Here is a 72,089-nt window from a genome sequence, read left to right as displayed (position 1 = left end):
GTTCAGTGAATTATGAAAAACATGAAAGAACAAAAACTAGTGTGACAGAGGAAAACAAAATGAGTGTGTTGAAGGCAGTTACAGAAAACCCACACACAAGTATAAGGAGTATTTCCAATGAACAAGAATTTAGTTACTACTCTGTTCAAAACATTCTATCTAAAAACAAGATTCACCCTTGTCATATTCAAAAGCACCAAAAATTAAATAATGATGATTTTCAGTATTTTGTGAAAGAGCCTTAGAAAAAATTATTGAACAGAGAGATTGTTTTGATTATGTCCTATTTGGTGATGAAGCTACATTCCATCGAAACGGTTCTGTTAATAGGCGTAACTTTTACTACTATTCAACAAGTAATCCATACCACATAGTAACACATAGTCAAACAAGATGGTCTCTAAATGTGTGGAGAGGTATCGTCGGTAACCATGTAGTAGGACCATATTTTTTTGAAGATAACTTAAATGGTGAGATTTCTTTAGATTTTATCGTAAATCAGTTACCAATATTATTAGAAGAGGTTCCACTTAATATACGTGAACAAATGTGGTTTCTACATGACGGTGCTCCTGCGCACCACAACGAATTAGTACGTGGTGAACTTAAGGATCAGTTTGGTGAAAGATGAATCGGAATGGATGGACCGGTAAGGTGGCCCCCAAGGTCACCAGAATTCAAAAAAATGGACTAATTTTTTTGGGGTTACGTTAAGAATGAAGTATATAAAATATTTCTTTACAAATGCTTGGTAATGTAAGTTCAATGACCGCTTTCAAGTATGCATAGATGTTTTGGGAGGTCGTTTTGAACACCTTACTTAAGTAAGGTAAGTTAAAATTACTGTTGTTTTTTATTTTTCTATGTGTTGTTATTTTTTTATTAATTTTTCGTCGGTTATTTTTTATAAATTTAATTTGAAATAAATTGGTTTTTTTATGTGTCGTTATTTCGTTACTGAATTATTAAACAATAATGTCAAACTGTCAGTTTCTGTCAAATCAATCATGGCCAACTCACAATAATTATTGGTAAACGTTAAAATATCTACCAAATTAATACTTTAATGGAAAAATAAAAATATCTAGAAAACTGATAACTTTAGGTACAGGAAGTACTTCATAAAATTTGAAGTACGATATTAGTACTTTTTGATAGTGATATAAAATACAGGTTATTCTATTTAAAATTACCAAGAAAATAATAACCGACCGAGTGCGAACTAGACCGAGTGTGAACTGTGAGCGTAACATATGGACTGAACCTTAATATTAAGAAAACTAAATTCATGGTTGTCAGCCGTACAAATTTAGATCCCGGGGCACTAATGGCAGGTAGCGAAGAGATCCAGAGAGTCGACAGATTCACTTACCTCGGAACTACCCTCAACGTACAATGGGACTACGCTCAAAAGATTAGATCCAGAATTGAAATGGCACGGTCTACATTTATTAAGTTGAGATCCTTGCTGTGCTGCAGTGATCTCAGTTTGGGAACTAAGATGCGGATAGTGAGGTGCTACATTCTTCCAGTGTTACTATATGGAGTTGAAGCCTGGACACTGACGCAAGCCACTGAAAAACGAATCGAAGCCTTCGAGATGTGGATATACAGAAGGATACTAAAACTATCTTATGTGGACCATGTCACCACCGTTGAGGTCCTACAGCGCATGACAAAAGAAAAAAAAGTGCTTAATTTAATTAAACAACGTAAGCTTGAGTACCTCGGTCACGTGATGCGGAACGAAGAAAAATATCGAATTCTTCAACTCGTTATGCAGGGTAAAGTATTTGGCAGAAGAGGACCGGGACGCCGTCGTATCTCGTGGTTGAAAAATCTCCAACAATGGTTTGGGATGACCTCAGCGGAGCTGTTTCGCAGAGCAGTCAACAAAACCATGATAGCCTTGATGATCGCCAACATCCGGGCCGGATAAGGCACTGAATAAGAAGAAGAAGAAGAAGAAAATAATGTACTTGCATTTTGACTTACCCTATATTTGATTTAACGAATATTATGAAAACGAATATGTTTTATAAATTTTATAATTTTTAATAATTATTAAAAAACTCTGGTTGCAATAAATCAATGTTCTTATACTCCTTTTTAATTATACAGGGAGTTAAACTTGATACGCTTTTCAAGTAATATTACTTTTTTAATACCCGGTATAATATAATAAAACTTTACATTGTTGTGATGTGGAAGTGATGCAGATTTCTAATTTAAAATAAAATACAGGGTGTTCTATTTAAAAAAACAAAAGTTTGGTCTGCCACAATCTTATGGAACACCCTGTAAGATTGTAACTTATTTTAAAATACGGAGTTTAAAGCTGCCTACAATTTTTGTCAATAACTTTTTTTTGTAATTTTTACTATAACAGATCTACAGAGCTTACTCACACTAATCAATCACCCAGTAGAACTATTTGTATGTAAAAATAAAATTGTTATTTTTACTAGCCTCTTTACAATTGTATCCTATTTTCCCACCTTTTGAACCGTCCTTGGACTTCTACAAATATTTCAAACTCAAAACGGCACGCGTCTCGGTATTTTGCGTCACGCTAAATATTATTCGAGCGATAGCAGTATTCACTACAAAAAATTTCACTCGAGTTTGATAAATATTGAAGCGTAAGTATTCTTGCGCAAATCTATTGATGTTAAATATATCCTTGTTTACATTAATTTCCGATATAATATTTTAATAACCTTAATATATCTAAAAAATTGTATCTCAAAGCCAACGTCTTATCTTTCATCTTATTCGAGCTATAAAAAACCTGTTATTATGTTGTATTAGCAAACAGCGTACAAAAAATATTCATTGATTAAACTTTTACAGATCATTATAATCGCATTTAGATAGTTTAATTTAAATAGAATAGAAAGAAAAGATTTCTAATAGTTTATTTTTAAAAATGCTACATACCAAACAGAAATTTTAAATAAATAGGGCATCATCTCGGTTGAGATTATTTTATGATGCGAAATGGTTTTCACAAAATCTGTTTTTTGATTGCCTAAACTATAGGACTAAACTACTTTTTGTCGTCCTTTTTGAGGGGGTAATCAAAATATTCGAAATATACCTCGATTGTAGAAGGTGAACAGAACCGCCTTCCAGTTTCAGTTACGCAGGATTCCTCCAGAGTGGCCAAGATGATATTCGAAACCGCATGCAGGAATTATTTGGAGACCATCGAAGTCGATGCCACCATTTTCGCATTTTTCTGTTTCTTCATGTTCATGTTCAATCTCGCCATGTCTAATATATGAATTTATTAAGGTGGCATTTATATTCCACTGCAACCTATTTAGATCCATTGTGGCCCTATCTTAGATTACAATCTCTAGCCTGACCTTTTTTAAAAGGTTTAATAGCTCCGAGACTAAACCTTCTATGTAGCTCTTTACCGGTGATCTTTCCTCGCCTAATGTAAAAAACCACACATTTCTCAGGCTATCGCACTGACACAAAATGTGCTCTGCTGTTTCTTCCTGTAGGTGACAGAATCTATATGGATCATCATCTGAAAATCCTGTCAGCTTCAACTGCCTATTCAGCTTACAGTGCCCCATTAACAAACCTACAAAACTTTCACTTTTTTACTGTCTTTGTTTAATAAGTCTGTTCTAAATTTTCGGGATTATTCTAAAATGAACTGTTTCGCCTGTCTGTCCTGGTAAATTTCTCCATTACTTCAGAGATTTGTATGCTATTTACTTTCTTTCTGTCAGTCGATCTTGTTACTGCTTTTGCAATGCTGCTGTCGGTAAAACGAATGGCATTAATAAGCATTGTTTGGCCATTTTATCTGCTTATGTTTTATTATAACTTTATCTTAAGACCCTCGTGACCTGGTACCCAGGCTACCGTAATCTTTTAACGGGCTTTTAGTTTAATTAGGTCACCCACACAATCTCATATTAGTTCAGAATTAACCTCTACAAAATTAAGTACCTTAAACACTGTCTAACTATCTGCGAAGTTGGAAGATAAATGATGCGTTCTTTTCTGCCTTTCTGTTTCTTCTTCCACGCAGCGATGGATTGCATTTATTCGTTACCTCTCGCTCTACCTTATCTTCTTGCTTGTTTCTGTGCACCATGCCTCCCATTGAGTGACCTTTCTTACTAGTCCTTTTTCTTTAACGTTTCCTTCACATATCTCTTAACTGCTCTCTACTGTTTAGCGGTTATATTGCCTACCACATAGGGTAATACTGATAGGGGCTCGAAAAATTGGGGACAGAAATTGCTGGGCTGGGAATAGGGTAAAAAAACCAGAACGTTTGCGAACGGCTACTCTTGGTTTGATTGGAGAGCTGGGCGTGAGAAAGTGAATAAAAGGGACTGGAATGGGGTAACTACAAAAAGTGAATCAACAGGGTACTTACATGGATTACCTCGACAAAACAACATAAGAAGGTCCTTAAGCTATTCAAATCGGACGCCGCTTACAAGAATCTTCCTGCTGGATGGAAAAATAGGCTTCCTTTCTTTAAAAAATACATCAAAAGGGATATAATCTTTTTAAAGGCAATAATACTCTTGGTTTAGGGAAAAACATTACATATTTACTAACATCGCACCATAAACATTTCCAAGTATAAGTAATAATAACACAATATAAAAATGACTAAAAAAATTCAAAATTTATGGTTATAGTGTATTTTTATGTATGAGAGAGTAATAAAACAATAAATTATGTATGCAAATCCCTAAACTGTTGATACGGGTGACTCAATGAAAAACAGATATTTGTCAACAAGTTTACAGAAGTATATAGGAAAACAATTTTAAATTGACTATGACCACCAGGTATAAAGGTTGGAGCAGAATAGAATACAATAGTTGTGAGAATTACTAATCCCTAAATACGGTTGCCAGTGTCGGAGTGATGGAGGTTAACAGGTACTAATGAATTTGCAAGAAATGTAAGATGTTTATTTTATTGGTTATATATAACCAATAAAAGTTTAATAAGTACCTACCTATTTGCAAAATAAAGTTTAATTCTTTAGATAAAATAAAACGTTTTATTTTATCTGAAATGAGTGCATTCCACGAAGTAAGGGTTTCAACAATCAAACATTTAATTCTTTAATTACAGGAATCTACGACAGTAATTGACTAGATAATTACCTTCTAAACTTATTCCACAGAAAATGTGATAGTGGGTTTTTCCATTTTGTAGGAAGGTCCAAGTGGCGTATTCAAAATTCTTAACAGTTCACTAAAAGTAGGTACTTCAGTTGCAAGGTGCAGTTTATTGTGTATACTAGTGTTATGGAAAATTTGGAAGTGCCGTGTAAACGCCGAAAAATTGGTCCTTTAACAGTTAATGAAAAAACATTAATATTTAATTGTTTTAAATCATTTACAGACAAACGTTTATGTGAAAGTGTTGATGAGACCGTTGAGTTAGTTATCAGTACACTTGGTGTTGGGAAATCTACGATTTACAGAGTTATTAAAGAAGAGAAATGTGGTAGTTTTCAAATGCCACGTAATGCTCCAGGGAAACCAAAATTTCAAATAGAATATCATTTTAAAGAAGGACTTCGACGGAAAGTGCATGAATTCTTCTTTAGACAAGAATTTCCAACATTGGATAAAGTTCTTGTCTCAGTTCGAGATGATAAGGATTACCCAGAAATGAGTCGAAGTACGTTATAGAAACTTTTAAAAGAAATAGGCTTCCGCTGGAAAAAGAATCCCAGAAAGTCTATTTTATTAGAAAGAAGCGATATTGTCATATGGAGAAGACATTTTCTAAGAACCATAAAGGAAATGAGAAACCAAAAAAGAAAAATATTTTATCTTGATGAAACATGTATCAACGAGGGTCATACACCAAATAAATTTTGGCAGGATGAAACTGTTACAAGTCAAAGGCACGCTTTTGTAAATAACTTATCTACTGGTTTGAACCTACCATCAGGAAAGGGACGCAGGCTGATAATAGTACACATTGGCAGTTCAGACGGTTTTGTTGAAGGTGGTTTATTAACTTTTGAATCAACTCGTACCGGTGATTACCATGAAGACATGAACGCTGATGTCTTTCAAGAATGGTTCGAACAAATGATAGATCTTCTTCCTAAGAACTGTGTAATAGTAATGGATAATGCAAGTTATCACTTCAGACTTATAGAAGGACTGCCCACAACCAAGTGGTTAAAAAAAGACTTGCAGAATTGGCTGAGTTCAAAAAATATTACGTACCATCCCGGATCTATAAGAAAGGAACTTTATTCGTTGTGTGCCCATCATAAAAAAAAATTAAAAAAATACGAAATTGATGAAATTGCCAAAAATCGTGGAATGACAGTACTTAGATCCCCACCATATCATTGTGAATTAAACCCGATTGAACTGGTATGGGCACAGATAAAGAGTGAAGTTTCAAGAAAAAATACCACTTTTAAAATTCATGATGTTAAACAGTTGTTTTTGGAGGCCGTAAATAATGTAAAACCTGCAAACTGGGAAAAGGCAGTAAATCACACTATTAAAGAAGAGGAAAAAATGTGGAAGCTGGACAATATTACTAATAAAATGATCGAGCCAGTTATTATAAATCTTGGTTCTGAAAGTTCATCTTCTGAATCTGATTTGGATTTGTAACAAGTAGCTGTAAGTTTTATATTAATATTTTTATTCATCTATTTAACATACCTTAGACGGTTTTAAAAACTCTTTTTCTGTTTTGTAATTTTTAAAAATTAAAAAAAATGTGAATTTTTTAAAACGCTTTTTAATGTAGGCCAGTCAGTTCTAATATAGTGTGTGATAAAAGAGGTCACTTTTGTTTACATACACATAACACTTTATAACACTGAAATAATTCATTTATTTTTTACAATTATTCAAAGTAATTTTTCAATTAATCTTGAGCACGCCCATGGAGTGGTCGGAGGTACCAGTTAAAATTATGCTAATTACTCTCTCGTTCATAAAAATAAACTATAGGTATGTACCATGGACGTATAGTCCATGGTATGTACCAAATGTCAGAAGAAAATAATGCTAACTGTCATATGTCAAGATTAAATTTTAAAACTTTATAAGAATAATTAATATGACAGTTAGCCAATCCCCAATTTTTATAATTTTACTTATTACAATTTTTCAACTTGTCATGAAAGCAACTATTGATGAAAAATGTCTATTTTTACTTTAAAAAAATTTTAACAAAAAAAGTGTCTGATTTTACTGAACATTATATCTCCTTTAAAAGTTTTAGGGCTGGAACTGGTTTTCTAAACACTGCAAAATAACACAAATAGACGAATGAAGCTGAAGTTGAGCTAGGTCATAAGGATTCGGGTTAATTAAATGTAATCTTCAAAGCTTGGCTTTTTAAAACTTCATCGAAAACATGTTGGCTCCTTATATCATTGTGACACTTTACAATTTTTTTCATTTAGAACATAATGCAACACATATAACTTTCCACAAATAAGATCTGCCGGATTTCTGAAGAATACACGCCGAGCTTCTTTCCCGTCAAAATTTCAAATCTAACTTCATATTAAATTTCACATACAAGTCGAAAATCAAAAAAACATTACTAATTAGAAGAAAAATTCGGACTCCAATAAAACTAACCGCCTTTAACAGCGGCCTTACCGATAGTGATGTAATTCTTTTCCCCGCAATACTTTCTCAGCGATCTAAGTGAATATTTATTTAACGCGCAATATTACAGGAATTACACAAAATACTACAGGAATATGCCTCTGTGATATATAAACAAACTTTAAAATGTGTTTATTATCAACTCCAGCGATGCAAAAGCATTGAAAATACTTTTTCGGTGTTTTAACATGTGCGATAGGAAATAGTTATACATTGAAAATATCCTTCAGTGTTTTAATACATTCAGGCTTATTTTTAATACATACGAAAGAAAATACAAATGCTACAACCAATCTGACGACCCAAGCATCTCTTTCGCGAGTTCCGTGAATAATTTCATCCTACTTTCTAGCTAACCCTTTCAAGCAGGCTCCTCTTGGCTATCCATCTATCGCATACCAAGAGAGTGTGGAAAACAGTGTCCAATATTTTATAGATGAAGCATTAGTCACTTTCTGCCTTTGAATGCGTAAAGGTTTGCCCTGAAACAGCCATGTTATGTGAGCATTTGCTCCAGGAAGTAACCAAACGCCGATGCCCGCAGTACATCCATCTTATCTGATAAGTTCTGAAGCTATTTTCTTGTGGCATTTTGAAGTAATTACTATTTAAATGGGAATAAGCCACAATTAAAGGTTAAACTAAATTTATTGACGTTTCAATTTCCACTTTGGAAATCGTTCTCAAAATACAAACATTAGTAAATTTAATAATGTTTGTATTTTGATAACGATTTCCAAAGTGGAAATTACAAGGTCAATAAATTTACTTTAACCTTTTATTGTGGCTTATTTCCATTTAAATAGTAATTTTTCTGATAAGGAAATACCAATTTCATCAACTGCGCCACCTTCTTCATCTCGTCCTTGACACAGCGGACCTCTTCCTTTCTTTTTTTAAACATTTTTGTTTCCGTCTTCATTTCTTTTCTCATATACCCTTTCTCTTTTCTTTACTAGTACGTGCATCGGAATATACTTGACAACTTCCAGCTCCTCGGCAAACATTGTTCTGTATGTATATACCTACAACTCTTAACTGACTGTCTGATAGAGTGAGCTGCTTTCTGTACGCATGTATTAAAACTGTCGTAACAAAGACAGGAGCGTAAAGGACGATCAGGTCTTCCTCCTCTCAGATGTGAGCCTTCCTATGTTTGGTATGATATCGCAGGTGAATGGTATGATAAGTGATGCGAATCAACATTTATCCATAATACCATGATAGATAAAAAAGGATCACTAACCGTATGCGGCAATTATATAACCCTTGCTTTTATTTCTCATGAAAGCAAAATTCTGCTCCATATACTGTAATAATTTAATATATATTTAAGAACACACTGTATTATCACAGCACGTATCGTTTAGGAATCTCACCGATACCAAAGCACGGTCTACGTTACACGTTTTACTAGTTTCCGACGGTCGTGCAGTTTCTCTATGTTATTAATAATTGTATGCGACAGCAATATTTCCCAAACTACATACCAGATATTTAAGAAAGTATTTTAAGATTATGCTAGCTGTACGGAAATTGTACATTCGTCATTAAAGCAAAAATTATTAATATTTTTATTTGTGGAGATATACTACATACAAACTTCCAAAAAATTTTGTATATATATATCCCGATGGACGGCCTTAAAAAATTCAAGTGATCAAGAAATATTTAATGAAGATATATAATATCTAATATCCCATTGTCAAAATTTTCAAATGACAATTTTAAATTATTTTATCAGAAATATTGCAAAATTTACATTCCAAGCCAAAGAAAAGTTATTGCTGTGTTTATCCATAGTGCACCCAAGATGGTCAAAGCAGGATAACGTATTAAAATATTTTATTCAAAAGTTCAATATGTAACATGGCGCATGGTGTTAATATAATTGCGAAAGAAATATAGAAAATATTTTCCTCTTAATAATGAACTCGTTCCTAATAAAAAAAGTTTTTCTCAAAGCATCTTTAACCTTTATCCGTGCAAGCTGGGTCCAACGGGCCCGAGACGCCAATTATTTTATCATAAACGAATAAAAAAATTTTTATTGAATTTTATGCATCACTGAATTTGTTCAGAAGTATGTGTCCTTCAACATAGTCATGAGCTAGTTAAAATATTCATTATCATTTTTGAAATTATTGCGTCGAAAGAATTTTGTCACGTGAAGGGGCAACACGGGCCCTTCGGACACTATTTGTATTTATACCTAAAGTCTAAATCTTTGTTACAGAAGTTTATCTGGCAGGTAATGTTTTTGTGGATTATCTAAACGACTTTTATGATTCCGGAAATCCAATAATAAAGTCTAAATGTATAACAAACAATGTAAACATCTCTTTGACGTGAACATCAAAGAGATGCTTACAACAGGTGTTATATCTATTTTAAATGCATTTTAAAAACTGATAATAATTGTTGGAATGCAATAATATTGTTGGGTAGGTACCTATACATATTTTGAAATAAATAATACATCTGCTATTAGTTGGTTGATATCGATGTTAGTGTCGATAACTAAGCTCCTTAAATTATATTGAATTACAGTGAAAGTAGATAGTGCGAATAAAATGTCCCGAAAACCATTATCAGCTGCAGAACTGCAAGATATTCCTAATAATTTATGGGATTCCGATGATGAAGGATATTCTGAAGTAGATTGCATTGAAAGTGACTCTGAAATTGAAGATCATCTTTTGATGCTCATGAGCAAGTGAAGAGGATAATAAGTAGTATTGAGTGATAATGAAGAAGAATGTGTAGCTACAAGTTCCCAGATCTCAGAGTGTGTAATTTTTGAAACTAAGAAAGAAATGAACTGGAAGAGTCAACCATAACCGACAGGACGTATGCGATCCTGCGACATAATAAAAAGCAGAGTGCAAAAAGTAATGTTAGCCCCTGGTCAAAGTGTAGATTATCCTGTTGTTTCCTTTTGTTTATTTGTTGACGAAAAAATTGTGAACGAAATAGTGAAGTGTACAAATAAAGAAGACGAAAAAGTCCTGGGGATAGAGAACTGGAAATATTGCGACTCTACAGAGCTATAAGCCTTTATTGGACTACTACTAACTGCAGGGCACCTGAATGTCAACATCCACAATGTAGATATACTTTGGAGTAAGTTTTATAGACCTACTGTATTTAAAGCTACCATGGAGTTAAAACGATTCAAAAATTTGCTAAGATTTGTTCGATTTGACGATAAGGACATGAGGTCTGAACGAAGAAGAAACGACAGATTAGCAGCAATACACGATGTGTGGAATCAAGTCAACCAAAACTTTCAGAAATACTATTTACCAGGAAAAAACATAACGGTAGATGAGCAACTTGTTCCATATCGAGGTAGGTGTCCTTTCAGACAGTATATGTCTTCAAAACCAGATAAGTATGACATAAAAATGTGGTGGGACTGTGACTCGGAAACATATTACCCTTTAGGTGGAATATCACATACAGGAAAAAATGGAAATACAGTAGCCAATGGTCTTGTATCTTAAGTTGTAAAACAACTCGTTGAGCCTTATTATAATTCCAAGGGAAATGTGACTTGCGATAACTATTTCACTGATCTTGCTCTTGCACATGAATTACTGGCAAACTCACTAAGTCTTGTGGCCACAGTGAAAAAAAAAAGAGATTTGTTCCTCGGGAATTTCTACCAAACAAGAACCGTTTAGAGAAATCTTCAATTTTCGGATTCACTGCAGATGCATATCTTGTTTCTTACGTTCCGAAAAAACAAAGAAGTGTCCTAGTCCTGTCTACCATGCATCACAATGCTTACTGTGCAGATGATATTGACAAAAAACCAGATATGATACTCTATTATAATACATAATACAAAATGTGGTGTCGATACGCTAGACCAAACGGTTCATAAATATATTTACATATTATGTGCAAAAGACGTTCTAACCATTGGTCTTTTGTATTTTTATGAATAGTTTAGACGTGGCTGTTGTAGCCTCATTTATAACTTGGACAAATTTATATCCAAAGTGGAACGAATGCTTGCATATATATATTTTTACATATTTCCTTATCGTTTTGTGCATACTTGCTTATATTTACTGATGATAAATATACTGCCATTATTTCTTATGACATTGATACCTACTTTCATTAAGCGATGCAGGGAGTATAAACAAAGATAAATTTAACAGATGATTGTTAAAGATGTTCCAAATGAGTCTACTCGTTCCGATAAGTAACAGTATAATTATGACACTTTATTATTTTTTTTATTTTCTCAACTATTAGTGTTTATTTCATAGTATATAAATTATTTTTATCACTGAATACATAGTAAGCAAAAAAATAATCTGATTCATAAAATTAATGAATATTTTATGCATGCATGCAAGTAACAGTTCTTCAAGAATATTTAAAAACTAACCGAAATGTCCATCTTTATTTCGTTACTGCCGACGTCGTCGGAACTCATACAGGTTCGGACATGATTTAAGTAGGTATTATATTTTGGTATTGAAATTTTGTAATTTGAATCGATTTGTGAGTATATTTTTAGTCATCTTGATAGTAAAAGGACAATAAATTATATTTATGCTGTTAATGTTGAATTATCAATTATTTGTTGTGCGATTTAAAACTATTTAAGTATATATTTTTATTTGTATAACGACCCTATCTATACGTGATTGTGATTACTGTAACAATAACCACGTATTTCAATAACTGATATTGAAACCAAAAATGTCATCCACTGATTCTGCTGATGATATGGTTAAAAATACATGGAGTCCTCCTCGAAAACGAAGTAAAAGAAGCCCTCTTAGCGTTGAAGTTAAAGAAATCATTTTAAATGTTTTTAAATGTGAAAGACAAGAAAATCCCGGGTTAGTGGTTGAAGATATTGTGAAAAAAGTGGCTAATAAAGTTGGAGTTTGTGATAGAAGTGTGTTTACGGTGATAAAGGAATACAAAACGAATCATCAATTCGCTGGACCAAAAGTATATCTGACCCGGAAAAAGAAGTTTGACAAAATTGATGATTTTGACAAAAATGCCAAAATTAGAAGACTGGTTCATAATTTTTTTATGAGCAACGAAATACCCACCGTTGATAAGGTTTTAAAGAAGGTGAACTATGACCCTGATTTGCCAAATTTTTCGAAAACCACATTTTACCGAATATTGAAAAACTTAATTTTCAATACAAACGTAGGGGAAGAAACGCTCTTTTACTAGATAGAGACGACATTGTGATGTGGCGAAGAGAATATCTTCAAAAGATGAGAGCTTATAGGCTTTACGTTTTGTTCTGATGACATATTTATAGTACCTACATATGCATTCCCCAAAATTTTCAGATTTAGATAATTTAACAGTGAGTCACGACATATTAATAATTATATATATATATATATATATATATATATATATATATATATATATATATATATATATATATATATGTATATATATTATTTCAACATAATTGAGTAATGAGTATTTTTTTGTTATTATTATTATGAAACTTTTTAGAATTGTATAAACAACTAAGTATAGTAAAAATTAGAAATAAAAAAATTTTTTGCAGGCACTCTGTACATAAAATTGTTGAAAAAAAAATAAATTCTTGGGTTTTTCGCACTGTATAAATGGTTCCTATTATCGAATATCGACTAAAACAATCAGGTTCTTTGTCGAGCACTTCTGCAAAATTAAAATATAAATTTCGTATTTTATAAGATAATATAATATTCTGACTAAACAAAAAGATAATCCCAAATGCGGCCCTGTTGCAGGCCTACACGTGGTAATGTTTACATCTTCCTGTATCGGTTAATGAATTTTACTACAGTATATCAAATTTATCAAGGTAGACATGGGATCCTTAATACGTTTTAAAAAAATACGCAAATTATTTATACCTAGTAAAGAACCGGTTTTTTAAAACAAACTTATTGCATTAATTATTATTTGCCTATTATTTTTACTCAGTTCTGTGGTGTTTTTGTTTATAGCGACACAGTTAAACATTAATCGAACGTACGTATTTCTAATTTAAATTGTTTTAAAGAATATTAAATAATTTATGGAAGTGGTAATTATTTGATGAAAATATACAGTGAGCACATAAAGGTTGGAATAAATTCGTTAAACGCTTGATTTGGCCATAAGGTAAAAACAGCTCAGATACTTATGTTGCATAATCGTTAATTCAAGAATTAAAAGATATTTAACTCATATCCAAACCTAATTTATAAAAATATAAATAGAACAAGGTTTATTTAATAAACCTACAAACTATTAAATGGATTCCTTAAATTGCAAACAATACTACTCTCTTTTAATTAATTGATGGATTCGACCGTTACTTGATGGAAATTCATTTTATGTAACAATAAAACACTGAAAACTTTGTTTTCAAAACTTCCACAAAATTTATTTTAAACTCTTATGAGTACAGCTGTTTCGGCTGATTCGGCTGTTTCGGCCTTTCTCAAGTGATGTATTTTTGGCATGCGTTTACACTTTATAGTCTCTAACGAAATAAGTTGAGGAGGGGAGAACTGTTTGTCTCAAGTTGGTCAATCAGAATTATGTCTGTGTTTTTTAATTTGTTGATTTCCATAGATTCTAACAAAGATAGCTTAAGGCCTTTATTTTGAATGTGGAGGATTTTAAATTCGTCATTAAAAGAATGATTATGATCTAGAAGGTTAGGTGCGTATGTAGGATCTGTTTTTTCTATTATTAGAAGCCCTTTTATGTTCTGCTATTCGTTTATTAAAATTTCTACCAGTTTGACCGATGTAAGTTTTTGGGCAGTCGCCACATTTAAGTTTGTACACACCACTGTGTAAGTATTTTTTATTTTGGCTCTTGTTGTTTTTAATATATTTGCCTAGGTTATTTGTTCTAAAAGCTAGTTTTATTCCTTTTTTTATGTGTTTGGCTATTTTTGTTGATATTTTGTCTGTATATGTAATCGAACAGAACGTACTGGGTTTTTTCTTTAGTGGTGGAAATACTAATTTCAGGGCTTTCTTGTGTAGTTTTTGATTTAACATTTTATTAATTGTTTGTTCGTTGTATCCATTGTTTACTGCTATTTGCTTAATAATATTTAATTCTGTCTCAAAATTGTATTTTGACATCGGAATTTCTGTTAATCTATGTAACATACTATGATAGGCTGCCAGTTTATGTTGTGTGGGATGGGATGATGAATTGTGAATAGTCGTGTCAGTATGGGTAGGTTTATAAAATATGGAGAAGTCATGTTTGTTTTTAAGTCTGATAATTTTTAAATCTAAAAAATTTATGGACTGATTTTGTTCTGTTTCTATTGTAAATTCAATATGACTATGAAGTGAATTAATATACGAAAAAATTGGTCGAGTTGCCTGTTAGTTCCTGTGAAACATACCAGTACGTCGTCTACGTATCTCCACCAATATAAAAACTGTTTGAATATGAGATGTTTTGAAATCTTTGTCTCTAGATGATCCATAAAAATATCTGATAGTAATGGGCTTAGAGGATTGCCCGTTATACGTCCTGCACTGTTATTTGTATACATTTCATTATTAAATTCAAAGTAGTATTGGTTTATGCAAACTTCAAGAAGATGTAAAATTTCAGATGTAATAAATGGATTTGTACTATTTTGGTCCAAAAGGTTTTTACTAAAATAAAAGTTTCTGTAGGAGGGATACTGGAAAAAAGATTTTTTGCGTCAAATGAAATTAATCTGGAGTTGTTAGGTAACTGAAAATGTTGTATTTAATTAACTAGTTCTATTGTATTGTTTATGGTAAATTTAGGTGTTCTAAAATAATCTCTAAAAGTTTTTTTTAAAGATTTTATGACGGAGCTGTATAAAAAGAAACTACAGGTCTTATTGGGTGATCCGGTTTATGTAGTTTAATGAAAGAATATAATTTAGGAGGCTGTGGGTTCATGATATTGAGCTATTTCTGTTCTATTGGATTTACTATTGATTTTGAATTTTCTAACGCTAGCTTAATTTGTTTTTGATACTTTTCTGTCGGATCTTTGTGTAACGTTTCAATATTTTGATTATTTAAAAATTCTATTGTTTTGTTATTATATTCTATTTTATCTATAGCAATATTAGTGTTACCTTTGTCTGCTTTTGTAAACACTATATTATTTTCCATTGATTTATTCTTAATTGAAATGGCTGTTTTATTCTCTTTGTAAGAGGAATTTTTGGTTTCACTACACACATCTGTAATAGATTTTGCAATTATACTTTTTTCGATATTGTTAGCAGTTTTGTTTAATGCTACTTCACATTCTACACCTAAATATTCTAAAGTTTTCTGATTATTGTGTTGGGAAGTTTTGAAAACAAAGTTTTCAGTGTTTTATTGTTAAATACTACTATCCAAAATTAATGCACCACCTAGATTGGACCATAATTTTAAAACTATATTTCTTCTAAAACCTTATTTGGATTTCGATGATTTATTTTTCACATTGTAGGTATATTTCTAGTTAATGACCATATTAATGTTTTTTGAGAAATGTCAACGTACCTTTATAGATGGTGTAAAAATAAAGTTGTGTTTTTTCGTCTAATTTTGCAACACCCTGTGAAATGTATTAAAAACAAACGCTACATCAAACATCACGAGATCTCTATTATCAAAAAATAAAAGTATATTCAAAGCATTACGTGATTTTTTACTCTCCAAAATTAACGCACCACCTCAACTCTACCATCATTTTTAAGCTATTTTTCTTGTGTATCTTTACTTAAATTTCAATATTTTTTTTGCATTGCAGACCTATTTCTCTATTAATGTTTTCTGGGAAATGTCAACGTTTCACTCATATAAGGGAGTAAAAATAAATGTAAAAATAAATTTGATTTTCATCTTGTTTTGCAACATCCTATAAAATTTGTTTAAAGCAAACGCTACATCTTATTCATATTTCGAAAGAGCTTAATTTTTTTTTTCAAAATTTTCGTAAATAAATCATCGATATCTTAATTATTAAAAAAGAAAAGTACGTTCACAGCATAATGTGATTTTATCGAATTGTAATATTCACTTATGGACGCAGTTAGTTGGCTATGAAAAATCAAACAATTTGACAGGACAGTTTTAGACTGTTTACATTAAAAAAAATTGATTTGGTATTTTGCGTATCTTAGTTAGTTGACATGGACCGTATTTCAAGAAATCTGAGCCGAGATGAATGTGTTCAGACAATTACTTTAGCTGATATAGGGTTTAGTTATCGTGAAATGGGCTTGACGTTAGGAGTATCTGACACTACCATATCATAAGTCATTCAACGTTTTTGAGAAACAAACGACCATACGAGACGGCGTGGACAAGGAAGAGAAAGACTTAAAACACCACAAGATCAGTCTATCAGGCTTCGTGCTATAAGAGAACGTTTTGTCACAATGAGACATTTACAAATATAAGTGGCAAATATTCATAATATTCAAATTAGTAGAAACACTATACAAAAGCGTCTCGCTGAACAAGATCTGCATATAAGGATACCAGTCAGAGCATCAGCTTTAAACGTAAATCATCGTAGAAGTAGATTACAATTTGCCAGAGAGCACCTTGACTAAAATTTTGATGACTGGGAGCACGTGTTGTTCACTGATGAATCGAGGTATTGCTTATATAGCTCAGATAGACGTATGAGAGTTATTCGACGGCCACCAGCGCTACGCATGGTGTAATATATGATCTATTACTTTATTCAATTGAGCATCTGTAATGGTTTGGGAAAAAATATCTCTTACAACGCGAACGGACCTTGTTGCTTTACGAAGAGGTTCCTTAACAAGTGAAAGGTATACTTATTACAGACATTTTCTCTAACCACGTAGTTGCACATGTGATCAGTGAATATTTGGACGAAGTCAGAATACAAACCATGAACTGGCCATCCTGCTGCCCTGATCTCAATACCATAAAGAATTTGTGAGATAATATTGATCGTCAACTCAAGAGCCGAGTACCACCACCTGTCTCTGTTGACGACATAGAAGTTATGGTAAAAGAAGTTTGGAATGCAATTGGGACGCAAATCTTGTTGAAAGATCACTTTAACTGAAGTATGTCGCTTTGGTGTGAGATTTGGTAGTGACCTCATAAGGTTCGGTGCAAGATTGATAGGATGGTTTTCGAGCCTTAGAGCATATTTCTGAGAGCAATTTGTGATGTTTGTCTTGACAAACAGTCTTGACTTAAAGGTACTGCATAACGGACTAATTATGGTATGTACCCAATGTGCATTCATATTGATGAAAGCAACATCCAGTCCTCGTAGACACATCGTCTCCACCACATATTTACCACCATATAATGTAAACTAAATTTAAACAAACAATTTATTTAGTGGCTCAATATATGTATACCTAGTGCACTGATGATGGAATATGGATTCTGAAAACGTTTTGTGATATAGCCCGATTGTATATATACCTTTTATAAAGGATTTTTAATAAATTTTTTTGTTATATATGGTATACAGCCAACTACAGGAACTTAGATTCCTTGTGGATGTTTTAAACGTTTATGTGCTATATTATTATTTCTATCCTTGTAGTTTTTAATATTTGAAAGTTCTTTTTATTCCACTTTTACCATAATAAAAGTTGATATAATTTCACGTATATGCATTTTATTACAAAATGTATACAATGCGACTATCAGGAATGTAACTTTTTTCTAAAATTAATGGATATTTTTTGTAAATCTCTAATAATATTTCTCAAATATAGAACCATAACATCTTTTAATAAAAGTACAACAAAAAATGGCGCATTAAATCCTAAATTTTGGCAACAAATTAAAAGTTTATTAAAAGTCCAATATCTGTTAACGCTTATTTTGCACATCTTGTTATGTAGAGATAGATGTGATCTTTTACCGACTAACCAGGAAAGTATGCTAAACTTAAGGCCAGTTGTTTTCGTTTCATGAATATATGCTTCTTTCATGTTAGCCGCCTGTCGAGATGCATACTGAGGTATTTGACATGATCTTTTTATTATTTAAAGGCACTGGCATGTGTTTTTTTTTTATTAGTGAATGTTATATGTTCTCGTTTCTTTTTCTTATGCAAAGTTTGTTCTATATCAGTAGCAATATATTTGGTTTGTATATTTAGGTTTGTTTCGACACATGGGGTGCTAAAATTTTGCTAGAAACTCAGCCAGTGGAGAAAAAGCTCACTATTAATTGTAAAAAGTACGACCTATAATAACGTTTCAATAATAAAATGTCTGCTGTTTATTATCCTGGAAAAAACTTTTCCCTTGATGAGTCAATGGTGCTATGGCGAGGACGCTTGATATTCCGACAATATATCAAGAACAAGCGTCAAAAATACGGGATAAAACTCTAAAAGTGGTTTGGTTTTAAAATTTTTAGTCTATACTGAAGCCCTGGATAATGATGGTGGAAAAGACCACACGACAAAAGTAGTTCTAGAGCTACTTTAGAAATATTTGGACCAAGGACATAGTGCGTACATAAAAAATGTATTTTTAATTCCTATGAACTAGCTAAAATATTAACAAAATAAAGTAATTACTGCACTGGAACTCTAAATGTGAGAAAGAAGCAGAATCCCAAAGAGGTTGTTGAAAAAAAAAAACTAAAAAAGGTGAGCGAATTGCTTGTTTTTCTGATAATATTTTGGTTGGTAAATGAAAAGGAAATGAACATGACGTCCTTGACGGAATTTGTTGATAGACGGAATATAGATCCAAAGAAAAACCTACTGCAATTTTTAATTATAATAAGCATATGGGGGGTGTCGATTGGCAATGCCAACTAAACTCTTACTATTGTACCCCGGTGAAAGAAAATAGTTAAGGCGATACAAGAAGTTGGGCATACATTACATACAATTGATGCTAATGAATTCGTACTTGCTACGCTCTGGCCAGAAAATCCGTAAAATGAAGCTTTACCACTGTCAATGTACAAACGAGCCCGGATTATGCGTCGCATGTTTTAATGATTACCATTAATAGTGCAACATTTTGTGTTATACATATAAACAAATTATGTAGTAATGTTATAAATTTGTGGGTTTTTTTTAGTGTTCATATAGTTTTTAAGTTTTTTGTTACTTTTTGTTTTGTTTTTAATTGTTTTTTTTTGAGTTTAAATTGTCTTTAATAAACTTTTAAAGTAGTAAAATATATATTTACACGCATGCGTGTCAGTCAGCACCGGGCAAAAAATTATACCTAGGTGCGCCTGACACGCACGCGTGACATTAAAAAAAAAATAACTAAACTCTCTATATATGGGCTTCAGTTTAGTACTAAAGCAATTATAAAGCCCAAAAAATTTAAATTTTTAGAAAAAAAATGCCGCATTCGGCAACTCCGTATCATAGAAGCCAGCAGCGAAAGTGTTAAAGAAACGAGTTATAAGCAAAAATAACAGATAAGCAATTTAGTAGAAAATATTTTTTTCGGATACGAAACATTGAAATAAATGTAATGATGATGCCTCCATTACATGTTGACGGGCATGCAGGTGTCGAATGACCGTTATAATCTACCGATTTGAGGCCACTTAAATATTTTCTCTAAAGCAATTTAAAATAAAAATTGTGTAATAATTAAATAAACACTATTGACTAATTAAAACGAAGAATGGCCAAAGAAATTAGAACATTGGCCGCCCGTCGTACATGTCCTCTAAAATTTTCCATGCATATTTGTTATTATTACATTAAATTAACATTTTTTTTAAAAGTTTTAAATTTAAAACTTTTAAGATTAACTTGTATATTAAAACTTTAATAATTAAATTCTGCCTTATATAATTTAAGATATTTAACAATATTTATCTTTTATATATAGAAAATATAAATAATTATATTACTACTCATCTTTGTTATCTTATAAATAATTAAATCAGAATTGAACCTAGTTATTTCAAAACTATAAATCTATTATTTAAGTATCTTTTATTGTAAAATCTTTAGCAATTGTAGTTTGTTTTGATGTGTTGAAATGCGTCTTTAAAATTGGAATTCTTATACTACGTAAGTTAAAATATTTGAAATATAAAAAATTAAATTTAGTTTTTCGTTCTATAAATTTGTAAACGGTACTGTTTTTATTTATTTTTAAGTTACTTGAAATCTTGATCATTAAAAATAATCCGAACTAGTGTAAAGATAATAACAGTTATAATAATTTTTTAACAATCGCTTACTTTCCAAGTCTATATTACCGCATTAATTAATAGAGGTAAAAACTATCATCATCATCATCGTCATTCTGACTTTATTATCTTACGTGGTTCATAGCCTCCTCAAGAATTTCTCTTCAGTCGTCCCGATCCATCGCCTTCCTCCGTCAAGCACGTATTTCCATATTTATTATGTCTTCATCGATGTTATCAAGGAACCTTGTTCTGGATTTTCCTATTCTTCTCTGACCAATCAATCAATCAATGGGTCTATCAAGGAACGTTTTTCTAGCTGGGTCATTTTGTTCCATCTGCATTACATGCTCTATCCACCTCAGATGTCCATCTTAATATCGGTACCTCGGAGGTAAAGGACACTATGTCCATTTTCTTACTTTTTCAGGAGAGCAGTTTTAAAATTTTTTAAATTTGTAATCAGTAAATACTCAAATGTTTCTTATATTTAACCAAGATTAATATATTATTATTATGGTGTATATAATCGTTTTTCATTCCATGAAGTGTTATATACCTGAGGTTTACCGTTCATTATTTGAAATTTTTTTAAAAATGTGTAGTTGGACATAGTGTTGTTTACCTCTAACAACTTTTTTAAATAATGTGGCATTGCATGTTAAGGTCTTTACGAAATAAACAATACAAACACATTAAACAGCCTATACTATTATTTTATTAGAGGTAAATATTATAATGTTATAATAATTAAGTAAAATTATAGACAAGTTTCAAAATTGTTAAAGATGCTTCATATCATCTTCATCTTCTTGTGGGTAATCGTTTGTGGCTACATCGCTATGTGTTAAATTTTGATAAAACGCGTGACAAACTGACGGAACACAAGGCAGTAGTGCAATTAAGTCATTATACTTTTGTTTTGTGATTGGTAATGGGATTACTAAGACTTGATTTAATTGGGCTGGAAACGTTACTTGCTGTCTTCGATACCTCATGAAGTCCACTTCGTACATATTTTGATTATTGAAATCGGTCTTATAAAAGAGCTTTCCAATGTGTTCTTGTTGGACTTGTAGGAAAACACATGTTGACAGTAGAACAGGATCTTTATTAACATTCTTTTTTTCTACTTACAAAAGGAGGATTAGGTGACAATTTCTTATCGACAAGCGGTTTGAAGTTTTTGAAATCTGCAAGTTCCATATTGTGCATTGTGTATTTACCTGATGTTTGCCTAACTAGTTGTTGCCAGTCCCATGGTGTTAAAATGGCCAAATTTTATAGTTTCTTTCTTTTTCTTTCGATTAAACCATGAACAGTGTCTGCTTCCATATGTGTGTGCCCTTTCAGTAAAAACTTTTGAGTGATCATCTTTATTTGAGTTTACGTACTCAGTATCCAAAAATAGCACATTATAATACTTACATTTTTATTTTGTCTATAGCAGTTATCGGTCCAAAGAGTGATGTTCTCTACTTGACTACCTGGAATTATATTGTCAGCCCATTTCAAAATGACGAGGCAATTTCATCTGCACCTCGGGCCACTTTCGATTCGTCCCACGTTATACATTGTACAGAAGAATCACTGGCATCATGTAATGTAAAATTTAATGTCCAAAGCTTCCCTTTTGTAGAAACTAATACAATTGTTTGTTAGTGGTGAAGGCAAACATTTTTGCAAATCACCAGATAGTACTTTCTATTTTGGTGACTCTTTAAGCTATTATAAAGTCCAATTGTTTTAAGTTATACCGAGTTTTAGATTCAATTAGGTGAGCATCATGATCAGCCTGTACACTGGTTAGTTGATTTGCAGTAAGATTATTTTTTAATTGAGCGGTGAATGTACTGCATGTATCGCAAATGTCTCTTTCGGACGGTTTAAACGACAACTTGAAGTCTTTATTAAAAATATCTGCGTACAACCACTTTTTTGCTCTGAGCTTTGGATCTACATGTCTTTCATTGCATTCATCAATATACAGTTGATACATCTTTTCTATTGTAAATTCTGTGCCCAGATAATCTCTCTTACTCCTTTCTCTGGAATAATGACTCTCGTATTTTGGAAATGATTTAATATGTTGATGTATACTATTTATAGTTTCGAGAGCAGTTTTATTGGTTGGCGTGTGTCTACCTCTTTGATCAGCTTTTATTAAACCTCCGGCTCAATTTTTTTCAACATATTTACTACTACCAAATTAGATATACAAAGTGTGTTTAAAAACATAACCTTGCACACCTTCAATAGCTGATTGCTCACTGTAAAATGGTAGTGTAGTGTATTATTTTTAGATTTGGTAGAATTTAGATCTTTTTTTCTTGATCGAAGAGTAGGTTGGATGTCGATACAGATAAGATCTGAAACGTTTGTCTCAGTCCAGTATGAGTTGAAAATTTTTTGTCTTTCATATTCTGGTAATCTTTCAGAGCATTTCATGCGACACATGCAAGGAGGCTTTAACATTTTTGCAGGCATGTCTTTGCCTCTTTTACTGAGATATTTTTTCCCACCAGCTATTTTTCGTTTGCGAACATTACAGGCCCAATTTTGTTCATTTTCTACACGTTTTTCACCTTTTTGTTTGCACTTAGTTATATTTTGTACCTTTCTTTTAACACTTTTCTCTTCTTCTAAAATAACTTCAATATGTTCATTGAAATTGCCTGCATCACTGCTTAGGGATAAATCGTCCTAAAGAAGATTTTTTTTATTGCCCCACTAATCGTAGGAGTAATAATAGCTTTCTCTTTTACCTTTGTTTTCGCTGGTTTACTTATACGTCTCATATCATTGTCGTCCGATTCTGAGCTTTCACCACTTAGAGGTTCATAGATTTTATCAATATCCGAATTGTCATTTCCAAACAAATTATTATTTTCGTCCACTTCTTTCTTATAACGAATATATTATATCAAACCAGCTAAAAGAGGGACTTGAATCGTGTTTTATTGTAATTTATAAAAATATTTTAATTCAAAAATAATGTTAAAAAATAAAAAATTTAGACATGACTTTAAATTATTATGTTTAATTTCAAATCGAGAGCTGGCATTCGTTTCTCCTAAAGTGTAGCACAAAACTGTATTGAGTTGTGGCATAATAGAATAAATAAAACACACTGGAAAAATTAAAAATTTAATTTGAAATTAATACAAAACGAATAACTTTTACAGTGAAGAAGTGTGGAATTTAAATATATATATATATATATATATATATATATATATATATATATATATATATATATTATAATTTGAAACTGCTAAAATAATAGTATTTTGTCATATCTCCATTATTAAAAAATTCTTCAAACATTTTGGACATTAACTCCACCGTCTCTCTGGTTATTAAATTTATTAGATACCGTTTTTTGTTGTTAATAATAAAAATAATATTTATCTAAACACATTTTTGAACGTTATTTTTTTATTTAGATTTAGTGCAATTCCGTTATCTGTGATGGCAACAATGAATTGTTTCACGAACCATTGTCTCCAGTCTGAACCAGAGATATGTAAGAGAGGCTCTCTTATATATCTCTAGTCTGAACACTGGTTTACATTGGGAAAAAAAGTGTACCATTTTTATATGACGGGAATAATTGTACAAGGGTACATAACACTATGTCCGGATGGTAAATGACGGTGCACACATATAGTAGAGGTAAACAACACCAAGTGCACATGGTATTGTTTACCTCTGACTGGAAGTGGACTTGGTGTTTATTAAAAAGTCGGTAACATGCCGTAAAATTGTCTCTGGACATAGTATGGTTTACCTATGTGTAGAGCCAAAAAAGTCATATTCAAAAGTGCAATAATCTAAATTTCGATAAAAATGGACATAGTGTCCTTTACCTCCGGGGTACACATATATTTTACGATATCTGGTTCCTGGTATATTCTATAAAGTTCGAAGTTGTATCGTCTTCTCCACACTCGATTGTCATTCAATGCTACATAGGTTCGCCTTAGTACTTTTCTGTCGGAACATCCTAAAATGTTTTCATTACTTTTTGTTAGAGTCCAGGTCTCTGAACCAAATGTTAGAACTGGGCGTATTATTGTTTTGTAGAATTTTATTTTTGTATTTGAGGCATGTCATATCAAAAATTTCCCTCTTTCTAAATTTCGGATCAAAGTTGTAATTTAAGTCGACAACTCTATATTTACAATTTTACAGTCGCTGTCGGATACTGAAAAGACAAACTTGACAAAAACAACACGTTTTGTTATACATGGATGGAAGATGAGCACAAAAATGGCTCGAATGAAATTGCGTTTGCTTTGTACCATCGACTAATACATACAAAGTTTCAAGGAAAAAAGACCAGAACAGAAAGGGTCAGTACAAGAATCTAACGGTTATTGCTGCATGTTTATTCTGGTTCCTCCATAAAGCACATCAAAATATTGAAACGATTAAGCTTGTGTTCCTTGTAACAGGACATATGCCACCTGATAGAGTTTTTGGAAATATAGAGCAAAAAATCAGAAGTCGTGAAAATATTGTAAATCCAGATCAGTACAAAAAAATTATAGCCGAATATGGAACATCATAAAAATTGGAAGCGATTGTGTGGTGTTCGTTTTTAAGAAAGCTGCAGACAAAGTTATAAAATCCACAAGTTCGATACATTTTAAAATCAGTGACTGCAAAAGGTTTTATACACGGAATAGTTGCAAATCTAACAAGAAACTAGTAAAAAGGGACACCTTGTTTGACACGATATAAATAAATATAAATTAGTCACAAAAAAGAATAGAAATTTGGTATAATACCACAGTATATACAAGTAAAACAAGGAAAAGCAGTTGATGTTGGACAATTGTTAGAAAAACACTAGGACTTAAACTGGAAGAGTATTGAAGAATTAAGCTATATTAAACACGTTTTAGAACGTTTTATAACGAGACAACTTTGGAAAACATCCACCTGAAGACGACGATTTATGTCAAACTATACAAGATTTACCAGAATATATCGATTAAATTTAGTTCATAAATGGTTTGTTCACTTTCAACAACAATAAATCATAATTTAAATTTAACGGTAATAATTAGTCCTTATTTTCACTCATAAACGAATATTTTAAATTATCTGGTACAAAGTCAACAATCTCCATATGCTACTTCTTCTTAAAGTGCCCTCTCCATTACTGAAGGTTGGCTGTAACTACAGAAAATTGTTCTCTATCTTGAGCTGTTCTTGGTATCGAATGTGTGTCCATGCCTGTCCAGTCTCTTACATGTTTCAGCCAGGAGTATTTTCTTCTTCCTGGACCTCTTCTTTCTTCCACTTTTCCTTCCATTATCAGTCGTAGAAAGATGTATTTTTCTCCTATGTAAATATGTCCTAGATAACTCGTTTTACTGGTTTTTACAATATTTAGGAGTTCTCTCTCAGTCCCAATTCTTCTCAGTACCTTGGCACGTGCTCTGTCCAAGAGATCTTTAGCATCCTTCGAAATACCCACATCTCAAAGGCTTCTACACGTCTTATACTTGTGATTTCGAGAGTCCATGTTTACACTCCATATAGCAATATGGAATAAATGAATGTTTTTACAAATTGGTATCGGACATTCAACAATAAGATAGAGTTTGTTAGAATTTTTTTTATTCTTTGAAAAGCGGACCTAGCATACTCTATACGAGCACGTATTTTAACTTCGTAGTCAAGATCGTTTGTTATCCAGTAACCAAGATACTAGAATTTTTGTACGGGTTCTATCTGTTAGGGTAGATACGAATATTAGTGTCGGTATTTGGTGCACTTCGTTACTTTATTGGCCATTACTTTTGTTTTATTTGTGTTTATATTCAGCCCCAAGCTATCTTCCTCTCTGGTTATGGCATTCAAAAGTCGTTGCAAACCCTCAGCACTGTCCGCAATAATGACAGTGTCGTCTGCGTATAAGTTGTTTACATATTTTCCGTTGATTTTCATTCCTTCTTCAATATATTCGAATGCATTTTGGAAGATCTTTTCGGAATATATAATAAACAATAGTGGAGAAAGTACACAACTCTGGCGAACTTCTCTTTATTGACATTTCTGCTCTCATACGATTGTCTATTTTAATCAACGCCATTTGATATCAATATAGGTTTTTAATAAGGGTCACTATGTTATGGTATACACCATGTTGTGTTAGGGTTTCTATGAGTTATGTGTGTTTAACTCGATCAAACGCTTATTCGTAGTCGATAAAATAGAGAAACACGTCTTTTCGTTGATCTCGGCATTTTTGTAGTAATATGTGGAGGCCAAATAATGCCTCCCTCGTACCAAGCCCCATACTAAATCCAAATTGATTGTCGCTCAGATTTCTTTTGTATTCTCTGTATATACGTTGATGTACAATTTTGAGTAAAATTTTTAGAAAATGGCTCATCAGGCTAATTAATCTAAATTGTGAGCATCTATTTGCTTTATTTTTTTTGGGTATAGGTATAAATGTCGATCTAAGCCAGTGTTCTAGTAAGATTCTATTAGTGGTATATATTTTGTTAAATAGTAGTATTAAGGACTGAAGATTTTCTTCATTGATAAGTTTTATCATCTCTACATATATCTCTACATAAATCTGGCCCTAAGGCCTTTCGTGGCTTTGCCGTATTGATTGTTTTTATAACTTCCGATGTTAATATTATCAAGTTTATACTATATGCTACTACAACAAAATAAACAATCTCAGACGGTCCATATCAAAGTCGCCAATATCCATTATAATAATGTGATTTTCTTTATTGTTACTGAGTGTACAAGTTATTTATTCTCTATATTTTAGTTACGAATGTAACAACTATGCACCTGTAGAAATAAATATTTTAAAATTTCAAATTTTTATGTCTAAATCGTTTTTTTAAATTTGCTTAAATTGGTTTAGGTGGGAGATTGTCACTTTTGATATGATACGCCTCACTTATCGATATACTTGTGGATTTAAGTAGGAGAATAAGTCCGAAATAGCATCTGTTCGCAGTTTAAATTCTGCGATTTATCTCTGCGATAGTATTATTATCAGTGTTGGTATCCCAGGTATACAAATTTATTGACTGCTTCGATGACGCTGTTTTCTATAACAATTGGTCGTAGTATTTGTGGTTGCGTGCTTATTTTCATATACTTTCTTTTGTTAGTGTTTATTACTAAACCCATTTTTGTAGCTGATTCTTTTAATGCTACATATCCCTCTCGTACCTCGTTTTCCGTTCTACCAACTATCAATATTGATATCATCAGCATAGGCAAGCAAATGCACTAATTTATTATATATTGAACCAATGGTTGTGATTTGTGACATACGTATTACTATTTTTAGAGCCAGATTGAACAGTATACAGAGAGAGGGTCTCCCTGGCGCAGGACGTTATTTGGTTTAAAAGGTTCACTGAATTCGTACATTATTATTAGTCACTTCTGCGTATTATACTTATTGTCCCATAGTTGCGTTAACGCAGCGTTATATTTAAAGTCCCGAAACGACATTATTTTCTGAAAACAACTAAATTTTACGTTTAGAATATTATTACTTTATATCCGTAAGCTATGAAAATATCTTGTAAATGATAAAATAATAATATCTGAATATTTTAAAGCATTTTTTTAAAATGTACCTAGCTTGTAATAATTGCTATAGTTGTTATTGTGATATTTTTAATGCTATGTCGTATTATATTTTTTTCTGAATTGTTAAATCTTTCTTCACACAATACTATTCGCAATTTATAAAAAAAAACTTCAGTATGCAACTATGGGCCAACTTTCAGTTAACGCAACTATGGGCATAAATGTGTTAATAAACCTGTTAGTCAACTTGTTCATGTCTCTCCGAATGCTCTCCACACTTCCCCAGTAATATCATGTGGTTTAAGTGTTTTTTGATGTGCTTGATCCACTACCTCGTTTGTTATTTTTATTTTCATTGATGTTACTGTCTCCGTTAACTTAATTGGTTTTCTGTCAAATTCTTCCACAAATAAACTACAAAGTCAAAGTACTTTTTATATAATTTTTTGACATTCTTCTCGTGAATTAGTATTTTAATATTATCATTTCGGATAAATCAAATCTAATTAAAATATTTGCTTTCTTTCTACTTAACTTAAGGATAAGTAACTGACATTGTGTGTCCCATGGAGATAAAATAAACAAGGAATGTATTAGTTTTCAGAAAATGTACAGGATTAAACAAAAAACAGATAAAATGAAGAACTCTCATCGTGCAGAAAACAGATGGCTGACATTAGTATTGTGTAGCTACCAGCCTGAAAGACAAGTGGAAGAATAATATCACGCTTATTAATAATAAACCAACACCTCAATTATCTACCATTTAAGATCTCACAAGTATCAATACTTACTACTACAAATGTTTTTTATTTTAATTTTAGGTTAGTTTTACTATGTTGAGTGTTATATTGATCCTTGTGATAATATTATGGTTTGTTTTATGGATACTGCAGGTCTACTGGAAATATGAAAGAAGTAAATATCTTAAGCAATTACCCGGACCAAAACCTGTCTTCCTATTGGGCAATTTGGATGAATTTTTGTTTTTACCCAGAGAAAGTAAGTTTACAAAAATATTTTAAGCCGTGATAAAGATGGTCACAAACGTTACGTTGCCTTATCCATTTGTGTTAATAATATCGTAAAACATCTGATTTAGTAAATATTATTATTTAAAATTGTGTTTACGCTCTAAAAACTAGTATCGCACTGATTTCCCCCTTTTTGATTTACTGAGCAAATGACCTTATCACTTACAGCTGTTAATGTGTTTATGCACAAACACCATAACAATCTTACAAAAAAAATTAAAACTGGAGTATGCTGTTACATTTAATTGTTTTGGATTGATACAAATGTGTTTATTAGAGGTATCCAAAAATACTACACTAGGCAACGGGATGCAAAAGTAACAAATAGGGTAGAGATACTTTTATCTTGCTATTTTTGTCTTGCTTTATTTATTGGGTCTAAAAAACGAAGTCACACAGATTTTAAAGAAGTCTAGGCAATTGATTGTACTAGGCCAACAATGGGTCCTGCTTTTATAGGATATGAATGATTTCTTTTTCTACTAAGTGCTATGAGATTTAACAATAAATACGATCGTCGTCAAAGAAAGCAATTCGAATATTCGGATAATTTTTATCAAAGCTATATATTGGTCCAATAACTTCTTTAGAATGAAATAACCTTATTTAGTCCTTAAAAAAATATTAAATAAAATCAGATATGATGTGAAATGCAATGTTAAATTCCCCATGTTGCTTTATTGATCGTTCTGCTTGCTTTGTAAATAGTAGAAAGTACAGATTTGATAAAGAATTTTAATTGTCTTTTCTATAGAAAAATTTGAACATAGGAATTAGGCACATCTTAGGTTTGAAGAAAAATAATGCAGTAAGATACAAGCATCAAAATAGTATACACTTTTCTTCTTTTAGTTCCATCTTCTATCGAAGGTTGGAAATCACCATCGCTATGCAAACCCTGTATACTGCCGCTCTAAATAGTTCTGCATTACTGCATTCAAACCATTTCCTTAAGTTCTTAATCCACGATATTCTTCGTCTTCTCACATTTCGCTTTTCTCGAATTTTGCCTTTCATAGTAACATTTTCAAAAATGAGTATCTCTACCCTTTCATAACATGACCTAAGTACTTAAGTTTTTTTCTTCTGATAGACAAAATTATTTCAGCTTCATTTCCTATTTTTCGAGTATCTTCTGCGTTTGGCATTCTTTTAGTCCATGATATTCGTAGGATTCTTCTGTGACACCAAAATTCAAAGGCGGCCAATTTATTCAGAAGCACTTGTTTTAATGTCCATACTTCGAAGCCAGTATACACTGTAAGATTACAATGATAACATTCCATATTAATGCTCAATTATCGAATAATTTGAAATCCACATATTTCTTCCACTTGGAAGAAATATGTGGAAGTAACATAGGCAGATTGCCATTAAAGGCATATAATGCCAAACAGGATCCCCGATTACCATTGAAGAAGTCACGGCAGCTATTAGTAAAACTAAAGGTGGTAAAGCTGTAGGTCCTGAAAAATTTTATACAGAATTCCTGAAACTTATGGACGAGCAAAGAATAAAATGGATAACGACTATATTTAACAAAATATATATAACTGGAAATATTCCCCAAAGCTGGTTGAAGTCGACCTTCTTAACTATACCATAAAAATTAAATGCAAAAACATGCGAAGACTACAGAATAATTAGCCCAATGAGCCACTTATTTAAAACGTTTTTAAAATTGATATATAACAGAATATATAAAAACTGTAAAAAACAAGAAGTGTCATGGACACAATTTGGATTCTGCGATACCTAAGGCACCCAACAACCTCTGTACAAGTGCTTATCCAAAGGTGCAGGGATGTTAACTGTGATATATATATTTGCTTTTTCAAATACAAAAAAGCATTTAATAGAGTAAAACATGACAAGCTCATATCCACCTTGAAGGAAGCCAGCTTGGATGATATAGACTTGCGAATTATATGTAATTTATATTACAACCAAACTGCCAACATTAAAGTGGATGACCAGTTGACAGAGACAATCTCCATATATAGAGGAGTGAGACAAGGATGCATTCTGTCTCCAGTGCTATTTAACATGTACTCATAGCGTATATCAGAAACCAAATTGACTACCTTCTCATCTGCAAACAATACTGAAATTCCATAAAATCAGTAAAATCATACCCCGGAGCTGATGTGAGATCAGATCACAACCCAGTTGTAGGAAGGTTTAGAATTAATCTAAAAAAACTTGTGGCTAAAACTAAAGTAGAGAGGATACAAGTATCCCGTTTGAAAGATCCATCAACAAAAGAGCAAGTCACAATAAAAATTAAAGAAGAGCTCACCAAAATAGAAATTATTCCTACTGAAGATGCGAACAGGAAATGGCATATATTAAAAGATGGTCTTATGCGCATATGTGATACACTAACACCTAAGCTGATCAAGAACAAAAATGAATGGATGGCCGATGAGATTCTGTAATAAAAAAAAATTTTATAATTTTTTATCAAGGGGTAGTTTTTAAGGGTTGAAAACGGGTTAAAAATTTGATAATTATTATAGAGAATATAAAATATTACTTACTCTATACTTACATCTTTTTATGACATACCAAATTATTTTTTTGTGATTTTTTCAATTTAGTGGTTATTTGCAAGGGTTCTAAGATTTTGAAGGGGTTAAAAATGATTTTAATATAAGGTAATTGTGTTAGAAAACACAATTACAATTTCACCACTTACTATTAGACATGTTTTCTAGCGATAAAATGGCTCAATGTAAATTTTTCCATTAAGGGGTTGTTCACACCTCTTATTATTATTATATTGGGTTTTTATTTATTAGGTTATGGGTTGGGGGCTTGGACTTTAAAGAAAGATATTTCGGACAGATTAGACGCCTTCAACTTATGGGCCTACAGAAGAATATTAAAAATAAGTTGGGTGGATAGAGTCACGAATGTCGAGGTGTTGAGAAGAATGGGAAAAGATAAAGAGGTTTTAAATACAATTAAAGTCCGAAATCTGGGACATGTCATGAGGGGCGAGCGTTATAACTTGTTGCAATTAATAACGCAAGGAAGAATATAGGGTAGAAGGAGTCGGGGAAGAAGACGCATTTCCTGGTTGAATAATTTAAGAGCTTGGTTTAACTGCACCTCTGCTGACCACTTTAGAGCAGCGGCGTCGAAAGTGCGAATTGCCATGATGGTTGCCAACCTTCTTAGAGGAGAGATGGCACGTGAAAAAGAAGATAGCGTATTTCGAGCAAGCACTGGGACAACTACAGGAAGGCGTCTTAGTTAACGGAGTGCCTCTAAACAACATTAGATATGCTGAAGACGCAGTAGTTTTGCAGATAGCCTAGATGATTTTAATAAAAATAGAATAGAATAAACATCTTTTGGTAAACAAACAGCCGATTGACAGGGTAAACAGCTACAAATATTTTGGTACTAACATAAGCAATCAATGGGACCGTCTACTGAAATAAAACAACGCATATGGAAAGCAAGATCAGCGTTGGTAAAGAAGAAGTCTCTTGTCAAAAGTCACGATTTACCACTTGGTACCAAAATCTCCATCATCAGGTGCTATATTTATTTTCTACATTATTATACGGAGTAGAGGAATAGAGGCTCTCTGAAGCTTCTTTAGGAAAGCTCAAGATGTAATGTTACAGGCTCATCTTACGAATTTCATGAGTGGATCGTGTGACTAATATTAAGATCCTACGTAGAATGAGCAAGAAATGCGAGATTACTAACACAATTAAAGAGCGCAAATTAGAATATCTTGACCATGTTATTAGAAATGAACACAGATATTATGCAACTTATTCATCAGGGCTAGGTATTTGGAAAGACAGGACCAGGGAGAAGAAGAATATCTTGGCTTCAATACCTAAGGAAGCGGTTCAATACGTCTACAACTAGACTATTCAGAATAGCTGCAAGTAAAGTAAGAATAGCTATGCTGATCGCCAACATCCGGAATGTATAGGCACCATAAGAAGATGAAGATTATCAAATAAATTGAATGTTCGGCGTATTTCTCCAAGAATATAATTTTGATATTTTTTTGTGTGAACACTGGCAATCTGATATTAACCTTCTTCTTCTAGTTTCATGACTCTTATTGATAGTTGGATATCATGTTGGTCACCATATGCGCTATCGTGACTTTATTGACAGCAGCTCTAAATAACGATGTAGTGGATTTTCCGTACCATTGTCTTTTTCAGCCATGATGTTTTTCTTCTACCAGGATCACGTTTACTTTGGATCTTTCCCTGACTGATTAGATGTAAAAGTTATTATTTATTTAGGTTGTCTCATAATGTAACCGATTTATTCCAGCGTGCGTCTCTTTATTATATTGACCAGTTGTGTAGTTTAGTTCAGGTGTCTAAGGACATCCTCACTTCTAACTTTGTCGATCCAGCTTATTCGGATATTAACCTCGGAAACAATAATTTTGAAAGCTATATAACTACATCATATTTTTTTAGAACGGGAAAAATTAATGGTGCTATACTTTTACTTTAAGTTTTACAACTGACTCCAATAAAGAATATTTTCAATGACTTGTTATCGTGACAAATCCTTATTATACTTACAGTTTAAATAAGCACTTAAATATCATTTTTATTATATTAAAACTTTTTATGTAGAATATTTTTCGAAGCTACAAGAATTTATAAACCAATATGGACCGATGTTTAGAGTACATGTGGGGCCTAAGCTAGTTGGCGTTATATCTAGCGATGTTAAATTTGCAGAGTTTATTTTAACTTCTTCCAAAACAACGAACAAATCTCTGGTGTACGGCTTTCTTCATGGATGGTTGGGAACTGGTCTTCTCACTAGTGCAGGTAATACCAATTTTCATGACAATTTTTAGAAAAAACTGCTTAAATATCTACTTTATTATTACACCCAATTTTCACAATATATTTAACAAATTTATTTAATATTTACGCTAACATTAAGGTATTGCTGAGTTGTTGTACGAGGGACAGAAAGAGGCTATTGATTTTAGGACTATTGCATTTACATTAGCATCAATAATATAATATACTTGTTTCATTTGTTGTAAAATAACCGCTACCAACTGTCAAACAAAAGGATACTCCATTATTGTAGATAAATGACATTGCTAATGCAGTGCATAATAATAATTAACTATATTAAAAGTGGCTGTAAACAAATGACCCATATGATAGACGAACATATGCAAGATCAAACAGAGAAATTAAAATCTACTAATTAAAGCAAAAAATGCCTCCTGAGAAAGTAAATGCGAAGAGTTCAACAAATATAATTATAGAGTCAACAAGATCTTCTTAAAAGGAAGAAAACATAGAAAACAGTAAATTACCTAATAAGAAACAGAAAAGAAGCGAGTAGAATAGATTTAATAGAAGAAATATATTGGATCATTATAATACTCACAATTTCTGACTTAAACAAGACCGCAATTTACGAACATCACTACAACAACGAGTGAAGCGAAGTGCGATGAATACGACGAAGGATCAGTAGTTTTGTGTAGTACGAACAAAACTTGAAAAGCCTTCGGATAACAAGATATACCGAATGGTTTATTAAAACACAGCCCACAAGTATTACGGGAATTACTAGAGAATGTTTTTACCTTATTCTATAAAGGACATGACAAAAAAATTGAAAAAAGTTCAAATTAGAGAGTGCTAAATGCCATAAGACCAACTTTCCAGACTCTATAAAAAAATAAAATAAAAATATAAAATTAAAAAGAGATGGCACTCTGAAGAACAAAATGTAGAACTGATTTTGTGCCGGGTGATTTTCTATAATATTCGTCTAGTGAATCAGAGTCAGATAAATATTTGCTTAAATTACCCGTTCCAAGCACATCCACTGCATTATCCACTGAACATAGTTCGAATAAACAAATAATTATGCGAGGTTCTGGCAAACGTGGTAGAATGTCTAGAAGAGTTGGCCGATATACGTACCTGGCAACGATCTACTCCATACAAATCAGTTTCTGCTTTCGGTGATCTTCTTATTTCCAGTTAAGAGAATTTCCGGGTCCAACAGCTTTTGCAAATAATATATTTATAATAATAAATAATGGAGAATTATGTGCTTACGTCTTGGCAATTATTTATTAACGATTAAATGCTCAAAGTCTTATAAGGATTTGCACAGAGACTGAAGCCTGCCGATAATGAACTAATGAAACATGAAGCATTTCTTTTCCAGAACTAGAAGCATTTATTGTTTTTTTGTATGTTCATGGTACCTATAATATGAGTCACTTGGATATTTATTTCTTGTGGTCTAATGTATGGGACCACCTGTTTTTAAACAAACTATGGTCAGGAATAGGTTCAAGGAGATAATGAAGTACATACGATTTGACTTGAATAGCACTCAAACCTTGCGAATTAAAACAAAGAAGATTGCATTAGCATCAGAAGTTTGAAACAAATTTATTGAAAACTGTCAAATGTGCTATATTCCAGGTGCAAACTTGACCGGCGACGAGCAGCTAATTCCTTCTTAAACTTGCTGTCTATTGCTTCAGTATATTGCAAATAAATCTAATAAATTTTAAATACAATTTTGGCTCTTGGTGCACATTGACATCAAACTGCGTTGTAATGGATTTTCGTATTTAGTAAAGGATAAAGAACGCAAAACTCAGTTACTAACAGAACACGTATTCTAAAACTGCTTTAGCCATTTGTAAAAAAGAAAGAAACATCATTACCGGCAACTTTTTTAAATCTTTGTTGAAACAAAAATGTTGAAAGACCAAAATACTAATATCGGTGTTACGATACGCCGTTTAAGAAAATTAATTCCTTCTTTATGCAAAACGATTCGAACCTCTCGTTATGGGTCATTCATTTTAAAGGCGGACAACGAAGCAACCATTACTCTCTACCAAGAAAAGCGGACAAAAAATGTAATTATCTTAAGTAAAATGCATCCACAAGTTAAAATTCACAAAGATGCTAAAAACTTTCTAAAACGATTACTTTTTATAACCCAACAAAATTTGGTGGTGATATAGTCGATCAAATGGCAAGCAAATAGACAGTGAGACTTGGTAGACAAAGCTGGCCTGTGCATGTATTTCACAACGTGTTGAATTTTACTTAGTAAAGTGTGTATAAAGACATATTAAAAAAAAAACATGTCGTGCCACGATTTTATTTTACAAACTATTGGCGAAGTTCGAACAGAATATGTGAAACAGAAAGCGGACTCCAGTAGAGTTCATATTTCTCAAGCACCTGAACACTTGATGGTAGATGATAGTGCTGTAAATAATGAGAAGAAGCAGTTTCAAATAAACAATGATACATTAATTATTGACTACATGGAAAAGAAAATTCGAAGGCATGGAAGTACGGGTACGAAACGAATACCTATATACGTTAAGCTTTGCAGACGATCAAGTAGTGATTGCACAAGACCAAGAAGACCTCAGCTACATGATAAAGAAACTACCAAGAAAGAATGAAAGTGTGAAAGTAAAAGATTGCATTTCATTTCAATCCGAGGTCCACCATTGTTATATATACATATATATATATATATATATATATATATATATATATATATATATATATATATATATATATATATATATATATATATATATATATATATATAATAAAGTTTTATTTTGGGGTTGCAGTCATTAATAGGGCAGGAAAGTGAAACTCTTTGTTCTTTATCTAGCTTTCGCAAAATTTATTTGCTTCTTCAGGATATGCTAAAATATGGTAGCAGTAAATACAATGAAATTAAAATTAAATAGCATTGTATAAAACTAGTATAAAAACTTACAACATGAGGTTAATCCATTAAATTTTCAAATTTACAAAACATTAAAACTTAACTTATTAAAATTATCTAGTTATGTAAGTACAATATTTTAATTTTATTTAATTTTGTACAAATATATTATGACATTGATTATTTTGATGTTTGATTTATGTCAGAAAGACACTCGTTTCTGTTTATTATATTTTTTGTTGTTGATAACTAGCTCTTGATTGTTATTATGGTTACGTACAAAGTGGCGCCAAATATGAATATTTAAATTTTTTGAAATTATAGTATTTATAGTCAGAAAATCTAATATTAGAATTATTATAGTATTAATTTTCGTAAGACAGAATGTAATTATAGATATTGCTTAGTTTATCAATATCAGTTTTTTTTATTAACGCATTGATATTTATTTATGCATACCATTTCTAAGAATTCTCTTTTATTTAATTGGTTTTCACGTCTTAATATATTAGTTTCATTGAAATTAAATGAATTATTTTTATTAATTGCATGATCTATTAATGCACACGTATTTTTATTATTTCTAAGGTCACTTTTATGTGATGTTAGTCTGCTTATTAGATTTCTAGATGTGTGTCCGATGTATGACTTATCACAATTTTCGCATGGTATTATATAAACAACATTTGAGCTTTCCATAATGCTAATAGGTGATTTAGTTTTTGTATACAATGATGCTAATGTTTTATAATTAATATCAGAATAGTTAGCAAAGACTTTAGTTAGTTTGGGTGTTATTCATTAGTTAGTCATTGTATACAAAAACTAAATCACCTATTAGCATTATGGAAAGCTCAAATGTAGTTTATATAATACCATGCGAAATCGGACACTCATCTAGAAATCTAATAGGCAGACTAACATCACATAAAAGTGACCTTAGAAATAATAAAAATACGTGTGCATTAATAGATCATGCAATTAATAAAAATCATTCATTTAATTTCAATGAAACTAATATATTAAGATGTGAAAACCAATTAAATAAAAGAGAATTCTTAGAAATGGTATGCATAAATAAATATCAATGCGTTAATAAAAAAACTGATATTGATAAACTAAGCAATATCTATAATTACATCCTATCTTACGAAAATTAATACTAAATTTTCTAATATTAGATTTTCTGACTATAAATACTATAATTTCAAAAAATTTAAATATTCATATTTGGCGCCACTTTGTACGTAACCATAATAACAATCAAGAGCTAGTTATCAACAACAAAAAATATAATAAACAGAAACGAGTGTCTTTCTGACATAAATCAAACATCAACATAATCAATGTCATAATGAATTTGTACAAAATTAAATAAAATTAAAATATTGTACTTACATAACTAGATAATTTTAATAAGTTATGTTTTAATGTTTTGTAAATTTGAAAATTTAATGGATTAACCTCATGTTGTAAGTTCTTATACTAGTTTTATACAATGCTATTTAATTTTAATTTCATTGTATTTACTGATACCATATTTTAGCATATCCTGAAGAAGCAAATAAATTTTAAGAAAGCTAGATAAAGAACAAAGAGTTTCACTTTCCTGCCCTATTAATGACTGCAACCCCAAAATAAAACTTTATTTTACATAACGTGTCAGTCAATAATACCTAACTACTTTATATATATATATATATATATATATATATATTATATAACTATTCTAGGAACAAAATGGAAACAGCGTAGGCGCATGCTTACTCCAACTTTTCATTTCTCCATTTTGGAAAGTTACATTGACATATTTGATAGAGTTGGAGATATTTTTATTGGAAAATTAATGCAACAAGTAAACACGGCATCATTAGATGTGTTTTCTTTAGTTACGTTGTGTACTTTAGACATTATTTGTGGTAAGTATAATTTTACTTTATTCTAAGGGAAAGATACATCATTGTTTAGGATTTGGATTAGCTTCCATTTTCTGCAATTTCCTGAAAAATATTAGTTTTTTTTAATCGATTTTAATCGTTAACATTTAGAATAATCAGGTTTTAAAACTGTTTTTATACTATGAATTTGAATCATGGATTCTAAATAGAGAGGCGATCAGAAGACAAGACTTTACGATGTAGAGGTATAGAACGATTCGGAAATTTTCTTGGTTAGATTATGTTACGAAAATTAAAGGATTTGGAAGAGTTAAATAAAAGAAAGAAAATTGCAATATCCCAGACATACAACGCATATATAAAACTACACCACCTTTCATATTATAAGATAAATATCGTGGCTAAAAAAGCTAAGAAAATATTTTGTTTGTAGCTTAAAACAACTCTTTAGAGTACTTGCATCCGAAAGCAACTACTGAGGACCTTAGTAACAGAAATATCCCCTGGAAGAGACAGTAGAATTTTAATTTCTATTTTTTTCTATTTATCAGTTAAGCTTTACAGTTTTTCATTTGATTTTAAACGAATATAATCTGAGAAATAATTTCTTGTAATATTTCTTGTTTTCTTTCCATCCAGTAAAATGGATTTCACGTTGGTTTGAAAAATATTATGTAGTTTTGTCCTTTTACTGATGGACCTTGTTTGTCGTTTTACAGACCTATTTTCCAGTGAGTACATTTCTTTTAGCTTGTCGAATTCGTTTGTTTTAATTACGTGATAATTGTTTATTGATTCATTCTGTACGTGGCGATGATAACACACGACCGTATGTCTTGTCTGTTCTAATGCTCATTTGCCGTCCATAGAATGCCGACTAAAGTATCACAAATAAATATATACTCCCTTAGTCGGTTTATATATAAAAAAATTCTTGCCGTAACAACTTATTCTGAACCCAATAACTTGTGATCAATGAAAGCAACGAATGTTTTTTTTATTTTCTTTGAAAACCTTTTCCAATATGTGTTGTTAGGAATATGATCTGATATGTGCAGCTGTGGTTAGGTACACTTTTCTAGCATATTTGTCACAGTGGAGTAAAAATTCTGGATGGATTTTATCGGAGCCGGATGCATTTCCGAATTTCATTCAGATGTAGGTGGGTATGCAGAGTTTAGTATTTTTAGTTCTTGTTTTACTTTGGTGGTGTGGTCACGATCTCTAGGTGCTCTTGAGGTTGTAACAATGCGGGAGGCTAGTCTGCTACCAAACTGTGCAGTAGTTCGTCCGCAGTTTCTCGGTCTTGGCTTACGTTGTATTCTTGATACAATTCCTCACATTTTGATCCCATCCTGGAACATAAACTTTACGATATCCTCTGGGTATAGTTTTCTTCGATGTAGAGATAACCGCACCAAAAAATCTCATGCAGTTCGCACGTGTTGGGTTTATCCATCCCAGACATTTGTCCAATCTCTCAATAAAAATCGCCCAGTCTTCTGCCAACATGCGAAGGTCATAGGACTGCCGGGGGTTTATAAATATTGCTGACAGTAATTTCGTCAATTTATATAGTAATTCTATAAACGTTATTTATATCTGATGTAGAACATATGTGTGCATTTTCTGTTTTGTTTCGAACATAGGTTGCCACTCCATAAGCTGGATGGTAAGTTGCATCCAATAAATCATAGCCATGAATTCTTCCTTTAGCGAGAATTTATTCTTCGTTTTCTACATGGGTTTCCATGGGGGACTACGTCAATATTATTTTCAATGAGTACTCACATTTACTTCTAATAATATCTTCTATATTTAAATGGTAGATTCGGATGTTTAGTTCTAGTCTTTTTGTCGCTTGGTTCTGAGAAGGTCCATTTAATTTGTTGGTTGGAGGCATATCATATATTCGTGATGTGTTCTTGCCAGGAGATCTGGAGATTATTGTTATCATTGGTTTAATTAAAAGATTATAAAAGTGTGAGAGTGTTTGTTTATCTAAAACATTTCAACCCACATAAGTTCCATTTTATAAATATGTAAAAATTTGGTTTTCCGCTAAATAAGTCTAACCCATATTTTTCAAAAAACCTTCAAAAAAATATGTAAAGAAACATATAAATTCAGTTTCCCAATAATCAGTTTTTTTGGGTTGGATGTATTCTGCTTAACTTGGTCTATATAATTCTATGTCTCTTCGAAAAAATTTTATTTAATTATTTAACAACTGCCTTTTCTCATATACTTTTTACTTACTTATTAAAAATTTATATTTTAGAGGCGGCGATGGGTATTCAAATAAATGCACAAGAATCTCAAACATCAAAATATGTAAAGTCTGTAAACACAATGTGTGAGATATTTATTGATAGAGTGACCTCTCCTATGCCAAATTTTTTGTACCGTTTCACGCCAAATTACTATAGAGAACAGAAAGCGATCAAAATATTACATGACCAGACAGACAAAATCATTGATACTAAGATCAGAGAAAAAAGTAAAAACGGAAACATACATTATAACCAGCAGGATGAGAGTACAAGAAAGAGGCTTGCATTTTTAGATTTACTGTTAGAGAGTACTATAGATGGTAATCCATTATCTAGACTAGCCATTCGAGAAGAAGTGGACACGTTTATGTTTGCGGTTATTATTTTTATTTTATATTAATTATAGGCATTTACAAAAAAGTTAAATTCACACGTTTCTAACTAAAACCTACTTACTAACATACAGGTTGATCAATTGTTAATGTGGGATCCATCTCTGTGTTATCAGAGAAGATAGGTACAGAAAATTCAAATTATTTATAAACGGTGTGTTACAAAAATTGAAAACCGACAGAAATTATGTTTTTAACAGATATTTTTCTCCTTTTTCATATTACAATAAGAGAGTCTCTTATTTATACATATCTCAGTTGTGATGTGGTTAGAGTTGCTTGTAGTATAGTTGGTTGTAGTGAGTTTTTAACAAAATATCTTTGCAGGATTAATTATTTATAACTAAAATTTGAATATGGTAAAAATAGATAAAAATGTTTTTCTAAAAATTTCGGAGGGTATTTTACCTACGATAAAGACGAATTAAAATAAAATTATTAGTAAAAGAAATGTTTGAAAATTTAGTATTAAAAGTTATGTCCAAAACAAGGCGTCAGATACGCCAATTTTATAAGATAACTTTGGTTCGTGGAAAATTAGAATTTGTTTAATAAATCGCTGCTATTTTTACATATAGAAAAGTAATCAAGTTTTCGGAGACACTTTTAGAAATAAAAATAGTATAATAATAATTTGACAATGAAAAATGTAGTTTATTTTTCTGTTGACAGGTCCACTGCTAACTAGTACAAAAGATATTAACTTAACTTTCATGAAAAACGAAAAATTTTTAACTCGATTTTTCTAGAAAACGGTGTATCCTACCGACTTTAAGTGAGAGTACCTTTTAGTACTAGATAGAATACCTGAAAATTTAATAATCTAGTATAACGAATGCTTAAAAGATAAAGACCAAACAGTTATACGTTAAAATAACCGTTGACCTACCCAAAACGGACGCCTATGATCAGTACTAGAAATTCGCAATTAATGGAATCGATTCAACTCTGGATGATAAATAATCGTACCAGTTTTCGTTTTTCTAACTAGAAGCGGTCTAAAGGTATTAAAAAACTAATTACAAGGCGCCATCTTCAAAGAGCTCTAGCTCCCTTGGGAAGCATTTTCGGACTAGGTGAATTGGGTTAAATTGTCTTAGAATTATCTGGGAAATCTCTGGTCTTCGTTTGTCAGGAGAGTTTCTGGACACCGTGTATGCAGTTGTCCCTTGATAATCCGACAGATATGGGGCCAAAGGGGTGTCGGATTACCAAAAGTGTCTGGATTAGCGAAAGTAATTGTACATTTAGAATTGTTTTGCTGGCAGTAGCCTACAATATTCTTAAATTTTATGAGTAAAATGCTACCCAGATTAATATGCAAATGAAACAGTCATTTCGGCTAACTAAAACATTTTTATTAAAAGAATTATGGAAGCTAATAAATTTAGTTTACATACAGTGTGTAAATAATAACTTATAAATATTATACGTACTAATAATTAAATGCGACAACTAATGCAGATTAATAATGGACGTATGTAAATACATGCGTACTGTGCTTACGCTTTAAAGAAATCTTTGATTGTCTTTTGCTTTTTCTTGTTTAGACAGTCTGTCATTGCTTGTTCTTATATCTCCTTTAACATCAAAAAAAAAATTTTTAAATTCATATGCTCTCTCCTCGAACCAATGCATCAAAGTGTTTTCAGCCAAAATAGCATCATCACAGTTGACAATGAAAGATTTTTTATCCTGTGGTTTCTGGGTTACGTGTTTATCAGATTCTGTCATTTCTTTAATTATTACTTCATCTCTTAAGCCAGCATTGATATTGTCATCTAAAATCCACTCTTGTAAAGCTTCTGTTGTTAACTTCTATTAGAAGGAGTGGGTTGTTGGGAGAAATATTTTTTCACACTTTAATCAGTGTAGTAAGCTTGACTTGCTGCCAGGCAAACGCATCATTAATAATCGCACCTTTGATGTTAAAATTTTTGAAAATTAAAGTGATGTCAACATTAGGTTGACTTACAATTTCCACAAGAAGTTGTTTCTTGTGTACCTTGTGAGTTTTAATAACGTTTTGATTTATGTGCTGAATTAATGCAGTAGTATTTTTCGGTAAGTACATTGCCTTGATATATCCATCGGCCGTTTAGATTTTTAATTCGTCCTTATCAGGATGTTCTGGAGCATTGTCTGACGAAAGGAGGGCTTTTACTGGCAGTTTCTTTTTTCTTAGCTCATCTTTAACTTGTGGGACAAAGCTGTTCTTGTGCCAATCTAGAAAAACTTCTTTTGTCACCCAGGCACGGCCTTGCCACATGTTTGTAATCGGAAGCTTCTTAATTTTAACACTTTTGAAGGCATGAGGTTTTTTGGACTTACCCACGATAAGCAATTTCAATTTGTGCAATCCTGATGCATTCGTGCATACCATGAGAGTGAGACGGTCTTTCTAAAGTTTTCTACCAAAAAAAACTTTTTTTTCGTCTGAAGTGACAAAGTCTTTATGGAAATTGCCGCCAGTTTATACCAGTTTAATTAGCGTTATAAAGTTTTTCAGGAATTAGGTGTAATTCCATGATCTTTTTGCTCAAAATTTGAATACATTCAGGTATCTCAGACTCATGGTTCAGGTTGCAGACTCCACTTATCTGCAACAATCGTATTCTGTACCGTTTTCTAACCAACCATGACTAGCACGAAAATTAGTTTTTCTTTGTTAATTCCTGATAAAAAAGTGTGCTTTATTTTCTAAAGTTTCACCTGAAATAGGAGCTTGTCTGCTTCGTTGTTGCTTAAACCAGATTTGCACAGCGTCTTTAACATCAAGAAATTCACTCATTTTAAGGGTTTTTCTGTCCTTAGAATCATTCTCTACAAATTTAATAAATTTTTCAAATTTGTTTGTGTTTTTCATAATGTCGTATACTTTAGCTCGTCCAATATCATAAAATCTAGATATCGCAGTCGGAGTTTCACCACACTCGCATATTTTAATAATATCCCACTTATCTTTTGGAGTCAGCGTTTAGTGCGGAGTTTCACCACACTCGCATATTTTAATAATATTCCATTTATCTTTTAGAGTCAGCGTTTAGTGCTTTCGTTTTGAACTTGAGCTCGTCTTTGAACTGAACTTTTTAAAGGAATTAAATAAAAGTTTGCCAATACATACAACTGTATCTAAAAACCCTATCGAACTGAACTGCTCACGGAAAACACGAAATCAAGCATCCGGTAAGAATGAGATTCATGTCGCGACAGGTTTCAGTCCAAGCAGACACGGCGGCGACCATGACGGTCGCCGGACGTCAAGGAAAACGTCGGAGTATAATTATTTATATATCTTACAGATACTGACATTAAGGTTTCACTTAATAGACAAAGATCACAATAGTATTTCCACTATTCTCCCCTATACATTGTGCATGAACGCCCATCATAGCGTTACATCGAATAATACAACTATTAGTTTGTGTATTAAAGCTTTTAAATGTAGACCAATACTTGTAGAAAAATTGTATTGGCCATTATTCATCAATTTAAAATGTTTGGGTGTAAAAATGGCAGATGTAAAAACGCCTGCTTATCAGATCAACCTCGGAAAAACGAGAAATTATAGAAACCCAGGTCTGTTTATTTCAAGAAGCAACACCGTGTTCAAATAAACAAATTGTCGATGAAGTTGACTTGGACGAAAAAAAAAGAGTGAGAATGTTTTTGAAAAGAAACAACTCCCATTATTACAAAGTGCAGACCACTAGATAAATTTTTCCTGATGATCATTTTAAACGGATTGAATTCTGTAAAATTATTATAAATATAATAAAAATAATAATTTTTTGGAACTTAATGCACTCGTTGTACGTTATTGGCCTCAGAAAAATAAGCATTTAAGTGTTTCTGTGCGTACGCAGTATCCACAAAGATTGAATGTTTGGATTGAAATTTTGGGAGATCATATTATTGATAACACTTCAACATCTTTAAATCAACTTAAACGAAATTTGGTTTCAACAAGACGGATGTGTTTCATCGCACATAACGCACAGGTCGTTAAAGACTATTTAGCTTTAATTTTTCCTTAACGTATGATTAGTACACAAGGTACAATAAGATGGTCCACTCACTTACTCGACTTAGCTCCATTGAATTTGTACATTCATGAATTCGAGCGTGCCACCAATAATCTAGGCGGGATCTGTTTTGGATTGGACATTTTCCATAGGAAGCTATTTTTTTGCTGGAATCCCTTCAGGATGTGCCCAATATCGATAATCACGATATGCGCCAGTCGCAAACCCTGTGCTAAATTTTTTATTAAACAAAATCTGAAAAGAATTGAAAATTTCTCATTTTTTGCTCCTATTTTCGTTTATAATTCGGAAAATATTGATCCTAGAGAAAAAACTATAAGAAGTTAAAAGTTTCGTTATTCCATTTTACACAACATTTCGTTAGCTAGAAATTGAAAATTTAATGTTTATTGTTGAAAAAATAGCAATAATTGGAAAAAAAAGTACAAAAAAATGAAGTTAATCCTTTAAATGTTTTCTGGTTTCCGTCTTTTGCATTGGGTATGTAAATCCCCATAGAAATAATGGGCAAGACGATCGTATGAAATTATATTTAAAAATAAGTAAAATCAGTAAACAAATTATATACATATAATTACAACAACTCCTTTATATCTGCAATTTAAAATACGCGTGACAAGTGCGTTAAGAATTTTTACATACATACATTTTACATACAAATACAAATTTTATTGACCATTGATTTCGCGCACGTAACTGACTTGAAAAATCGACGGTCGCTTCAAGCGTTGTTTGTCATAGAACGGTATATTCTACACAAAAAGTGCTAATAAACATTTTTGTTTAAAATTATCTCAGCTACATTTTTTATTCAAAACATTTTTTTCTACAGCGTACATATTCTTGATAAATCGATTTTTTTGTGTTTTTACCACACTACGAGGGACGTTTTAGGAGGAAGCCCGGGAGTAAAAATGGTAAATTTTTTTGCATCTTTTTATGGTCCCAAAATTAATATTCTTGGCAAACTTCAGCTTATTCGCATGATTTTTAGAGGTCAACTCTCTGACGACTTGACTAAAATACCAATGTAGTTTCATACAATTAAACTGTGTGGATATTTCCAGTAATTAGCCATAAGTTACTTAAAAAAAACATGTTAAACGATGTTTTACATGGTACAAATAAATAATGCAACAGAAGGTCACCACTTGGGACGAGACTAACCTTATCGCTTGCGCTAACATTATATCTCTAACGCTTACGCTAACAAGTAATTATAGTTGTTAATTGATGTGGTTAATTGTAATATGGAAACTAAATACAGTATTGAGGCTAAAACAGTGGATATATAAATTGAATTCTCGAACAAGATGAATACTAATTATTAATATTAATATTATTATTATATTACAAATAAGGGCAGAGGAGCGAGCTCCTATTATGCCCAAAAATCAAAAATAAAAAACATCCTTATAAAACTAATACCAATTATAAAGTTAAGTAAACATAAACAATTTAGTATATCATACAAAAGTTGAATGGTGAGACAATAAATAAATAAATAAATAATGCTATCCAAGAAAAAAAATCCTATAAATAAAATAAACCACTATCAAGTTTATTTTTAAAGATGTTAACACTAGTTGCCGATATGGTGTCCTGATCCAAATTGTTCCAGATATTAAAGATTCTATTTGGCAAGAAGTTCACCCTGGACCTTGCAGTAGTTTGTTCCCTTTTCAATTTGTATCGATGGCCTCTTAATCTTTCGTCTTGATTCAAAGTGAATATGGTGCTTAGGTTCCCAAAGTTATGTTTTAAAATACGGAAGGACATAATTAGATCACCTCGAAGATGTCGCTGCTCGAATGTCGTAAGATGAGCCATGGATAATCTATCTTCATAGTTAGGTCTTACACGACCGTATGCCAGTCTTGTAGCTTTACACAAAACGAGTATAAATATTACATCACATAGATATTATGTTAAATCTGTGTCACTATCACTGTCGTCTTTTAAATTGATGATAATATTTTGTATATTATATGTAGGAAAATATGAATTCTCAGCTTTCATGATATGTGAGACTGCATTTTTCCAACTATTCGCATCATTTTGAGTACTTCCTTTTCAATTAAATGCAGGACATATGCATTTAAATATGGCGAAGTATTATTTCTTCGAACTCTTAACTTAAGTTGATGCCACATATGTTTGATTGGGTTAAATACACAGTAATATGGTGGAAGTCTTAAAATCGTATGACCCATATTTTCGGCATAATTATCACAAAAGTATTCTTTTTTCAATGCGAAACTTTTTAAAATGTCCAATAAATCCTTCTTAGTATTATCTATGTGAAAAAAATATCTTTGTCATACAAGTAATTCTGTATTATTATTTTCGTATCGCTTGAACTGGGAATTTTATTTAATTGCCTGCTATGATATGTTACATTGTCCATAACCACAACACTATTAGGGGGTATGTTGAGTATTAACTTATTTTTGAACCAGTCTTCAAATATATCTGAAGTTGTGTTATCATGGTAATCGAGACATGAATCACTGATGTTTTTAGCTGATAGAGATAAGGCATTTTGAACCCATCCATCGACTGATCCAGCATGGAATATTGTTATTCTTTTTCCTCTATTAGAAGGCGCTTTTGATGAACAAGATTGACTATTATCTACCCAACCTTTAGATGACGTATCGTGAGTATCAAACCACATTTTATCTAAATAAATAGTAGGTCGATTCTCTCGACGATACTGTTTAATTTTGTTTAAATACTCCATTCGCCATATCCGTAAACGATTGGATTCCATAAGTACCTGTCTTTTATCTATTTTTTTGTATTTAAACCCTATACGTTGCAAGCACTTTCAAACAGTTATTCTACCACACTTAATTTCAGTGTTGTCGACATGAAGCCTGTCAACTAATATATCTAGTGTGGGTACAATTTGTTCTTTATACAAGGCATACATTTTGCGACGAATAAGATCTTCATCTGCACGATCGAGCTTCCGATAAATATTATTATCCCTTCTTATTAATCTTGGTATAATAGGATTACTTACAAATTTTCTGACTGTGGATAATGGCTTTTTAGCCAAAGTTGCCGTTTCATGTAAGGCTTCGTTACTGTCCATGTTTTTTTCGACAAGAGTTTGAAAAACATTAGCAATAATTTGTTTTGCATCAGTAAATAAATGTATTCATTGGCGATGTTCAGGTTCTAATACTTGAATGAGATCACCTCCTTGTCGATTTGCTTCCGGTTCATTAACTGGCGAAATTGCCCTATTATCCTCTGGACTCCAGGGACGCCACATTGTTTCATACAATAAAGGTAAATTTGACTACGTGGACCGGCAAGTGTACACACTCTAAAAAAATAAACACTTATAACAATACTCAACTAATTTTTTGCACAAACCGAACACTTAAACGACTTTCCAACCAATTCCGTCTAAAGCAGACTTTTAAGTGTTAGTTTGTCATCGTACAACTCTCTTTAAATTAAAAAACAATTAAAGATAAATAACAGGTAGAAAGTTGTACAAATTTCAAGTAATTTGTAAATAGGTCAATTAAGTTAAACGTTTACCCATTATAACTGTATATACGGGTTTGTCAGTTCTAATGTGCTGTTTGGGATATTACCCGTTTTCCCAAAACTTAATAATTTTCACCGCCGGTCCAGTCAATTTGACTAAATTGAGATCTTCATAATTTTGGGCGCTTTTATTTCGTTGAGACTTAAAATAATGATTAATAAAAGAATACAATACTTATGGGAAATTTGTATGTTTATAAAAAGAGTTTTTTGACATTACGCTTGAATGGTAATATTTGATCTGATTATATGTACTAACCTACAGTTGACTTGGCTATATGCCGGTCTTGTCAGCTTGGATAGTTGTGATAATTATACAACAATAAAGTATTTACAAGGGATTATTCAGTTTTACAGCTGTTATTAAAATAACTTTTATAATGAAACACTAAATTTCTGGATACAGTATACATAATCACTCATTTTATTATTTTAGCTTTAGCAGATTACTTACTTATTAAGAAATTTCAAATTTTAGGGTCATGATACCACCGCAACAGCCATAAGCTTTGCTTTGTATTGTTTAGCAATGAACCCCAGAGTACAGGTAATTATTTATTTACAGTATTTGGAAGATGATATTTATGAGACTGAGCCACATTTTTAAAATTCTTTCTAATGAAATGTTAAATATCGTCGGCTTACTACCAAAACCAACTAACTCCACTTTTTAAAGTTTTGAGAACTCTACGTTACGTTTTAAACTTTAATTTAAAACGAAAAGTAGTCTGAATTTAAAAATGAGTTAAAGACTGAAATATATTAAAGTAAATAACATTATAAACGAAACACTTTGTTAAAAAATTATTAAAATGAAGTGAAAGTTAAAAAAAGTACAAAAAACATTTTTTTGCGGCACTTGTCGGGTTTTGTCTGTACAAAGTTAGTCATCTTCCAGGTCACTTTAAACATCACTGTCCTCAATATTAGGCTGAGGTATACTGTCGTCGACGGCGTTCGAGGTCTGGAACGACTTATAATATTGATGAAATTAACAGGACGACCTTTACCAAAAATATTTATTTCTTTGTAGTCAGAACTATGATCGTATAGTTTCTTTCGCGAAAAATGGTTGAGTGCTTAATGGTTGAGTCTCTTAATAAACTACCGAAGTACACAGGGTCGCACTTCAGAAAGTTTGTTATTTAAAATATTTCATTGGTAGCTGTGTAATACACGATTATAAAAATTTATTAAATTATTTCATATGGTATTTTCAGGTTGTTCAAGTGAATATACTTGATAATTGAACAATTTTTAACACGAAGAAAGTAGTTTTTTTGTTCTACGTGAATAATTGTAGTATATGGTACTACAATTATTCACAAAATACAAATTCAAAAAGGTACTTTCCTTCACACTTTTTACAGGACTGTCATCAAAAAACTGGCGTGTTTAAAAGTTTTTGCTCTTCATAATCGGATATCGTTAAAAATGTAGAGTAATAATAGTTCTATTTACAGTATATACATACAAACGAATATATAATGTACAAAAAATAGATGAATTAAAAAAAAATATAGAAAAATATATACAAGTTAATATTTACAAAAAAAAATACCCAAAATAACCAAAATATATTTATAAATTCCTAAATAGCTAATTCTGTTTCGCTGTTGCTATCCTCTTCAAGATTAATAATAATTGGTTTAAATATGTGATTCAAAGTAACATATGAATTTTCTACGTTCATTACATGGCGTACTGAATTTTTCCAACTTTCTGGGGAGATATCATCAACACATTTCTTTATTAATTCGACTACACTACCACTTAAAGTCGGAGAAACATTTTGTGACCTAACATTTGACTTTAGTTGGTGCCACATATGCTCTATGGGATTAAATAAACAATCGTAGGGCGGAAGCGGTAACACTGTATGTCTTATGTCCTCGGCCAATGCGTCACAAACATATACTTTTTTAATAGAAAATGATTTTAACACTTCTAACAGTTTATTTTTTAAATAACTTTCTTCAAAATATATATCGTTTTCTAACAGGTAGTTTTGAATTTCAATTTTCGTATTATTTGCACTTGGAGACTTATGTAATTGACGACTGTGGTAACTTGCATTGTACATTACTATCACACTATTTTGAGGAAGGTTAGGTATAAAATAATTCTTAAACCATTGCTCAAAAAACTCTGCCGTTGTATCCTCATGGTAGTTCACGCAGGAGTCGTTAATGTTCTCTGCAGAAAGCCATAAGGCATTTGGGACCCACCCATTTTCTGATCCTGCATGTAAAATTCTTATTTTTTTCCCTTTGTTTGATGGAGCTTTTGTTTGACACCTGTTGGAAGAATCGGACCATCCTTTGGATGGTGTTTCATGAGTGTCAAACCGTGTCTTGTCCAGATAAATTATTGGTCGATCTTCTGTACGGTACTTTCTTATGGAAGTTATATATTCAGTACGCCACTTTTGTAAACGATGGGACTCCATAAGCACTTGCCTTTCGTCTTTCGACTTTCAACTTTCGTCAATTGTACGATATCTGAAGCCCATTTTAGACAAAATCCTCCAAAGACTAATGCGTCTTATTAAGTCCTTATCACTTTCGTCAATACATTTGGTAGAACCGGCATCCTTACGCATCCTTCTTGACTTAATGAGATTTGATGTAATTCTTTTCACTGTGGTTAGGGGTATTTTCGTTAAATGAGATATTTCACTGGCTGCAGTATTAGCAGTAAGTCCTCTTGTAAGTAAAGAACTATATATTGTTTTTACGATTTCTCTAGCGTCAGCAGATAAATGCTTTTTCTTTGCTGGAACACTGGAAGAAGCACCATCAATGTTTTTCCACGGACGCCACATAATGCTGTTTTATAGGTATAAATAGGTATAACACTGGTAACACTTGTAACACAACTAAATGAAACAAAATGTATATTTTAAAATTTCTCATCGGTTTTATATACTTTTACAAATTATACAAAATAGAGAGAACCTGTTTAATTATTCCAGGAAATACTTAACGATCAACAAATTTATTGTGGTCATTAAAAGATCAACTATTGATAGTGAAACTCACTGTTAAAATGTTTACAACTTTATGAAATAAAATGTATTCTAATCGTTTTTATAATTTTATACGATTTTTTAATCGTTTTTATATTACCAGGAATTTATTATACAAACAAGATAACGACACTCCACAGTAGCTTTAATCTTACCTGAATACTTACCTGCTCAACTAATGTTGACTTAGCTGGGGTACTTGCGGTCGGGTTATATTGCAATCCTTAAGCACTCAACCATTTTTCGTAAAATAAACTATACTAAATACATGAACAAGGCAGTAATATTCTGATTGTGGTTCTATCTGCAGCAAGTGTCAGAGAAAAGAAAAAGTAATATCTGTGGGAAAGAAATTTATCGATATTCCTTAATAGAAACGTGTCAATTTTCAGGCTTCCTCTACTCTCTTTATGGGCCTTTTGTTTATCTTCCATTTTGGCCCTGTAACAATCGTTCTTTCGCATAATGTGACTTTCATATCTCCTATCGGAGGTTGGCTATCATCACAGCTATCCGTACCATATTGGTGGATGCTCTAGAAAGATCTACTGAGCTGCAACTATACCACTCTCTTAGGTTTCTCAGCCAGGAAATTCTTCGTCTTCTTATGGATCTTTTACCCTTGATTTTACCTTGCAATATGAGCCTTAATATCTCATATTTTGTACCTCTGGTAATGTGTCCTAAATATTCTAGCTTTCTTGTTTTGATGTGCTTTATGACCTCGCAATCCTTTTGTAGCCTTCTTAACACTTCTGCATTTGTAACTCGTTGGGTCCATGGTATTTTCAAAATCCTTCTATAGCACCACATCTCAAATGATTCCAACTTCTTTATCTTATCCACTTTTAGTGTCCAGCTTTCCATTCCATACAACAAAGTCGAGAACACGGAGCATCTTAAGGCTCTTATCCTCAGATCCAGAGGAAGGTCTCGATTGACAAACATTTTTTTCATTTTTATAAATGCTTGTCTTGCAATTTCAATGCGTGTCCTTATTTCTCTACCTTGGTCATTGTTTTCATTTACCCAGGTTCCCAGATATTTGTAGTTATTCACTCTTTCTACTTGTTTTCCCTCGATATCTAGCCTTCCTACTGTATGTTGCTTAGAAATAATCATGAACTTGGTTTTCTTAACGTTCATTTGTAGTCCATATTTGATACTGACTTGATAAAACCTATTTGACCACCTATTGACCACCAGCGGTGTCGTCTGCGAATCTTATGCTGTTTAAGATTTTTCCGTTTATTGATATACCCTGTTGTTCCTCTGATATTGCTTCCTTAAAAATAGCAGAATAGACAGAAACTATAATGATATAATAATAGAGTACGCACGTCGTATGAAAAGGGGAGGTTCAAAGAAGTAATTGGTCGTACGGACTTGAGTCGCAGTCACGTTTGCCTTTATAAAACAGTGCAATTAACATATTAATTGCTATGGTATATGTTGATTTGTTGAGAAAAAGTTTTCAAATTGAATGCTAGTTATTATCAAAAAGTTATTGAGTCTTAATTGAAAACAGTGGAAAAATAATAGTGTTCCTTAGACATTTTTGATTAAGGTAAAGTTAAAAGTTAACTGCATATAATATATCTTAAGAAAGCTTTTCTTTTGTATAATAACAATATTGTTTGATCTAGGAACGAGCATTTATTGAACAGAAAGAAATGTTTTGCACAGATTTAAAAACGGCTAAACCGACTATAAATCAGCTTCAAGAAATGAAATATTTAGAAATGGTAATAAAAGAGTCTCTACGATTGTATCCTTCTGTACCATTTTTAGGCAGAGCAATATGTGATGACGAGGAATTTATATGGGGTATGATATTTTAAAATAATCAATAAAAAATTAAACATAAACGTAGTTGCTTGTAAAAAAATTTAAATACTTTTTAGGGTCAAAATATATTGCATTTATATTACAGGTCCACATAATTTTTCGTATTTTGAATTTGATAGGTGTCCTTAGCTAATACAAGTACGTTAATTCTAAATGTGAACTTGGTTTGAGCATACCACGATAAGATTTTTCACAAAATTAAAAAACCTTGAGAGATATTTTGTAGTAGAGCAAAGTAGTACCTTATTGATATTTCGTAAATTGCATTAAAATTATTTTTATATGATACTTGATTCATCGATAAAAAATATTTTACTAGAATATTATGTTTATTTTATTTCAATGGCAACACTGCTGACGCCGTCACCTTGACTGCGTCAGCAATTGGTTACGAAATAGGTAGTTAGCATCAGTTCTTTGTAGCATCGAGTTGTGTTTTATTTTCTTAGTGTTTAGTACGTTATAGTGTCATAAGAAAAGTGTAAACTCAGTCCTTATATATTTTGTTACATGTGTGGTGATTTAACTATGGTAAAATATAAGAGACACATAAGAGAGAATTGATTAAGAAGCTTATCACGTTTACAACAGTGTAAAGCTTGGCGACCAGGATACACCTTGAGCTCTACACAATGTGTGCTTTTTACCTTTACCTTGTTTCTTAGCGTTAGGCATTTTTTTGATATGGAGGAAACCAAAAAACCATGAACACGACTGTTGTTTTTGCTCATGTGTTTTTAAGAGTTTAAATTCGAAAAATAAACAAAATTCAGTATTGTAATTTATCGCTTGCTAAAGAACCTGTACCTCATGGTCTAGGAATTGTCATTCGTCCAGCTTTTCTTTCTGTTCACATCATTAAACAACAATCATCAGATAAAAGTTTAAACGGAAATGCCGATGAAGATAAATTCAATCCTGATATAGACTAACCTCAACAGTTTATCCAAACTTAACTAAATGACTTAGTGACAGACTTGTGTTAATCGAAGGATGCTGCACAAACCTTAGGATCTCAGGAGTTTGCAGGATATTTTTCTTTAAAATGTTTACTGGTATAGTGAAATAATATTCCTGAAATAGTCATGAAACTAACTGGGGTCTAATAATTAATTCCACACCCTGGCGATTATTTATTGATTCTTTTAAGAGAAGTCTTAATGGTTTTGTTGCACAAAGGTAAAACTTATGCCTTGATGCTTATTGCTCACTTCGTGCAACTTATGAGAATATTGAGCTGTTGCTAAATGAAATAAAGTAAAGTGAATATTGTTGGAGACTCTGTGAAGTCCCCAAAATAATATCCGTGCTTTTAGGTCAACAGTTTGGATTCACAAAGTATCCAAATTTTTTGTGAAAGTGGCGCAGTCAAACACAAAATTTATATTACGTTAGGAAAAGAATGGCCAAAGCTTTAAATAAACCAGATGATTGCTTTAAATAGCTGTGCGACAAATATCTTATACTTTCTGAATTTTTTGTAGGCACTTAGATTCGAACCTTAAAATCAGACAGATTATTCCAGAATACAATGACCCAGGATGAATATGAAACATGGATTTATTTTGCAGAAGTCATAGATAGTATTTTTCTTGGAAACAAACTACAAAGAAATTGTAGTCAATATGGTCGAGAATTATAAAAAACTGGGATACAATATGAGCGTCAAACTTCATTGTCTTGATTTACACGTTGACTGTTTTCCCGAAAATCTCGAATCTTCCAACGAGTAACAGAAAGAGAGGTTGCATCAAGGCATAAAGTATGTCGATGAATAGACGTTACCAAGGAAGATGAAATATTAGAAGGCAAAATCATAAAAATCGACAAAAAGAAAACTACAAAACACAGTTTTCACGAATAAATAGAACGATTTTATTTAAAACAATTACCGATGGTCTAACGTAGATTATACCGCATTTAGTTTTTATTAACAACTAAATTTTTGAGTGTAATTTTCTGTTAAATATAGTTTTAATAAAAATATTATCTTAGTATTTTTGTCAGTTTCTATAAAAATTTCAAGCACAATTTTCCTGAAATCTTGATATTTAGAAAATAAACTAAGTAGGGGAGGCTGGTGTCGGTTGTAACAAATGTCAAAAATTGATTTTTTTGACTAAGTTGAGCTTTGTTAAATTTTTAATTTATTCTAACCTATACTAGGGATTCTATTACACAGTATCTTTGGCTCAAAAGCTGCTTAAGTATTACAGACATGAATTTATGACCCTTTACCTCATGCATTACAATTGACACCTTATTGGTGTCAATAGAAACATAATAAATAATAAAACTTTATTCATCCTTGCAGATTATTTACATAATATAGGACATGTCAAAGTAAAAGGAAACGTTAAAGACTACCTATACAATATAAACATACACATAAATATAGAAACAACATACAACATATCTAAGGCATAAATTCCGAGACACTACAAAAACATGACTCGATGAGATAAGTCTTCAATTTATTCTTAAATGCCCTATCATCATCTGCTTCACTTTTTAATTTGGGTGGGAGCTAATTAAAAAACCTTACGCCGCTATAATCAGGGTTTTTTTTTAAACATAGAAGTGTAATGTTTAGGAGTCCTAAATAAATCTTTTTTTCTGGTACGATAATTGTGTACATCTGAATTTGATTTCAATCTATTGATATTAGCTTTTGTATACAGAATACTTCTGTACATAAAAATTGAGGGAACAGTAAGTATTTGATATTTTCTAAAATGCTCTCTACACGTATGTCTATATGGTAAATTAAAAATCAAGCGAATTATGCGCTATTGGGCTATAAAAACTTTCGAGACATTTGTTGCACTGCCCCATAGAACGATATTATATGACAAATGTGAATAGATGATAGCGTAATAAACATTAAGTATCTGTTCCGTTGTAAATAAGTATTTGAGTTGCAAAAAAACATAGTATCCAGAATTAATTTTCGAACATACATGATTAATATGTACCTCCCAGCTCATATTACTATTTAGATGTAGTCCTAAATACTTTGTAGTGTCAGATAAAGTGATAAAGTAAACAGAGCTGGTGTTGTATGTAACAGATATTAACTTATAGTATAGAGTAAAAATAAATTAAATAGGAAGTAGTAAAAAATATATTTCATATTATAATGACAGAAAATAATAGATATGTGTAAGCGTTAGAAATAAAAACAATAACAAATTCTGGTAACATATTTTTACAGAAAAAAACTGTCAGATTCACAATTGAACCAAATGTAGAATTGACTTTTGTTTGTACAGTTTAAATATGCCCAGTGCTTACATTCTCGACATTGTAACCAATCTTCGGAGCTTGATTAATATGGACCACCGCATACCAAGCAAAAAACTTTCTCATCGAAAGACTCAGAAGGATCTTTTTCGGTTACTTTCAGGGGTGCTCTTCCCTTTTTGATATTTTTCTTCAATGGCAAAGCTGGCAAAGATTTTTTCTTTGGATTGTGTTCAAGCTGAACTTTACGCTCGACGGTGTCCCTTTTCTTCGAATTTTCTTCTTAAATCAGTCTTTCGTCTCATTCTTCCTCCTTTTTTGGGTTTGGTTAGGTCTGCTTTCGGCAATGTGTGATGGAGTAGTGTGTATTTTTGGGGACAAGGTAGTGGATAGACCCGGTTGACTTTCCAAGTGACTGTTGTGTTGAACTGTAGGTGATTCTGGTTGATTATTTTCTATGTTTTCTTAAAGGTTACCTTCTTACCTTCTTACCTTCTTAAAGGTCTATCAGTTACAGTTGATGCATTAAAATCACTATCGTTGAAAATCTCTCGATTGAAAGGCCAAATACCAGTGCAGGAGAAACCAGCAAGAATATTGACAGGCGTAGTGGCCAAAGGAAGTGATATTCTTACAATCGAAGGCAAATCGTATATAGTCATTCTTTTTCCAGGATTATTTTTAATCCACTGATCACCAGCATTATTAAAATATTTCTTAAACGGACCACATACCCTACGATCTAAAGGTTAAAGCCTATGTGAAGTGTGCGGCGGAAACGAAACTAGAGTACTGAAATTAGCTCTGCAAAATTCTATCAGAGATATCGAAATATGAGACGAGTGGTTGTCTAGCCATACAAGCACTTTATTAGCTTCACTTGACTTTACGTGTTTAACAAAATGTTTCATAAAAACCAAAAATTCATTATCTTGCAGCAATCCAGACTTATTTCCAGTTCCTATACACCCAACTGGTCCATCTCTAATAAAGTGGTCTTGAAAACGTAATTGTGGGAAGACGAACATTGGGGGTACGGTATTTCCCACTGCATTAATGGCTACAGATAGTGTTACTACAGTTCCTGGGATGATATGGATCCTACTTGCTTAGTTCTTTTTCTAGCTATAACTTCGGATGGCTTCTGAACGGTCGAAACACCCGTCTCGTCAATATTATATAATATTGTAAGGCTCAAAATTATATCTGTCTAAAACAGTTGACAATTTATTTAAAAGTTGTTTACATTTTCTCTATTAAAATTCATGGCTCGTGAAAGGCTAGTAGCTTGAGGTGTCCGAAGACTTAAATTTGGATATCGTCGCATAAAAGCAATAAGCCAGTCTTCACTTGCATGTTCAGTCGTGTTTCATTTTTCTGGGGAGGACAGTCTGTTACATATTGCAAATTGAAAAGCTAACTTACATAAATCTTTTGTGGTAAGTCCGAAATACAAATCTACAGTAGTTTCGCAGTATCTAGCAAGCTGTAACTCCATTTCATCATTAAATACTCTGTTGTAAGGATTGTATCCAACCCGAGGTTGTAAGTTTTCACGTAACGATTTAACACTTTTCTAATAGATTGGTTAGTATCTATTACCTTTCTAGCTGCTTCGTCATAAATAGCTTCTGGCGTTAACCCCCTTTCCGTTTTTCTTGGCCTTGGCTTCACCATTTTTCGTCGATCTAGAAAATAAAGAACTCTATTAAAAAAGAATATAATGGGTGTCAATTGTAACATGTTACAAACGACACCGCAGTGTATGTTACAATCGACACCAAGTTAACCTATAAATAAGAAAGATGATTTTTGTATACATTATGCCCTTCGTAGAAAAGGTGAGCTACCGTAAACAAAATTAAAGATGTAAAAAAAAATTAGCCTTACCTTAAAATATTTTCAAGTTGAGTTTTGAATGGCAAAATTAACAATGTGTGACGCAACTAAAATGTACTTTTATGAAGAAATACAAATATGTGTCTGGAACTTGTGCATTAGGTTACGGCTAACTCTGAAACAACAGTCGGTGGTGTGAGGTAGATATCCGTCTATGCATATAAGTGCGTTTTGATTTATTTTAAAAGATGGCGCAAATATCACTATTGTTACAAACGACATCTGTTACGATTAAAACCAGTCTCCCCTACAGATTCGTGATTAGCACATGCTATGTGACACCTATTAAACTTGAAACACTTTTTCATGAAAAAAAGTGTGTTTGTATATTCATTAACAATTTTCTTTTGTCATCTAATTTACAATTTCTTAAAAATTTCAAAAAATTAAATTTTTTGTTACTAAAAAAAAATTAACTAACGTTTAACTTGATTCATTTTTAGAAGGTAATGTCTTTGGAAAAGGTATAGACATTTTGATTTGTATTTATCATATGCACCGAAACCCGAAATATTTCCATGACCCAGATACATTTATTCCTGAACGATTTGAAGAAGTTAATAAATACAATAGTTTTATATTTCTTCCATTCAGTGCTGGATTTCGGAACTGTATAGGTAAAGTAGAATTTTATTTAAAGAAAAGTTACGTATTAGCTATTGTATTTACTATGATAATCTTTTATTGTAATAACTACGATGAATTTTTTCATTCTCTCTGCTTTTATCCGAAACAGGAGTGGGATTTCCAAATTACACTATAAACTTCTATGTTGAGTTAAAACAATATCAATCCTCTTTATTGACATATCATGCATAAGCACTCCCTCAGCTTTTCTTGTCTTCCTCTGTCCTCCCAGGAACTTGGAAATCAGCGATTATTCTTATTGAATGAATACCGGTTCGACTTAGTACATGCATGAACAATCTTAGCCTATGTTTTCTCATTTTGACATAAACTGATGCCTTGAACTTGAAAACTCCACCATAACACTGAATACTAAGTCCATTGAAAGAGTGAGTAAATGTAAATACCTGGGATCGTGGCTGTTTGAAGACTGGGCATCGGACAGGAAAGTAAAATGTCGCATTGAGCAAGCTCGACAAGCTTTCGTAAAATTTAAGAAGGTACTGACTTGTTCAGAGTTCGATCTTCAACTGAGACTAAGGTTTACTAAGTGCTACGTATGGTCAGTGCTGCTATATGGCGTAGAGGGCTGGACACTCAAAACGAGGGATATAAACAGATTAGAAGCTTTAGAAATGTGGCTCTATCGCCGTATCCTAAAAATACCATGGACAGCGAAAATCACAAAATGTCCTTAATAGAATAAACCAAGAACGCCAACTTTTCGAAACCATCAAGAAAATGAAAACGGCGTATCTAGGTCACATAATGCGAAATGAAAAATACCAGTTCCTCTAACTTATAATCGAGGGTAAAATTTAAGGCAAGAGAGGAATGGGACTCAAGAAAATGTCCTGGCTCCGAAACATAAGGCAATGGACAGGGATTAACGACATACAATCTCTGATACATATTGCAAGAAATAGAGAATTAATGGAAAATGTGATCGCTAACATCCATTAGTGGATTTGCATCTGAAGAAGAAGAAGAAGAAGAAGATGCCAGCCTTAAAGTTCCGTACATCGTAGCTGCTCTTATGGATGTTTTGTACAAGTTTTCCTCCAGTTTCATTTAAATCTTTATGTCAAAAATAGATCACTCGCTTTCTTCCATATTATTTATCTTACTTCTCTATCCCTAGCGTTTTTTTTACTTTTAGTCCCTTTATTACATGTACTTTCCTCCTTTTGTAGTGCCTTTGCCTTCCTGTTCCTCGCTTTCTTTCTTCTTCGCCTTGTAAAATTAGTTACAGCAATCTATATCTTTCGTTGTTCCTTATGATGTGGGAGGAATTCCAATTTGGCTGTTTTTATTGTGTTCAACAGTTTTTTTTTCATTTTGTCTTTTTATTAAAACGACCTGATAGTTTCTTTATATTCTGCGTAGTAATATGGCTAAACAATATATCGATTTGTTAATTTGGTATTTGAACTTTTTGGTATTTTGCATTTAATTTTTAGGTCAGAAATTTGCAATGTTGGAAATGAAAAGTATTATTTCAAAGGTTTTGAGGAATTTTGAATTACTTCCAACAGATCCACCACACGAAGTCAAAGTAGTTCCAAACATTGTAATTGCATCTACGAATGGAATTCACTTAACATTAAGAAATAGGCCTGATGATTAATAAAAATTTAAAAAAGGTTTATCGTTGTTTATATTTATTTTATTATTTTTCAAACAGATGCGTAAAGAAACCAAATCAACCACTGAAAAAAAAGACTAAATCAGGCAAAGTGGAACTGAATCCTTTTGTCATTTGAAACAAAAACCCTGTACGAATGGAACATAATTTGTTATTAACAATTTATTACGAAATTTTAAAAATTTAAATAAAACTGTTTTAATTTTAATTTTTATAAAGTCCACCACGTTCAGCCAAGCAGTAGTTAATCTATTATATAATTGCCTTCGAGTGTTCTACAATATTTCGCTTTCAATAACTGCTTGAATTATGTGATTTCTACTACTACTACTTGTCGGTTTATAACGTTCTCCGCCGTTTTCCGACTTCCAATCGCCACTTAGACCGGTTGTTCCATAGATCTTCTTCTATGTCCCTCTCTCTCAGTTCTTTATTTATTCCTTCGCTCCAACTTTTTCTCGGTCTACCTCGTTTTCTCTTTCCTTCTGGTTGCCACTTTAGTATTTCTTTTGGCATTCGTTGTTCGTCCATTCTTTGTATGTGTCCGAACCAGATAAGTTGTTTTGTTGTTAGGTCATCTGTGATTGTTCGTTTGATTCCCATTATTTCTCTAATGTGTTCGTTGGTAATCCTTTCTCTTCTAGATTTTCCTGCGGCTCTTTTCCAAAAATCCATTTCTGTCGCTTTCAGCGTTGACAGTGTTCTTTCTTTCAGTGGCCATACCTCACAGCTGTATAAAGTGATACTTTTTACTATAGTCTCATATATAATCTTTTTATTTTCTTTGCTGATGGATTGGTCCCATAAAATGGTGTTTAACATTGTGATGGCTTTTCTCCCTGACGTATTTCTCTCTCTTATAGCTTTGTCTAATGTTCCATCTTGTGAAATAGTGATACCTAGGTATTTGTAGTCACAGCAGTGCTTTATCGTAGTGTTATCGTCTAATATGAGATCTTTTTCTTCTGCTCCAATGCAAAGGTATTCGGTTTTCTTTTTATTTACTTCTAGACCCCATATATCATACTCTTCAATTAATTTTCGTGCCATATAGTTTAAATCGTCATAATCTTGAGCCATTATTACTTGATCGTCTGCAAAGTTAAGCGTATATACCATAGTATTGGTGAGCGGTATCCCCATTGTCCTGCATTTTTGTTTCCATCTTTTTAAAGCACTTTCGAGGTATATTTTAAATAAAGTGGGAGACAAACAACATCCTTGCTTTAATCTTTTTGATGTTATAAATCCTGTTGTTATTTGTGTCCCTGCTTTTATCTTTGTTATTGGTTGGTTGTATAGCACTTTGACGGCTTTTATTAATTCTATATTAATATTCGTGCTTTCCATTGATTGCCACAGCTTCTTCAGTGGAACGCTGTCGTAGGCTTTCCGTAGAACAACATATGAATCTCTTGATTCCTTGCCATCTTTTTTTCTATTACCTGGGTTAAGGAGAAAATGTGGTCAATAGTGGATCGACCCGTACGAAATCCTGCTTGTTCTTCTGCTTCATAATCTAAGTATTCTCTCTCGATTCGGTTCTTTAACACCTTTCCATATATTCGACTCATAGATCCGGTTACAGCTATTCCTCGGTAATTTTCACAATTATTTTTATCACCCTTTTTATGTATAGTGCTGAGGTATGATATCTTCCATTCCCTAGGGATTTCGCTTGTGTTTATGCATTCTTGAAAAAGTTGTCGAAGACATTCGTACAATTTGTTCTTTCCGTACTTAAACAATTCTCCGAGTATATCTCCTGGTCCGGGTGCTTTGTTCCTCTTCAGCTGTTTACACACATTTTTAATTTCCTCTGTTGTTAATCTTATTGGCGAGCCGACTATTGAAATTTTATCTTGGTTTTGATTTCTATGTTCTTGAAATTCGACTCTATTCTCTACCAAGAGTCCTTTGAAATACTCTTCCCAGTCTTCAGGTTTTATGCTCTGTATTACTTCTTTATTCTTTTCTTTTGTCAATTTTTTTATCAGTTTCCAGATTTCTGTGCCTCTGGTTCTTCCTAGATAAGTATTTATTCGTTGGCAGTTTCTTTCCCAAGACTCGTTCTTCTTCTTAGAGATTTTCCTTCGTACTTCTGCTTGATTTTCCTTATATTTTATTTTGTCTTGTAGTGATTTAGAACTTAAATATTGTTGGTATAGTTGTCTTTTACATTTTATTTCGTCCTCTATTTCGTTATCCCACCAGTATGGTTTGTTTACCTTGGGTTTTATGTAGTATCCCATTGCTTCAAATGCTGCTTCGTGTAAACAGTTTTTTTTATGTTTATATAGCTGGTCGATATTCTTGGGGGCGGGAATTTGTAGCTTCTTATCCAATCTATTTTTAAATAAGTCTTGGGTACTTTCTTCATCTAGGCTTCTGATGTTGTATCTTCGTTCTTGTATCTTTTCTGTTGTGTTTATGTCTATGCGTGTTTCTCTCTGTTGTCTTCGGATTGGGAAGTGTATTTTTGAACGTAATAAATAGTGATCGCTACCGCATGTTGCGCTTCTCTGAACTCTTACATCTTGTACTCTTAGTCGGGTTTTTTGTTTTGTTACAATAAAATCGATTATTGATTTTACGTTTCGTGTTTCCTGAGTCCATGTATAGCTGTGTATCAGTTTATGTGAAAAGTATCCATTTAAGATTCTGAGTTGATTCTGGTTGCATAAATCTATGAATCTTTCACCATTGTTGTTCGTGGTGTCTTCTCCGTATTTTCCTACTATTTCATCTGCATCTTATCTTCCTACTCTACTGTTAATATCCCCCATTAAAATTATTTCCCGCGATTGACTTATTTTCGATATTTCTTCGTGAAGCTGTTCAAAACATGCGTATTTTACGTTGGCTAGTGCGTCGTTATTTATTGCGTATACGCCCATAATTGTTAGTTTATATCCGTGAAGACACATATTTACTTTAATCAATCTTTCACTTATGGCTTCCCAGGTTGTTATGAACTTTCTTAGTCTTCTGTGAATCATTAAAGAAATTCCCTGTTGAGCTCTACATTCTTTTGGTACTCCACTATAGAAATGGTCATATTTTCCTAGATTTTCAGAGCCGGTTTCCTTCTTTTTTGTTTCAGTAATGACTGCTATGTCTATTTTTAGTTCTATTAATTCATGTAAGACTTCATTGAGTTTTTTGGATATACCTTGAACGTTCCATGTACCAAAAAATCGTGTCCTTTTTCGAAGCTTATGTCGTCTTTGTTGTGCCGTCCTATTCCGAGGCGTGTGATTGGGTTTTTTAATATTTTTATGTTTTTTACAAGTACTGGGGAGTTAGCCCAATACCTTAACCCCCAACCTGGAGGACCAGAGGTTTGGGTTCAGAGTCTCCCTCTCCTAGACGAATTGCGGGATCTACCGCTAACGGGTTTCGTCCACCCTTTTTAATTTTATACGAACCCTAAAATCGGGGGTCGCCACTTCCGCCATACACACCGTACGGAAGATGTTCTTCTCCGCCGTGGATACCGTTGTGGTCTTCATCCGTGACCCTGGACAAGGGACCCTAATCAGATACTAGTTTCCCGGGCCAGGAAACTCTTGGAATCTGCGGAGGGCAGGGATTGATTCATTTTCCCTGGTAGGACTGTCCAAAGGAGTTCCTACCCGCTACCCCTATTATGTTTTATTATTATTATGTGATTTCTCAGGAGATTTATTTATTTACGAAGACACAAAGTGCCTACAATGAAAAAAGAACCAATTACGTTGTCACCTAAAATACCAGCCAAGACGTTGACTTTTTCACGGTATTGTGTTTTGTAAGTAACACTTATGTACCTTTTTTTTTTAAAGTACCCTACGGTAACAGATGGATTGTACAACATCTGTAAACAAGCTTTTTTTATGAAATCTTCGTCACGATTAGTGCGTTCCAGCATGTCCTCAAAAAACACCATCCGTAGCTCATAATCAGCAGGGGAAATTTTTCAGGGAGTTTTTTTGCAATTTGTCGAAATGGTTCTTGTTCCGAGGCTGTATCGTCAGTTCTGTGAGCCAGTATGTATTCTTTACCCAGGTAGGTGGCTAACCTTACCTTAGGGACCCTCACTTTTATCCGGGCTTGGGACCGGCAGTGTTATCCAATGAGCTACTCAATCCACCCATCAGACAACTCAGGCGGAACAGATAGTTTTCCCAATGAACTCTTAAAATATGGAGGCCCTGAACTTGCAAGTAAACTGTCACAACTATTTAACAAAATCTTAAACGACACGGAAACACCAGAGGAATGGCATAAGGGCATCACAATTTCCATATTTAAAAAAGGACAAAAAACTTGCCCACAAAACTACAGAGGAATAACCCTATTAAATAAAACGATGAAACTTTTCACGAGTATTCTTAAGAACAAATTGGAAAGGCAAATCACTAATTCTGAAGAACAACAAGGTTTTACAAGAGGGCGGTCTATAACAGATGCAGTATTCATAATAAAACAAATAAAAGAAAAAGCTATAGAGTTCAGCGTATATTTGCTTCATTGATCTGACGAAGGCGTTTGACGGGATTCGCCTGGGAGACATTCTAAATATATTAATAGAAAATAAAACACCGACCAACAAAACAAAGATAGTCCATAACTTAAATAACAAAAATGTAACCAAAGTTAGAGCAGGAGATCAATTCACTAAAAAAATATTCTAACACCGGGAGAAATTAGACAAGGCGACAGTTTAAGCCCCTTCTTGTTTAACCTACTCATGGACAAAATTATAAACAAAGTAACATCTCTCAATCTCGGATACAGAATGGGCAACAAAAGAATTGGTATGGTGTGTTACGCAGATGATGCAGCAATTATTGCCGAATCAGACGATGATCTTTAGAGACAGGTCTTTCAGTACTTTCAAATAAGCCGCCAACTAAATATGACCATTTCTACCAACAAAACTAAATGTATGACAATAGCAAAATATTCGCTCAGATGTAAGTTAGTGGTTGAGAAAAACCCCATAGAACAGGTGATGCAATTCAAATATCTGGGCATAGATATATTAAGCAGACACGACCCAGTTAAGGACCTAAGGAGTCAGATCAACAAAGCGTCCACATTGTCGGAATGTCTGCGGTAGATAGTCTGGTCAAACCTGTATATGTGCACAGATAGTAAAATTAGAATCTGCATACGACCGATCATGGCATAGAAGTGCGCAAAGATACCAACAAAACGAAACAGATGCTAAGGGTTGCCTAAATGAAAACCCTAAGAACAATAGTGGCTAAAACAAGAAGAGACAGGGTGAGAAATACAAACGTCAGAGAGCAGTGCAAAATTCAAGATATTGTAAGAAGGGGGAAGGCAGCGTAAAATGATGTGGTACAGTCATGTAAGACGAATGCATGAGAATAGACTCCCAAAAATTGTTCAAGACCTCCCGGAAGACCACCTTAAAGATGAAGGGATAGTTGGCAATCTACCTCCCAAGAAATTAACCAGAGGCAGCTTAAGAATTAAACAGATCGAAAGATCTCCAAGAAGTAGAAGAAAAAGAAGGTTCTTGTTAATTTTTAAAATATTTCGTACAGTTCTAGCACTGATACCAGTTTATCTTTCCCTAATAAATTAATTCCTCTGAAATTTCCTGGGTCCGATTTGACTCCTTTTTTAAAGAAATGTATTAGGATGCTTGATCTCCATTCTTGAGGAATTTTGATTTGTTCTTTTATTTTTTGGATTAGTTTTAGTAGGTTGTTAGGTCAGATCTGGTCCTGACCCATTTTTACGGCATGATCTGGCACCTGAAAACGTTAGATATTCTTGGAATAAATAAAGAAAAAAAGAGAAATTAATAAGACAATGAATTGATAATAAAAAAAATCATTAATAAAAAAAATTAAGGCCTGGACACCCACACGAACAATCTAAACATTCCTTTAATTATTTATTAAAAACCGACGAATTCTCCACCTAATTGATTTAGTTTGCTTTATTATTTTCTTAATCAGACTTAACACAGATTTTACCTGAACTTTTTCCAGTTCTTTAGAGAGGATTATTTTGTGTCGCTCTCACTGCACAAAGAAAATAACCTTTTACGTTACGTGTTTGACTCGATATTTTGCCAGTCAATTTTATTCTCGTTATACTCTCTTTTACTTTATCTATACAAGGTCTGGACACGATGATTATTTCATAAAGGTTAAATTAAACCGACAAAGCTTTAGTAGAGCAGCCGTTATAAATATCGTTTATTTTTGGGATAGTTTTATTTTATGTTGAAACTTTTGTCGGGAGACGTAACCTTCGTGTCTATTTACTTTGCAGCCTACTATTTTTGAATTTTTTTTTTTTTTTAAGAAAATGTGTTTAAAAAAAGTACATATGTACTGATTTGCATTTATAATATACACCGGAACCCTAATTACTTTCCAGATCCAGAAAAATTTATTCCTGAATGATTTGGGGAAGGCAATAATATAATTTTACATATCGCACCCTCAAGACAAGACTGCAGTAAGTCAGAATAAGTGAGTTTCGAGATAAAGACGATTTTGTTTATTTTCGTGCTAATATCGGTGAAATAAGACACAAGTTTTATGACAAATTAACATTTAATTATGATTTTGCATGCTTTTCAGTCTATATTATATTAACCAAAAATAGAAATTTAAATAAAATAATATTAATGCTAAAAAATTAGGAATTAGAAAGTTACAACACTTTTGCATGGAGAAAATTGTAAAAAGTGTAGACACATTTTCTGTTAGTTGTCCTCTTCTCGTATATCATCTTGGGTCAAAATATTTTTATAAAAACGATGGTGGGTTTCTGGTATCATACCCGAATGGCATAAGTATACCAAATCTTTCTTTTTGGCCATTTGAATTTTTGGCTGTTCTTTGTAGGCAGGTTTAAGTAGCACTTCTCGTACATTATGTGTAGTCCGTGATGATTTTTTATATTAAAAGAATTCCATAGTTTGTCATAGTTGTACTTAAAGAAAATTGTGTGCGGACTATCTTTTCTACATTGCAGAATTTTTATATCGGTCCACTTCACATTATTTTTATTTTAATCAATTTTATAGTTGTTTCCCAACAGAATGGAAACATGTTTAAAATCAATGAAGTCCTTTGTTTCCACTTCCCGGACTATATAGGATGAACCACTTTTTTTGCTACATTTCACTACAGTTCTATCAGTTTCTATCTCTGCACATGTTTCTGATAGCCACAATTCCTTCGCTTTGTAATGACAATGTCATAACAAGGTAGAAAAATTATTTGTAAAACTTTCAATATTATTATTTAAATTCAAAACAAAAGGACCATAATAAAAATATGCAAATCAGGCTACCTTGAGTACAGTGATTAACAAAAGGATTGAAATTCACTACCTTAGTAAAAGTTGGGAATTACGGGGGGCAATATGATAAAACCCGGAAGGTTACATGAAGATTTAATACAATTTGGGATTTAGTTTTTATAGAACAAGTTTTCTGAGAATAAATATTTTTAACCTGTCAGTATTGTTAATACACAAGTTTTAAGATAACTGTTTTTCCTTTCATAAGAAAAAATACTTTTTGGCTGTAAATAATTAATCTTAATTGATGTGTTTTTAATCCAATCTAATAAATAAATGTCCAAACGACATCGCACACATTTTATGGAAAATATAATGCCATTGCAATGTTCTGTGCAAAACTGTTGTAACTCTGTTACATTAGAATTACAACAGTTTTTCACGGAACTTATGTACAAAAACGCAAAATAGTTAAACTGTTGTTGTTATAATATTTAGCCGGTTAAAACACGTTCACGCCGCTACCAGATACATGGGTCTGGTATAAACTTTACGTTCAACCGGCACTGAAATTTGGAGATCTTGCGCTAGCGCCGACAACGATAAAATGGCTAATTATGAACTAAATATTATGATATAGGTACCTACGGGATCGTAATGATGTGCTTTATATTTTAGTTCTGTTTTAAGTTACCAGATGCCAGCACCTGGTAACGTCCCACAAAGAAATTGTTTACGCTATGGGATTTACCAGAACTCCGTATCTGGTTATTAGTGTTATAGTAAACATTGCACAAGTCTGTTGTTTTTTTATTAAAATCCATAAAAATGTCGTCTAGAGGCGAAAAAATGGTTAAAATGGTGCTAAACAAGCACCAAAATGCTTGGATACAAACTGAAAGTGAATCTGATAGTGATCCATTTGAAAACTTGTCTGATGAAGATCCTGAATACATTCCTAGTGAAGATAGCGACAATTCGGATGGGGACGAATCCATATATTTGACGAAATAAGTATCCAGTGATATAGAAACTGATAATTATGAATCGGAAAAAGAAATTGGTAAGAAGAAAAATGAATGAAGAATGAAAAATGATTGGATATTTTTTGTCTATTTGTCACAGATGAAATTTTGGAATTAATTGTTCAAGAAACCAATAGATATGCAGAACAAGAAATTGGTGTACATAGTATCAAACAAAAATCTAACAGTAAGTGGGTTCCGACTAATAAAGAAGAGATTAAAAAATTCTTTAGTATCGTGATCTGCATGGGATTCGTAAAGGTCCCTAATATTCGATTATATTGGTCCAAAAATGACCTTTATAACAATAAATTTATCTCCTCAGTTATGACTAGGGACAGATTTTTGTTAATTCTACGGTGTCTACATTTTCAAAATAACGACGGTATACTAGAAAGCAACGATAAATTATACAAAATCAGACATGTTTTAGACTTACTTAATGACAGATTTATGAAAATCATGACTCCAGGACGGAATGTAGTCATAGACGAAAGTATGGTACCATGGCGTGGTCGTTTGAGTATGCGGCAATATATAAAAAACAAACGCCATAAATATGGCGTTAAATTATATAAACTATGTACCGTCAGTGGATATACATATAAAGTGATGGTTTACTGTGGAAAAGAAAACAATATGATAAACAAAAGCCATTCTCAGAAAGTTGTGCTGACCTTAATGAATAGCTTGTTAGATGCCCGACGAACTTTATATGCTGATAACTTTTATTCGGGCATTCCTCTTGCAAAAGATCTATTATATCGCCAAACTTTTTATTGTGGGACTCTTAGAAGCAATTGGAAAGGTATTCCAAAGGGAATAGTTCAAAAAAAAACTAAAGAAAAATGAAATAATTGGCATCAAAAATAAGGACAATATAAAGGTAATCCGTTGGCAAGACAAGAGATCGGTATTAATGTTATCCAGTAAACCTGAGCATACCCTAAACTTCTGCACTACGGGCAAGAAAAAGAGATCAAAACCAAGGGAGGAACCAGTGGAATATATTTTTAAACCGCAAGTTATCCAAGACTACAACAAAGCTAAAAAAGGTGTAGATTACAGTGACCAAATGGCAGCTTATTATTCTTCCTTACGAAAAGGTCTTAAGTGGTATCGTAAGGTAGTCTTCGAACTAATCTTTGGTGCTACAATAATCAACAGCTGGATTATCTATAATAAAACAAACATCGAAAAAAGATACCAATGCTAACATTTCGTGAATAGTTAGCATTACAACTTTCAAATCAAAATGAGTGTATTTCTGAAACCAACTTCTCAAAACGAAAACATTGTCTGCAACGAGAAGAAGGTCCTGGTAGAAAACGTAGACGAAATTGCGTTGATTGTTACAAGAAGTTGAGACAGACTATGAAAAGTAAGGAAGCTGACAAGAAGGTGACCAAAGTAAACACTTTTTGTGAAAATTGCGAAAAGAAACCGGCTTTGTGCTTAACTTGTTTTAATGATAGACATATCTAATTATTAATTACTATTTTAATTATTATATATTTTTGTACACTTTAATATTACTTCAAATAAAAATTGATCATTTTATTTATTTTTTAAAAGTAAAATATTTCAAATTGCCACATAAGTATCAGTATATTTTTTATATACCGTAAATACTTTACCGGACATCGGAATCTGGTGCTATGTCTGCCAGAAATGGATTAGAGTGTTTACTATGAGATGGCAGTGTTAGATTCAAGGTAATTTCAAATACAAAGTCACAGAAACCATTTATTTATAGATATGTTTACCAGACCCATAGGTCTGGTATCGTCCGAACAGTAGACAGTGTTACCAGATACAGGGATCTGGTAACGTCAATAAATGTTACTGACAAATTTAATGCCGTCGTGAACGTGTTAAGCATTTAAAAGTTACTAAAGTTTTACAGAAGATAGATTTGAATGTTTACAATCGAATTCCATGATTACTTTATTTTCATAAAATTTTAAGTTACTGCAGTCTTGCACTGAGGGTGCGATGTATTCCTTTTAGTGCAAGATTTCGAAACTGTATAAGTAAGATGTACAAATTTTAAGATGAATATTAAATTATCAATAAACTGTTGATATTTATGATATTCTAAGATATATACAAACAATACATAA

The 72,089-nt window shown here is 32.3% G+C and overlaps 1 protein-coding gene across 6 annotated transcripts; it reads left to right on the top strand.

The window, feature by feature from the left end:
- The first annotated feature begins 13,591 nt into the window (after positions 1 to 13,591).
- LOC140441211 (cytochrome P450 4d2-like) lies at positions 13,592 to 61,664 on the top strand. 6 transcript variants are annotated; one of them, XM_072531791.1, is made up of 9 exons: positions 13,592 to 13,676; positions 29,236 to 29,413; positions 34,074 to 34,274; positions 38,931 to 39,116; positions 41,377 to 41,744; positions 49,852 to 49,920; positions 54,048 to 54,228; positions 59,835 to 60,008; positions 61,479 to 61,664. In XM_072531791.1, the coding sequence occupies exons 2-9, from the start codon at positions 29,248 to 29,250 to the stop codon at positions 61,643 to 61,645; spliced, it is 1,512 nt and encodes a 503-aa protein (XP_072387892.1). In that variant the 5' UTR covers positions 13,592 to 13,676; positions 29,236 to 29,247; the 3' UTR covers positions 61,646 to 61,664. The 6 variants fall into 6 exon arrangements, with proteins under 6 accessions (XP_072387892.1, XP_072387895.1, XP_072387890.1 ...); XM_072531794.1 differs by having other exon boundaries at positions 13,658 to 13,676; positions 29,308 to 29,413; XM_072531789.1 differs by having other exon boundaries at positions 13,670 to 13,808.
- Positions 61,665 to 72,089: the final 10,425 nt, after the last annotated feature.

The sequence above is a fragment of the Diabrotica undecimpunctata genome, chromosome 5 (assembly GCF_040954645.1).
Source record: "Diabrotica undecimpunctata isolate CICGRU chromosome 5, icDiaUnde3, whole genome shotgun sequence".
NCBI lineage: Eukaryota > Metazoa > Arthropoda > Insecta > Coleoptera > Chrysomelidae > Diabrotica > Diabrotica undecimpunctata.
The sequence above is the reverse complement of the archived record's forward strand: the minus strand, read 5'-3'. Positions and strand labels throughout refer to the sequence as shown.

Excerpts from the sequence above, each read along its gene's own strand:
- LOC140441211 (XM_072531791.1), top strand. The coding sequence starts at position 29,248 with ATGTTGAGTGTTATATTGATCCTTGTGATAATATTATGGTTTGTTTTA. Across the intron at positions 39,117-41,376 it reads TACTTTAGACATTATTTGTG|AGGCGGCGATGGGTATTCAA; the intron begins GTAAGTATAATT and ends TTTATATTTTAG. Across the intron at positions 41,745-49,851 it reads TGGACACGTTTATGTTTGCG|GGTCATGATACCACCGCAAC; the intron begins GTTATTATTTTT and ends TTCAAATTTTAG.